The 61,407-nt window shown below is 37.8% G+C and overlaps 2 protein-coding genes across 3 annotated transcripts; one reads left to right on the forward strand and one right to left on the reverse strand.

Moving 5' to 3' along the window:
* Positions 1 to 9,662: 9,662 nt before the first annotated feature.
* Positions 9,663 to 32,593, forward strand: fn1b (fibronectin 1b). 2 transcript variants are annotated; one of them, XM_079854135.1, is made up of 45 exons: positions 9,663 to 10,001; positions 10,182 to 10,307; positions 10,545 to 10,682; positions 10,896 to 11,027; positions 11,395 to 11,532; positions 12,104 to 12,265; positions 12,920 to 13,120; positions 13,592 to 13,774; positions 14,017 to 14,193; positions 14,836 to 14,988; positions 15,137 to 15,265; positions 15,502 to 15,642; positions 17,240 to 17,352; positions 18,255 to 18,423; positions 18,533 to 18,709; positions 18,876 to 19,004; positions 19,244 to 19,333; positions 19,475 to 19,669; positions 20,599 to 20,877; positions 21,045 to 21,308; positions 21,623 to 21,717; positions 21,861 to 22,029; positions 22,245 to 22,331; positions 22,854 to 23,045; positions 24,698 to 24,883; positions 25,012 to 25,101; positions 25,203 to 25,469; positions 25,548 to 25,664; positions 25,751 to 25,924; positions 26,021 to 26,176; positions 26,305 to 26,418; positions 26,660 to 26,959; positions 27,063 to 27,250; positions 27,553 to 27,640; positions 27,736 to 27,918; positions 28,222 to 28,311; positions 28,438 to 28,638; positions 28,739 to 28,828; positions 29,652 to 30,139; positions 30,226 to 30,364; positions 30,469 to 30,630; positions 30,731 to 30,856; positions 30,941 to 31,047; positions 31,212 to 31,301; positions 31,612 to 32,593. In XM_079854135.1, the coding sequence occupies exons 1-45, from the start codon at positions 9,842 to 9,844 to the stop codon at positions 31,687 to 31,689; spliced, it is 7,233 nt and encodes a 2,410-aa protein (XP_079710261.1). In that variant the 5' UTR covers positions 9,663 to 9,841; the 3' UTR covers positions 31,690 to 32,593. The 2 variants fall into 2 exon arrangements, with proteins under 2 accessions (XP_079710261.1, XP_079710262.1); XM_079854136.1 differs by having other exon boundaries at positions 30,012 to 30,139.
* atic (5-aminoimidazole-4-carboxamide ribonucleotide formyltransferase/IMP cyclohydrolase) lies at positions 32,578 to 43,547 on the reverse strand. The gene is made up of 15 exons (XM_079854151.1): positions 43,424 to 43,547; positions 42,715 to 42,841; positions 42,438 to 42,581; positions 41,892 to 41,980; positions 40,877 to 41,028; positions 39,657 to 39,813; positions 39,439 to 39,564; positions 36,711 to 36,818; positions 36,503 to 36,588; positions 36,265 to 36,354; positions 35,533 to 35,658; positions 35,020 to 35,112; positions 34,737 to 34,919; positions 33,284 to 33,439; positions 32,578 to 33,095 (listed from the first exon to the last, which is right to left on the reverse strand). Exons 1-15 carry the CDS (start codon positions 43,437 to 43,439, stop codon positions 32,976 to 32,978), a joined length of 1,773 nt encoding a protein of 590 aa, XP_079710277.1. The 5' UTR covers positions 43,440 to 43,547; the 3' UTR covers positions 32,578 to 32,975.
* Between the last annotated feature and the right edge of the window lie 17,860 nt (positions 43,548 to 61,407).

Genomic DNA, 61,407 nt, shown 5'->3' on the forward strand with positions numbered 1-61,407 from the left:
AAGCACATTTTCATAAGCGTATTACGTGTTCAGTCTATAGCTGCGTAGTGTTTCTTCACAAAGTGACCTCACCAACTACTGGCCTGGCATGAATAATACAGCGTTTTCTAGTCGTTTGCGTGGATCCGTGTGAACGGGGATCATTTTGACAATTGTGTCGCCTGTACTAGAAAAATGCAAAGGAAAAACTTTTCGGTTTTTAGTACATCATTGTCATGTAAACATTCCCTTAGTATGGTTTAGTGCTTAATACATCACACACACAAAATTGTATTATTAGTGTATAACAAGCAGTGTTATTTTTTTCTTCTAAAATTTGTCTGGTAAGAAACATTCACTCAGAATTGTAAATGCTTTGTAAATACGTTTGGGAAATATATTGTGTATTTTTATTGTATTGTCAGTGGTTCAAATCCGGTTTAGTAAATGCTTTTAAGATCAGTTATAAAAATGTATTCATATTGCCATCAACTAAACAGCCAGGCCAAACTATATGCAAAAGTATTGCTCATTTTCTAAATGTTTCTTAAATTTTGCTGCTTCATGTTGTTGTCAGCCAATAAATAATCTCATAAAACACACAGAAATCTTGTTTTTCAAAGATGTTAAGCAACCGTTCCATGTGCCTAATTTTACTAGGCTCTAGAGACAGTTTAATGTAAATACAGATGATAAACTTTTATATGAAAGCGCAGCTTTGACGTCAACAAAAAAAAAAAAAAAGATAAGGGAAATGTTTTCTCCTCCTTTTTAGAAGATAAGCCTATTAATTTTTCTACATAACCATGCACAATTATATAATTGCATATTATAATTTGCATTTAGATAATCCCTGCTGTATGTGGCCCATTTTTGGTCTACATCCCACCTGTTATAAGTATTTCTGCTAGTGTCTGGTTTTAAGACAGTGTGATTAAGAGATATTGCATTTCTATGCAAATCCAAAGTGTATTTCACTGCACCGGGTTTAGTAGAGAACAAAACTACTGTAGTACTACTAGTGTACACAGGAAAAGAGAAACCCGTCAGACACCTTAGCAAACAGCACCTCTTGGGGTCTTGAAGAGGCAGCTGTTTCATTACTTCTCTCACCCTTTACCTGCTGTGTGTTTTTAAATCCCACCCTGTCCTGCCAGTTTCCAGACACTGTTTAGACTTCACCAAGGTGTGCTGGCTGAAATTTTAGGTCTTGCAATCACCTTACAATGGAAATAGACAATCATTTACATAAACCCTCACCCCCAGTCCCAGCATTTTCGGTGTGTATAGATGATAGTGTGAACATGACTTTAGGGTACGTTTACACAACAACAATGTACTAAAAATGGAAAAGTTTTTAGTTTGCAAGACAGGCCACACCATTGTCAAAGTCAAAACGATCCTCATTCACATGGACCTGCGAAAACGACTAAAAGCGCTGTATTATTCATGCCAGGCCAATAGTTGGTAATGTCACTTTGTATAGAAACACTATAAGCGGTAAGCGCCTATAAACAGAACACACGATGCGCATAACGTTTGTGAAGACGTCACTGTTTTCACAAATTCACGTTTTTGTGGTTTACACAGAGACGATAATGGTATCATTTTCAAAAGTTTGCATTTTCAGGCCCCAAACGCTGTTGTCGTATACAGTAAATGAAAACTGTGTTGTGTAAATGGCCTCTTAGTTTGCATTAACCAGATGCAGTCTTACCAGCAGAAAAAATATAACAGTCCATCAACAACCAGTAGTATCAAACAGATATTTAGTTTGAGGCATGAAAAAAGTAGATATGTATAAGCAAAATAATCATGAAATAAATGTGATGTAATGTGTACTTTCGGATGGACAGAAATTTTGTAAGAATGCAAGTGTACGCACTGTGTGTTTGAATATTCGTTTATATGAATTCAGATATACCCACCCCAAAACAGTAAATAAATAAATAACGGGACAGCAGAATAACCCATCAGCACAGGCTCTGTTTGCTGGGATATTGCATGGATAACTTAACTGGGATAACTTTCTTTTGAAAGTTTTTTTCCCCTTCATGTTTTAGTAGTAGAAAAGGTTTCTCATTGTTCAATATAGTTCTTATAACTATTTATCTGTTGTTGTTGATGTTGAAAGAAATAATCTTGAGATTAATATATCTTGATTCCCTCGTTAAAAGAAGGGGGATGACATACTGTGATGGTACCATGGTATAATGATGGTATCTAATGGAAAAATTAGGGTCCTGAAACCTATTTTTTTCCACAATTTACACTAACAGATGTTGATTTAGTGTACGCCATTTGTTAAATAATAGTAATTTAGCCTATTTTCAGTGCATACTCTTAAAGTAGCATAAGTCTTATTGAGCTTCATAGAAAATCAAACCATTATTTCTCTGTTTTAATTACAATTGTTGATTAATTGAACTGGGTGTTTATTGATGTTCTGAGCGTCTGGGGGTCAACAAGGTTGCAGACACTGCTGAGTGATCGAACAACCGTCACCATTCACACACCGTCAACAAACACACACTCATGTCTTGTCTACCTGGACAGCAACGCTGAGTCACTGAGTTTCCCTGAGGATAACATGGTCTCGCCACCACCAGGGCCGTCCGTTCACCGTAGAGTGTCCTGGCAAACAGGAACTGGTTCAGTGGATCATCGTGTGTTTATGTGGAATCCAGCACGTTGTCAAAGCTCCGTCAGCCCAACATGAGCTGGATGAGGTGAAGTGACGTTCTGCGAGATTAGTATGGAGAAACCGGAATTCTGTGAGTGAATGTAAAACAATTTTCACGTGAAGGTGAGGAGTGAGGAAGAGAAAAGGAATAAGTGGCGGACAGGAAGGAGAAGGGAAGGACTTGACAAGCAGTCAAGGCAAACTTTGGTTTTCAAGAGCAAAAACCTTGTCTGAAAATAAAGTAAAAAAGTACAAATAAAAAAAGTTTGAAGATATATAGGCTTTTATATTCACTGCCATTCCAAAGTTTGGGTTGTTAAGATTTTAAATGTTCTTGAAAGAATTATGCTCACTAAGGCTGTATTTTTTTTGATTAAAAAAAAAAAAAAAAAAAAAAAAAAACAGGAATATTGTGAAATATTATTACAATTTAAAATAACTGTTTTAGCCATTACCCCAGATTTGGTACTCAAGAAACATGTTTTATTATTATCAATAATAAGATAGGCTATGATAAATCTTTCGTAACATTATAAATCTCTTTACTGCCACTTTTGATCAATTTAATGAGTCCTTGTTGAATAAAGTAACAAGGAATAATGTAATTTCAGTGCTTTATGATCTAAACAGCATTAAGTGATAGATACAGCATATCGTGAGCTTAGAATTATAAGGTTCTATCTCCACTTTTGGTCGAAATTGAGTTTTTGACATAATCTGATCCATTAGGTGTTTATTAATGCCTGTGTGGTGTTATTTTTGTAAAAAAATATTTTGTTAGTAGTCATTAATAAAATAAAAAGGTTCCATCTCAGTTTTGCCAGCTGGGATGTAAAAACTTTGATGCTCAATATCTCGGAACTACCCTAAACGGAGATAGAACCTTATAATTCTAAGCTCACGATATGTCTTTTATTTTGAAGTGTTTTATTTTGTAGTTTCTCGTGTTTCCTGTGTGTTTCCTGTTTCCTCCCTGAATTGTATACAGGCATTTCTTGTTCATTCTTTTTTTATTATTATTAAATTAGGTTCATATCAAAATTAAATTCATACCTTATTTGACTCCATCTTATAACTCCAAACAGAAGATCATTCATCCCTGCTATCACTCAATGTGAGATTAAGTCATTACGTTTGACAAATGTCAATCAGTCCACTTGTTTTGACTGGACAAAGTCAGGACTGAATATCATAAAAAGAGAATATACAAAAAGGCAGGTTTTCCTGGGTAAATAGTGTATTTTAGACATATGGAAGAAGTTGTTTTGGGTCTTTAGATACTAATTGCCATAACATCTGGCATTTGAACAGTAATTTAGGCCAATCTATGTGACTCAATGGTTTCTGGCTGAAGACTGTGTTTGTAGAGACTCCATGGAAACATATCTATTAAAAGAAATCTTGTACAAAACGTTCCCTAAAAGGGTTGACAGTGTCTCTCAGGCTTCATTCCTCTGACCGTAAATGTACTCCCACCTGGTTTTGGCAGAACATGAAAATATCTCAACCACAATGTACCACAAATGAGAAGCGCGGACATAAAACATTGATATGCCTTTTAAATTGAACCGTTTCATATTATGGAACTGAAGGGTCTCAAGTGTAGATCCCAGTGTAAAGTGCAGAGACTATAAGGAAGCCATTTGTAGGGTGGGATACCTGAAATCACTGCACTGGTGTTTGAGAGGCCCAACAACTCTACCCGTTGCTTGACAAGTTGGCATTTGCTGCCTGCTGTCTGCATAAAACAAAGTCAACTCTTTCTTCAATGTGCATGCAGTTATGAAGTTACAATGAAAGAGATGCTGTTTAATATTTGATCTTAAGGGTTAGTTCGCCCAAAAAGTAAAATTCTGTCACCAATTATCACTCTCACAATGTTCCAAACCCATAAAGCTTGTATTAATCTTTGGGACACAAGTGAAGATATTTTTAATGAAATCTGAGATCAAGGAAGTTCCTCAAGGAAATATGATTGAGCTTCTGTTTACCATATTTGAGTGCTCTGTATGTTCGCTAACAAATGTTTATATGGGAATAAAAGCCTAAATTAAATCTGTGATTGTGTCTCTCCGCTCGATGCATATGGATTTATTTTTGGGTGAATAGGCCTACATTCAATGGTGGGACCGAAATCTCTCAGATTTATTTTAAAAATATCTTGTGTTTCAAAGATGAACGGAAGTATTATGGGTTTTGAACGACATGAGAGTAATTAATAACAGAATTTTCATCTTTGGTAGAACTGTATACCCCTTTAAAATCAGAAAATTCTTTCAAAAATGCAGGTATTTTGGGATTAGGGTCTCTTTTTTTATCTTTTCTTTATCATATATAGCCAGGCAGACATAATCTACATTCACAGAACTGTAGAAGCAACAGCACAGACACTCTTCCAGTGATTTAATGGTCAATGAATGTGTAAATGCCCCTTGACTGTCCAGGTGAATGGATCTCTGATCCCTTCCTGAAAGAACATGGAAAATCACTCCACCTCAGACATATGTGGGTGTCAGACAAAATTCCAAAGTCTCATCACAATGCCAGGTCTGGCTTGGTGCTAATGCTGACCACACACTTCAGTCCTGGAGATTCTGCCTGCATGTTCATTGAAAAGCATGGCCTGCCCTTATCTTACTTAGATACATGAAATAATTCCTCTACATGGAAATTTGAAGAACAAATAGGGAATATTTGATTCTTGGTATCTTATTATTGCTGTGCATCTCATAATAACTGTTTCCAAATAAATTATATTTGTGATAAATTCTTGCCTTTCTTTTTTGTCTTGTATAGCCCAGCCATCAGCATAGTGGCTAGTCCACGTTACAGCTTATTCTGAATCACCATCTCAGACATGAAGAGGTCATTTGTCATACTGTTCAAAAGTTAGGGGTTGGTAAGATTTATTAATCAGTAATATTGTGAATATATTACTACAATAAAAAAAAATGCATGCAGTTTTAGCATAAACCGAAGGCTGACAAAAGGGACGATAGCACTGGTACAAAAGGGGTTAACTCTGGGTGTGTGGGAGGAGATATTTCATCATGGAACTGAGAGTTCTTGGGTTTGTGCATTTCATTGACCATTACGTACATCATACTTAAGTACTTATACTTCTGTTGCCAACAGAATATGAAAAATGTGGAGACCGAGTCTATGTTAAGCAATTTTCAGATGACTTGGCAAATTCTTGTTGCTATCTGTAATATGTCATCTGTATATAATTTGGGAATGCTTTAACTGAGAAATTAATTAAACGAACAGTTAATAACTCTCATAGTAGAAGATAAATTAAAAAAATGGTCAACAAGGGATGATCTATCTCACATTTGACTAAGACTGATTACTGCAGAACACTGCAAAACTACAATCAATTACAATCATATTCATGAATTTCCTCTCAGGCAATGTAAAAGAGTAATTTGAGGGCAAGAGAAGCATGTAGCCCATCTGGGAGTTTTTGGAGAATGTCAGGTCATTTATCAGCAAGGTGGTCTGGGATATATCTGTTGCTTGCGCACTTACATCACTGTTAAGGCACTTTCACACCAAGAACAATAACTATAAAGTTAACCATAACGATAACTACATTTGAGTCCACACCAACGAACGATAACGTTTATCATAAGCACGCGCTGAGTTGTGTCGTCTGCCGCTTTAAAAGTTTGAGCTCTTTGGAGCAGAGCGGAATCTGATTGGCTGTCAACGTTTTTATCATTCACAGGCTGGAAAAAAATAATTCTGAAAGTGATTCCAACGATATCATTTCTCTGTGCCGCTATAGTTGTGTTGTGGACCCTGCAATTCTTTTATATCCAGAACGATTTAAAGAACTGTCATAACTGTCATTATTGTCATAGTTATCCCCCTTGATGTGAATGGGCCTTTAGAAATTTAACCATGTCAAATTAAGCAGGTAGACACTACATGTGATGTTTATGGTAGGCCTATTATTGCAACATTCAAATAACTAACTTCTTACTTAGGAGGTGTAAACAATGATCAATGCAACTTTAAATATGTGATAACTGTTTAACAACAAATGCAACTAGAAAGTTTGTCAAAACAAATTGTCAAAGTTGGCAGTGCCAAACTGAAATGAAAAACTCAAGTTTTCCAAAAGTCAATTTTTGAAATTTTAATTTTATAAGGTTTGATGAAAGATATATATGTATATAGAAAATGTATTGTGGTTAATTGATGGTAACACTTTAGTTTAGGGTCCAATTCTCACTATTAACAAGTTGCTTATTAGCATGAATATTACTAGGATATTGGTTTATTAGTACTTATAAAGCAATGCCTTATTCTGCATGACCATATTCTACACCCCTTAATCCTACACAATACCTAAACTACCTGACTAACTATTAATAAGCAGTAATTAGGAGTTTATAGGCAAAAGTCGTAGTTAATAGTATAAGAATTGGACCCTAAGCTAAAGTGTGACCTTATTCATTTAACTATTGACACTCCCAGTTTTCAAAGTGCTTTAGATCTTAAATTTTTGTTTTAGATCCACAATTGTGACAGGGTTAAAGTTTGAACTTTATGAGTTGAGTCTTTTGTAACATCTAAACATGGAATGGAAGGCAAATTGCTTAGTGAACAAAATATCGTGTTGCACTTGACAAAATAGAGGGCTTGTAAACCTTTGGAGAATGTTGGGCGGCCCTGTCAGTGAAGTCCTGTTTTGCATCAGTTTTGAGGGGAAAAGTTCAGCAAAGTGCTACAGAGTACACACCAATCACACTGACTTTATATTAAACTAACTCTACACAGATCCGCTCTCTTATGCAACTATATACTAGGGCAAGGCTTTCTCAAGGACGTTTTGTTTAAATTGTGAATCCTCTGTTGATTCTTTATCATATACATTAAAAAATGCAGTGGAAAAAAACAGCTGGAGGCAAAAACTTGTAGAGGTCTTGATGAGCTCACCTGTCTGTCGTTGAGTCACTGCTTGTTATGTCAATTCACTTCTGAATCATGAGGTTTTTGAACTTGTCAAATGATCACCGTGCCTTTGCTCCATGCCTGTGGTGTTTTTGTGAGTGCTTGTTTGCTTCTGATTCAGACGGTCCCTTACAACACTGCTTCACTGTAACTGGATATGGGGTGTGAGACAGCTTCGTACAGAGAAGACCTTGTGAGTGTGCACAAAAAAATGGGGTAGAAACTGTTTTCACTCAGAAATTGCTAGTAAATTTTACAAAGAAGTAACGCATTTAATTAAAGACTGAAATTGTATTTTCTCGTAAAAACTTATACTAAAAATGTGTATACAGAGTTTTAAAAGGGTATTTGCTCCCTTTTTTGGGGAGAACTGACAAGTGCAACATTGTACACATTGTAGGAAACCTGAGTAAAGACACAATTTATTTTATTTTTTGAGTTAATATAAAAATTATAGACTCATGTCACCACTTCATAAGTTCTTGGTTGTTTTGAAATTCACTTTAAACGCAGCATTGTGCACCTCTAGATGCTTTCAATATATGTGGTTTAAGTCCTGCTTGTTCTCATATCTGACTACCTCAATTTCTAACAATTTCTTGAAGGGGACAATCACAGGTACATATAAATGGTGTTTTGTTCTATTAAATAAATGAAATGATTTTTTTTTTCAGGTTCCTAGTCTATTATTAAATTAAATTACGTGGAATGCTTGAAATATTAAAATATGGAATGCCGTGGAATGCTTGATTCTGATTTGTCAGAATATATGTCATTACACTGTATGACAAATATAGTGAAAATGTTCTTTTTTTACATTATTTTCTAATTTAATATAGCTTTTTTTTATTACAATATATGCTTATAATTTTAATGAAAAGTTGTAAATGTTGAAAAATGTATGCGAGTTTATGAATGTCTTGGTACTTGGTTTGTCCTCTTTTCCTTTAAGGACAGCAGCACTCAACCTTTCATGGGCTGATTACTAAAAGTCCTTCTGATGTGTTTCACAGATGTGAAAAGGAAAGAGTTGGATGACAAAACTGAACAAACTTGCATCAGTAGACCGCTGACATAGTTGGCAATGAGAGTTTTACAATGAGTCGCATGCCTGGACATGGACACCACTGGACTTCAGTTCCTGTAAATGAACGTTTCTACTAAATAATTTTTTTTTAGCCAGCTGCTATTTCCCTTTCTACTCAGTGACTTCCAGAATCACCTAAGCCAGACAAAACATTGCACCAGCAATATCACATATTTTCCACCCAAGGCATGATGGGTAAGCTGTATGCCCAGAATGGTTCTGCTCTCTTTTCTCTTTATTCACCATGGAGGATAAATCTTAAGCTAAGCAAATTTAAAAACATAAGGGAAAAATAGCACTTTTGTTACGTGTAGCCGATAGATAGATAGATAGGTAGATAGATAGATAGGTAGATAGATAGATAGATAGATAGATAGATAGATAGATAGATAGATAGATAGATAGATAGATAGATAGATAGATAGATAGATAGATAGATAGATAGATAGATAGATAGATAGCCTATAATGTGACCCTGTGTGGAAAGCCTATTTATTCAGCTTTATTATTATAAATCTCAATTAAAAACAAAAACAAAAAAACTTGTGACTAGTTTTGTGGTCCAGGGACACAGATAGGCCTACATTGAATTATTATTATTTTTTTAAATATACATTTACAAAGATATAATAGATAATCTCAAATATATAGAATGTTAATGTAACCTGTTCACCTCTGAATAATTATGAACTCTAGATGACAGTTACCTGCCGGTTTATGACTTCGCAGGTGATGCTTGTGTCGTGCCAGATTTCCCGACATTGACGCAAGCACAGACTGTAGAGGGTGAGAGATCCCTCCCCTCAAGCCCCCAAACACACACCCCCTCTCTCTCTCTCTCTCTCTCTCTCTCTCTCTCTCTCTCTCTCTCTCTCTCTCTCTCTCTCTCTCTCTCTCTCTCTCTCTCTCCGCACTGTGCTGGATAAAATCCCCCTTTAAAAGCGCACTCGTCCCACATCAGCTGGACGGCGGAGGTTCAGCACAGTCTGGGAAGGCAGCTGGAAACAAGCGCGCGCAAAGACATTCAACCTCCGCAAACCTTTCCGTGCCTCCCTCTTCAGTGCGCAACAGAAAATACTGCACATTGACACACACATACACACACAAACTGTTCTCCGTAACGGGTGAAAATGACCCGTATCTCGGTAAAGAAGCTCCTGCTCCTGCTGTGCATCGGGGGATCTGTCCACTGTATGCCACAATCTGCAGTGAAAAGTAAAAGACAAACGCAGCAACAAATCAGTCTGGACCCGGTCTACGAGGAAGCCAGGAGTTTAGCCATCCATGAAAGTAAGTTCGTCAGCTTATTTCTTTGATTTTGAATGGAGAAAAAAAATATCTTCAAAAATGTAGACAATCTAACAAACTTTTCAGGGCATTTATCATAAATTAGACGACTGTACAGTGTAAAAGTTGACTACAGGTGTTTTATATGGAATATATATGCTAATTTTGTCTTTTTAACTTTAGATGGCTGCAACGACAACGGTCGATTTTATAGGATGAACGATGAGTGGGAGCGCCCGTACATGGACAGCACTCTCACCTGCACTTGTCAGGGGCAGTCAGGGGTCAAGTGTAAATCCAAACCAGCAGGTGACTGTTTTTATTATTCAGACTCTTTTATTCTGAGCTATGCTATATTAAGGTTCTTTTTTCCCCCTTTTTTATTTTTTTATTTTTTTGTGAGCGCGCAATAATGCGCAATTACGCACGTATGTGAGTCCGGAACGAGTTGTTTGATTATTTTCTGTGTTTAATATGAATCTAAATTTGTACTATGATGTAAATCAAGAGATGTATCGTTTATATGCTCATTTTTGGCACCTGTAGCCGAGGAGATCTGCTATGACAAATTCAATGCACGCTCTTACCGAGTCGGAGAGACCTACGAGCGACCGAAGGATAGCATGATTTGGGACTGCACCTGCATTGGGTCCGGCAAAGGCAAAATTAGCTGCACCATCGCAAGTAAGTCCAAGACAAAAAAAAGTATAAATTGTAAATTAAATTTTGCAGTAAGTGTACTTACAGTGCAGTTACCTAAGAAAGTACTGGGTAACTATGGGTTTAGGTGTAGGTTCAGGGTTAGTACCTAGTTATTACCCGTACTTGGGGAACAAGGCTGTAAAATAAAGTCTTTTTTTCTCATGACTAAACTAATCAGGGTTTTTTTGTGTACAGATCGCTGCCATGAAGGAGGTAATTCATACAGAATCGGGGACACCTGGACACGACCCCACGACACTGGAGACTACATGCTTGAATGTGTGTGTCTTGGCAACGGAAAGGGAGAGTGGACCTGTAAACCAGTCGGTGAGACAGTGTTTGGCTGTACATTTGTCTTTGCAAACAGTTTGCAGACTAATAGTGATTCCTGTAATTCTGGATAAATATCCCAAAAAGGGATTAAGGCATAACTATTTTAAAAATCATTTTAAAAATGTAATTTAGTTTATGCATATGCTGATTTTTTTATTTATTTAATTATTTAAGGTTGTGTATATGACCTGTGGATTTAATTATTATTTGTTTGTTAGTTGGTTTGTTTATGTGTTGCTTGGTTGATTATGTATACAGTGTACAGATGAAACTGCATGTGACTCTTTTTGGAAATTTGACATGCTAGCATGCCACACCCGAGTGGTAAGAACAAGATGCTAAATTTACTGTATCTTCACAGCGGAGCGTTGCTATGATGACTCACAAGGATCTTCATATGTGGTTGGTCAGACATGGCAAAAACCCTATCAAGGCTGGATGATAGTGGACTGCACATGTTTGGGGGAGGGCAACGGGCGCATAACCTGCACCTCCAGAAGTAAGTCTGTCATCAACTTCAGGAAAAAAAAAACAAAAAAACATTTGTGACGGACTTTCTAAAAACACCTCTTTGTTGTGTTTGTTGCTCAGTAGATGCCTACTCGTTTCCAAGGTCCTGTTTTTTTCTCATAAGCACACAATTTTCCCATGTCTCCTTTCATGACTTTGTAGTTATTTACATTACACACCCTTATTACATAATTACCAATGAGCTCTGCAAGCTTCCTGTAGCTGGATGGGCTTATGCACATGGAAAATTACAGCATGCACTTTGAAGTTGAAGTCTTGCAGTGAAAGAAAAGTGGTTTGGGTGAAGAAACACTATTAAGATCTTGGCTTCCTTCACCTGTTCTGCTTGGAAAGTGTCGGAAAACACTTCATCATGGGTCATAAATTAAGACAACCTACTGAAGTGTGATGGTGTGGAAGTGTTTCCTAAACAAGCTTGTTCCAAGCATGAACATCAGAAGAGAAGGGGTGGGATGAATGGATGTGAGGGATGTTTTCATTGTTATATGCCACTTATTACCTTGACTACATGTTTGGCATTGTTTCATTGTCTTTTCCAGACCGCTGTAATGACCAGGACACCAGAACCTCATACCGTATTGGTGAGACCTGGACCAAAACCGACTCCAATGGAAACACTCTGCAGTGTCTTTGCACAGGCAACGGTCGTGGAGAATGGAAGTGTGACAGACATGCTGCTTCCCATACAACCGCTGACATTGGTAAGTTATAATTATAGTTCTAATTAATGGATGGAAAAGACTTAGAAGTGTAATCGCATTATTTCATTACAATTCTCCCCACTTTTGTGAATTAATGTTCACATGGTGACAATTAAAGGTGCAACATTTGTTAAGCTGTAGACCAAATTTTCATTAGGTGATATGTAGCATAAGTGTGTAGCAAACCAATTGTTCATTACATAAATCAAAGCAACCTCTTGGAATTTCTGTTGTAAATAATCTGGGACCAAATGGGAATTCCAAGGAATGAAGCATAGCATGAAACCAGAACTAGATCTTAAAGCACAAAGTTCCCAAATTCCCAAAATTAGGCCATTATGACTACAAATATAAATGCCTCTATACAGCATCAAAAGGAAATATTTCAGGGTGTTTAAACTTCTAAAGTTCCTAACATGATTTCCATGAATAGGATACAAGCATCAGAACATTATTCCAATGCAATACAAATGGAGATCTGATAAAGATTATACAATATCCAGTAGGACTCTAAGAAGAACCAAAAAGATCTGTAGGAATTTTTGTAGGATCATAGAATCATACTTCCCCCCAAAAAATAGAATTTTAATTCCCGAAAGGCATTTTTTTTGGTCATAAGCTTCAACAAATGATCTCTGTTGTCTTTGTGACTAGGTTCTGGGTCTTCCGTGGCTCATAGAGTTACAGAAGTGATGAACCAAGTCAACGTCCTGTCTGAACTTCTTGAGGAGGAGGGTAGCTGTAAAACCGACTCAGGTGTGTCCTATTCCAGTGGCATGAGCTGGATCAGAACTCAGGGCAGCAAGGAAATGCTGTGCACTTGTGTTGGAGGAGGAATCAGCTGCGAAGAGCAAGGTGACGTTTAAATCCAGGGATCCGGGGATATTTTGTACACGATCCAGTATGTTATCCAGGTCTTAGAATCTTTACGTGCATGTTTACTTTACGATCTCGTTGAGACTTGGAGGTCATGGGGCCAATGTAGGTTCAAGTCCTTTTTCACCCATTTCTTTTTTCTATGGATAAAATGGCACAAACGTTTACTTTTGTGTATTTGGCATGCAAGTTTTACCAGTTTGTACATTGCCTGGGAATTGAACCCATGACCGTGGCATTGCTAGCACTATGTTCTACTGTTTAAGCTATTGGAAATACCCATTGACCCTCATTCTGTACCCATTGACACATACTGATTATCTCTCAAAAAGTTGGGGATTAATATATACATATTTTTTTTAAATATTGGCAGGACATGAACCCACATTTCTAATGATTGAAACACCCCTGGTGCCATTAATAATGCTGTCCTCTCTTTGATTTACGCAGATGGACAGTCTCAGGTTTATGGTGGCAACTCTGGTGGGCAGCCATGTGTGTTCCCCTTTGTTTTTAGTGGGAACACCCACTACTCCTGCATTTCTGAGGGCCGAGCTGATGGGCAGCTATGGTGCGGTACCACCTCTAACTACGACAGTGATGGCCTGTACTCATTCTGTACCGGAAAGAACCGTAAGTGCATCTCAGAGCCTCTTTCTTTATGTTCTCTGCAGAATAGACCGACTTAAACCAGCAGAAATACTTGTCCATACTTAGTTCGGACCAGCCTAGCCACATTTCATGGTCTTTCTAGTAAAGCTGGTTGACCAAAGAGTTACAGATACAACATGGTGGCCTGGACTTTTCACTGGTAAAGTAATGGGTCAAGATTTCCCTCTTGGTTTGTCTGATTGTTCCTTTCTTTGGTCTTTCAGAGCTTGTGACGACCCGTGGTGGAAACTCTAATGGCGCTCTGTGCCAGTTCCCCTTCAAGTATAATGGACGCAACTACACCGACTGCACATCTGAAGGCCGTCGTGACGGGATGAAGTGGTGTGGTACTACAACTGACTATGATGGAGAGCGTAAATACGGATTCTGTCCCATGGCTGGTGAGAATGTTTGATTGATTTAAGATATGAAGTTATTGCCTCTAGAGGTAACAGAGGAAATCTAGTGGAAATATAATAATAGCTTAGAAATAAAATTTTACACTGAAACTTTACTGAACTTTAAGTATACTGCAAATACTGGAGGATTTGAGCACATAGCTGCATAAAGATCACATTTTTACAGTTGTCCATGTACTCAGTGTGCCATTAGGAGTATAAATGTGGGTTGTTACCTCTTTAATTTACTGGTTCTTTTTAATACATTCAGCTGAAGTCAGGTTTTATAGACAGTAATAGTTTTTTGGGCCTTAATTGGTCATTTATGTGCTCGGGCCATGACACTCAGTGGCCTGCAAATGAGTTCTCGAGCTGCATTTAAGAGCTATTAAGGCAGTTGGAGTTTTTAAGACCATGTAATGCAGAACTGATTTGTGGCTCCGCTGACTGGATCTATGGGGTCCGCCCCTGTCAGGGTTTTAAGCCTGGCTCCACTCCAGACCAGACATGGTTCCTGGCTTTGTTCCAGGGAGAATGAGATCAGAATGAACACCAAATACCACATGCATTCAGAATAGACATCCTTGTCGTAAGTATTTGTTTTTTCAATGCAATCATAAATTCCCTTTCTTCGTTTTAATTCAGCTCATGAGGAAGTCTGCACTGTTAATGATGTCATGTACCGCGTGGGTGACGAGTGGGACAAGCGCCATGACACACTTGGTCACATGATGCGCTGCACGTGCCAGGGCAATGGACGTGGGGAGTGGAACTGCATTTCCTTCACTCAGCTCAAAGGTCATTAGATGTTCCCAAATACAATTATCTTACAAATATACTGGTCATTTTTTGAAGTAGTTCTGGACATGACAAAAGACATCATGAAATACAATAAATGCAAACAATGTCATCATAAAGTTGTTCAAAAAATTCTTGCCTATTTCAGACCAGTGCGTTGTGAATGGACAGACATATGACGTGAACGAGACCTTCGAAAAGCGCCATGACCAGGGCTACATGATGAACTGCACATGCTTTGGACAAGGCCGTGGTCGCTGGAAATGCGATGCCATCGGTAAGCAGGCATTCGTTGCTATGTTCAGCCTTTTGTTCTCTTTCCTTTTTCTAACCTTTTTCTCAAAATGTAAGAACTTCCCTTCATAAGTTCTTAAGCATGAATGGTCATGTTTCCTTCAATTCAAATCGAACAGACTTGTTTTAAACAATAGTTTTTGTAAACATGTCAGAGTTGTGATGAAAGAAAGACTATTTTTACTTGGTTTACACAAGCCATTTTTTCTTTGCCTTTAGACCAGTGCCAAGAACCCGAGACCAAGGTGTTCTACCAGATTGGCCAGACTTGGAACAAGGTCATCCAAGGCATCCCGTATAGATGTTCCTGCTATGGTAACGGCATTGGAGAACTGGCCTGTGAGCCTCTACAGTCCACTGGTAAGAGATCACAACTGTGTGTGGGTGCTGTGCACATACTAACACCATTTATTGTTAATAAATCCTGATATGTGTGTGACAAGATTCATAAATCAGACCTGTATGGTTGGCGCAAATGCATTTTGAGTAACATGTATGAATTAAATTGAAAAGAAAGATGGATCGGAGATGCTGTTTCTTTTCTTCTTTGTAAGCATGCCATTTTTTTTAGTTGCTTTCAAAAAGTGGTGGGGACAAAATCAACTTTTGCTAAAAGTAGTGGGGGCATGTCCCACCCATCCCACTCGGGAATTACGCCTGTGCAACAGTCACTTTCCCGCAATTGCCCTCCTTTAACTTGACTAACACTTGATTATGCATGTTTGTTTTTCTTTTAAAAGCCTCAAATGGTCCCACTAAAAGAGCTGTCACCCATCGTTTACCAACCAACAACCTCTTTGAAATTCAGCAGATGTAGATCAACCTCCATCTAACCTCTCTACAGGGGAAACATTAACCATTTGAAGTTGGGGAGATAGGACAGAAAGGGCTTTTTTTTTAATGAAGATGTTCAGCAGAATGTCTGGGCTTCTAGTTACTAGAGCTTTCAACCTCCCAAAAGTACCATAAAAGTAGTCCATATGATTTGTGCACTACTGTATATTTCACATCTTCTGAAGACAAATGACAGCTTTGTGCTGAGTACAATTTTAGTCGTTATTCATTGAAAATCATGCCTTTGAATGACGTTTGATTTTTATTTTAATCTTTGGTTTTGGCAACTGTTAGAGTTTTATTTTAATCTATGGTTATGGCAAACTTGTGCAAAATACCACAGGTGATTCTCAAACAGCATTTATAGCTTCCAATACCATGGTTTGGTGTTCAGTTGTGATTGTTTGCAACCAAATGGCCTGTAGGAGTAGCAATAAGTAATGTAAGACAGGTTGTGGTTTGTTAGCAGTTGCCGTTTTTTCAAGGAAAGTGTGAGCTGCATTTTTACGACCTTCACAGAACCAAAAAAGGACAGCTGCACTATGTACTTAGACCATCTGTAAATGATTGTCTTTAACACTGTATATTGAAGGTTGTGCTTTTGAAGGGCCACTGTGAATTTGTATCTGGGTGACCATATTCCTTTTTCAGTATAATTTTGGTTTTGACACCACAAAGACTGATGTATTTTCTCCTAGAGGTGAAGGGGACATCAGAATTGTTCGAAATGACCTCACCGCGTTGAATTGCATGCAGCTGTTAACCAAATTCTGTGAAGGCCTGGGGATAATAAAGGGTAAAGTGGTGCAGAATGTTATGGACAGGTGTGATTTTTAACACCGCACCCATGCAATCATCCTCTGAACTGTTTAACGCCCCACACTTGACAAACTGGGGTCATTTTGCTCCATTTTCAGACATCTGGCCAGACAAATGATTCGACTGTCTTATCCAAACTTCTTTTCAAATTCTTAATGTGAAACAGACTGTTTTCAAAGACTTCTTTGTTTTCCTTTCCTTCTCGGTGAATTAAATACAACTGCAGAGTAAATGGCCTTTATAATATGAAATTAGCTAATCAGTCAGTTAACAATCATTATTTGTTTATCCTCCTCCTCAAAAGCTCCTGTTCGGGTCATCATCACAGAAACCGGAAATCAGCCAAATTCCCATCCCATCCAATGGAACGCTCCCTCGTCTGCCCACATTACGCAATACATCCTCAAGTGGAGAGTCGTAAGTCTTTTTGTTTTGTACTTTCGCATTGAGGATTTTCAGATCTGGATGTTTCAGGTGATATAGTTTTATGTCAGTAAAGAAGATTCCAACAGCATCGATTTTTATCCAGATTCCTGGAACGAGAGACATTTTGTCCCTTCAGAGAATGTTTGTGTACCTCCCTCGGCAAGGGATGATTGCTTATACTAAAAGTACAGGATGAGATTTCATCACACACAAACAAGCCACAGTCCTTGAACTAAAAAACACACATTTACTCTTCACTCTGACACAGCGAATCATGGACTTCAGTGGAAAGTTGCAAAATTGTTTATCTTTGTTCTTCTTAACTAACAGAAAGAGGCTTTCTAGAATTTTTGCAATTTATCTAAAGCGGGACAATATTTAATTTTTGCAGGCCTAAGTACATTAAAAAACAATAAATATTTTGGAATATATATTATTTATATTTTTCCTAATGTGTTTTTGTTTTGTTTTTTTGCAAGATTTTTCAGAGCTGTTTCAAGGCCTGTAAATAAAGCAGAATAATGCACCCTTTTCACATTTCTGGGGTTCTCAGAAGGTCAATTTAAACTTCTATAGCAGTGAATGGTAGACGGCTGCAAATACATTTTTTTTTTTTTTTTGGCATTTCCATTTTCTCAAATTGCAAAAGAAAAAAATCCACTACAGTGTTTCCACAAATTTCCAAAACAGAAAAAAATATAGAGATTGATTACAGCAGTCAAAAGAAAGAAAGATGTCAAATATACCATCACTCCCTCAGCCGTTGAATTAGAAACACCCTCGCGCAGTATTATCTTGTTTTTGTATAGCCTTGTAAATGTATAAATTTGTTATTTTTTTTAACTAAATATTTTTTCTAGATTTTTTCATTGTGTAACATTTTCCTTTCGCAGAAAAATACACAAAAACCCTGGAAGGAGGCAACCATTCCTGGTCACATCAACTCCTACACCATTTCAGGGCTTAAACCAGGTTTGACCTATGAGGGTCAGCTGATCAGCATTCTGCGCTATGGACCTAGAGAGGTCACTCGCTTTGACTTCACCACTACGTATGGCTCTCGTATGTAGATTTTTTACTTTTTATCATCTTCAATTCTTTTTTATTTTTTTCAATTCTCGTTCAGAAACCTTGAAAAACTTCATTTAACATCATTCCCCCATTTTTGCAGTGGCCAAAGCAGAGGGTGAGACCACCCAGCCCCAGCCGGAGGTGGACACCTCAGAGTCCGTTACTGAAATCACCTCCAGCAGCTTCGTCATCTCCTGGGTATCTGCATCCGACACAGTGTCTGGATTTAGAGTGGAATATGAACTGTCAGAGGATGGAGCACAGCCACGTGTGATTGGTGAGTAATAGTTGGAGACATGCCACTAGTTGAAAAACTGTATATTACTGGGAATTAAACAAGCTGATTAATTGATGAATTTAATTCTCAGGTTTTCTAGTGACTTTGTAAAATTCAATTGACTTAATTAGTTAATTAATTACCCTTATTTTTCCCCATTACACAGACCTCCCAAGAACAACAACATCAGTGAACATCCAAGATCTTCTGCCTGGCCGTAGGTACAACGTCCAAGTTTTTGAAGTCAGTCCAGAAGGAGAAACAAATCGCATCCTGTCAACATCTCAGACCACTGGTAAGATGACCATCACTGTGCACAGGTTTTCAAAATTAACTTTTTGAGACAATTTAAAAGCCATGAATATGCATTAATTTAATTAAAATATTTTATTTAGCCTAGGTGTTTTTCACATTGCATTTGCAGAGCAAACAGCAAAGTTTATTTTCTAATGTGATTTTGTTGCTAAAATTTTGATGCTAAGAATGGGTTGCCACATGAAGTTCTTGGTGAATAAATTAACCGTCTATTAACAGCACCTGACACTCCAACCAATCATGAGGTCTCAGATGTCCGGGATACGTCCATCATGATAAGATGGGCCAAACCCCAAGCACCTATAACTGGTGAGTACATTTATGTACCAACATTTGTGAATTAAGATATTAAGATATTTATTGTTTTCTTAAGTTGCATTTTTAGTATGTCTGCTGATAATGTACATGAATGTGGAATCAACAATTTTTTCATGTAATGTGTGTGCGCAGGCTATCGTGTGGTGTACAGACCCTCAGTAGAGGGCAGCAGTACTGAGCTCATTCTCCCTAAGACTCAAACAATGGTGAAACTGGGTGACCTTCGACCTGGCTTGTCATACAATGTCAGTATTTACTCAGTGGAAGACAACATGGAGAGTGAACCTTTGGTCCTACAGTTCAGCACCACTGGAGAGCAACAGCCTGGTAAGAATTCAGAATATCCTTTTTTGGGATCCTCTTTAATTGCAAGATATAGTAGAAAGTGACATGAAATTATTAGGAGACAGCGGACATGTTGAGACATGTTGCAGTTTTTGTTTTTATAGCTTTCTGCTGCCCCTCTTATTTTCAGTTAGTTCAACATGTGTATTCTTACCTCTGATTGTGTCAAAATGTTTTACCCCCACACACTCCTAGTATTTTATGTATGCATTTTAGTTCAAACAACTTTATTTACTCAATTTCCCTAAGCTAGTGAAAGTGCTCAAGTTTCTCACTCACATGTAAAGATGTCTGCCAGTTCTCTGCCTCCTCACGCTGAGAGCTGACTATAACAAATGCCTGAGCTGGGAGATTTAGTGCTCAGCCAAAACAACTTTATAAGCATGGACTGGGAAGTTTTGAGTGTCTTTCTGTTCTTGTCTTGCCAGTTGACGTCTTTTTTTTACCAAAAACACACTTCCTTATGAGAACTGTGAAAAGTCTTTTTTTTCCTTGTGTGATCATCTTGTTTTTCTTTTGAAGCCAATAGATAACTCTTTTACTTTTTTTGAACTCCAAGAAAGAATCTGTTGATTACCTTGCTGAATAATCCAGCAAAAAACAGCATGAGGTCCAGGTTGGTTTATGCTGGTCTAGCTGGTGGACCAGCATAGTCATGCTGTTCTCAAGCAAAACTAAGCAGGTGTAATTTTTCAGTAGGGGATATAGACATTCCCGATGAAATAAATATTTATGGGTACTTGTTAAACTAATCATCACAATTTTTTTTGCTTATACTTATGGTTAGGATTTGAACAGACTCCTAATCCTAGCTTGCCCAAATTACTCGTGTTTACATTACTGATCATTCATACCTTTCCTTTTAGCAGAGCACTGACATATTGCCATTTTGCTTTCCACCTCATTAACAGAGGAGGTCCAAGCTCCCACAGACCTGCAGTTTTATGAAGTTACCGATGTCAAGATCACCATCACCTGGACTGGTCCTCCTAGTGAGGTCTCAGGATACCGCGTGACCTTTGCGCCTGTAAGCACAGACGGCCGAGCCCAGAGACCCCTTCAGCTTCCTGTGACGCGAAATGCTTACGCCGAGCTCACACACTTGCACCCTGGCACACTCTACCGCTTCCATATTTATGCAGTCAATGGAGGAGTGGAGAGCGAACCTTTGGTTGGGGAGAAATCTACGAGTAAGTGACATTCATACATTTGTCTTTGAGCTGTTCATGATCTAAAGTGCAACTAACAAAAGTTGCTAAATCTGTTTATAGTTATGAGTATGTCATACATACCATCTAGGTCATAGATTTCATTACATTGCCTATGTAAACATCAATTCAACATTCTCCTCCCTCAGAGCCTGATGTCCCTACTGACCTGCGCTTCACTGATATCACTGACGACAGCGCTCTGGTCATCTGGTCTGTCCCCAGAGCTCAGGTCACAGGTTATCGTCTATTCATCAGCATCGGCAACTCCAGCCCCAAACAGCTGAGGATCCCTGGACACGAGTCTCAATACAAGCTCAGCGACCTTCAGCCTGATACAGAGTACAGAGTCACTCTGCACTCAGAGCAAGGGAACACGCTCAGCGAAGGAGTCACTGATGCCTTCAGAACATGTGCGTAACCTTTTCTCCTGAGGTGAAACAATAGAGTAAAGGTGATGATACACAGGGCAACTTTTTGAGCAATATTGCTGGGCAATGTTGGCGTCAACGGGCAACCAGATGAGACACAGGGCCCACGACCGATCTAAATTATCCAGATAGAAATGTATTGCCCATTTTCAATGGGAAAGTGCCCAAGAAACAATCGATAACAAAAGATTGCCCAGCAACATTGCTCAAAAAGTTGCCCTGTGTATCATCACCTTAATAGTGCCCTCCAAGGAGTGTCCATTTTAATTATCCTCTCTTTTGCTTTTGTTCTCCAGCTCAGCCAACGGGTAACGCTCCTCGATTCACCACTGATGTCACCGACACAGCCATCATTATTACCTGGACCCCTATACCACGATACAAATACAGGGTATAAACACTTTCTGCTTTTCACATTAGCATTTTGTTGTGTAAAACATTTCCAGAAGAAAAAAAAACCTTATGTATTTCCCTGTGATGTTTCAACTTTGACTTCCTGTCTTAAGATAGTCTTAATATGTGTCCTTCTCTCAGATGTCTGTGAGGCCCAGCCAAGGTGGTGAGGCTCCCAGAGATGTGACCTCTGGGGATGGCACTATTTACTTTTCCGGTCTGACTCCGGGATTGGAGTATACCTACAGCTTGCAGCCCCTGTTCAATGGCCGAAGGCATGGCAACCCTATCACAAATAAAGTTGTGACATGTAAGTTACTGATAAGTCTAATTCAAGTCAATCCTACTTTGTCCAAAAGCTCTAAATGTTAGAGAGCAAAACGCGCATGTTGGTTTATTACTAGACCTCTGACAGAGATTAAATGAAATGTCATTCAAGAGACTTTTAGCCTGTATTGTAGGGCTTAAAGTAGTAGGTATATTTTCTAATGTTGAACTTCATTCCTCTTTGCTCTGCCACAATAGCCCTATCCCCACCAACTGACCTGAATGTGGTGTCTAACCCTGTCACTGGTAACCTCAATGTCAGATGGAGCAGAACCAACAGTCCGGGTAAATATTGACTGTACACCCACTTCTTATCCTTGTTCACCCTTTCTTTGAAGCATGCTATTAGACCTTGGCCAACTGTGTAGGCTGTGTGTGTATGTGACTAGTTGCAAATATTTAGGTTTAATTTTATCCAATTACTTCTCCTTGGGAATCATCCTTTGCTCCCACTATTCTTTGTCTGTTTATTTATCTTTCATCTGTTTGTCGTGTTTATTATTACATTTAGTGCATTTCATTCTAACTCTTTCTGTTTTTTGTACGTTAAACTCTACACACTGTCTGTAAGCATTTATTTTTATCCCGTTATTCAATGTATTACCAACTATATCTATAGTATAAACCATAGTTTATTGAACAACACATTGGTGTTCTTTAGAGAACCTATATACATAATTAACCTAACCCTATAAATATGGTAATCAGATGGTATTACTGCATCTCAACCATAGTACCTTCACAATGCTATTCTGTAAGTGTCCATTTCTATTTGTTATACTTGAAATATCCCCTTTGTCCTCTCAGATATAACTGGCTATAGGGTGACGTGCACACCAACCAATGGGCAGCGTGGAACTACTCTAGAGGAGATTGTTCAAGCGGAAGAAACCTCATGTACACTTGATAACCTGAGTCCTGGAGTTGAATACAATGTCAGTGTCTACACTGTTAAAAACCACCTAGAGAGTGAGCCTATCTCAACCACCATTACGCAAGGTAAGACCTCATTTATTGTGAACAGTATAGTAATAAGATAATTAAAGGTAAGTTCAAGCCATGCTATGCTGGATCAAAACCACCATGACTGATCCAGAGAATCACCTGATTATCATGGACCTGTAGATTTATAAATTCACCCTCTCAAGACACCCAGCCAAAAAGAGGTGTAAAGAGGTGTTCACATGGACAGCAGTTTGGCGTATATGCTTGCCATTTGCTGCTTTTAATGCAAGCAATAACAAGCACTGAATAGGAACAACAAGCACATCTCACCAGACGGCATGTTATATATGTTATGTGGAAGCCAAACCACCATTGGTCCATTTTTAGTGCTCAAAGCCACGATGGTGAACTAATGGCTTACTCCTCACAGGGCTCCAATCTGCTGCCAGTATTCACCCAAAAGTTCAGTCTGGGTGACCCTGAACTATGTCCACTGCACCAGATAATCCTGCTGCTCTTGTTAAATGCTGCCGATTCTATTAGATGCATCACACATACCCTGTACAGATTCAGAAAGACTGTTGCTTTTAATATAGAGCTATTAATCACTAAGAAAATCCTTGGCATTTAATCTGTTTGTGCATCATGAAAATAATTGTGTAATTCTCAACAAGCATGGCTGTTTCACTTATGGTTATAAATGTTAGAAAATATCTATTGCATTTGATATTTGCTAGAAAAGTTGGAGCTTGACAAATTTTTTTTTTTTTTTTTTTTTGTAGTATGACTAATTCAAATCAAAAGCCTGTTTATTTTATGATTATTGTGTGCATGTCTTCTGATTATTAATTAGATATCAGCATTTGTTAGCATTGATGGCATGAGAACAATAATTTGCTACTTGTCTTAATTATTCAATGTCATTGCTTCTGTGTGTCTTGTCTTCTCTCTCCCTTCCCAATGAATGCAACTTTCTAAACCGATTAAAGATGTGCCCAAGGTGGGTGATCTCAGTTTTGTTGATTTCACGGATACCACAATCGGAATTAGATGGACCCCATTAAATTACCCAGCGGTTACTGGATACCATATAACAGTTGTTACAGCCGGCCAGAGTTTTCCTATTTTAGAGGACATGGTGAACTCCTCCGTCAACTATTACACTATTCATGGACTGGAGCCAGGCATCAATTATGAAATCAGTGTGTCCACCATTACAGATGAGGCGGAGAGCGTGCCCTCAGTGATCACACAGCAAACCCAAACTGGTGAATTATCCCACATAGGTTTATTACATTTCGGAGGGTGGGAGTAAAAGAAGTAGGAAAGGAATGGAGAATATGGACGTAAAAGAGAGGCCGAGACCCTCTTCCCCCAAACATAATTCGCACAGACCACTTCATTTCATTATTTCCTCGCTAACCAAGATTGTTAGCAATTTGCTATTTCCCAAACTCAATGTACCTTTTTGAATCAATAATCTAGGAATTCTAGGAATATCTTTGCATTTGCATTCACTAGGTGGGGAATCTTTGTGTTTGTCGTCATTGTATTCCTATTTCATGTTAATAAGAAAAGGTTAAATAGCATTTTTTTTTAGCAAATATAATATTCATTTAAATGTTTTTTTAGCATACACATTTCAATCTATGCTGACTTTTTACTTAGTTTATGACTTTATTTTCTCTCAATGTCCTCTTGATTAGCTGTTCTAGCCCCCACAAACCTGTACTTTCCTGAGGTGGGCTCAGACTCCATGCATGTGTCATGGACCGCACCTTCTGTTCAGCCATCCGAAATTAGTCGTTTTGTCATCCGCTACCATCCCACAAACAACGATGACACCCAGGAAGTCAACGTAGGAGGTGGCACCAATAGCTTCATCCTTCAGAGTAAGAGTTTACTAATGCTTTCTTTATATCACCCTTTAGGAAACAAATCACAAGATTCCAAGGTTCCGTGTGCATCTCACAGTCCAAACACGTTTCACCTGCTGATTCTGATTTTTTTCTCGATTCAGACTTGCTGCCAAATACAGAGTATCTGGTGAAAGTAGTGTGCGTCTATGGTGACAAAGAGAGTGAACCTGTAACTGGTATTCAGAAAACAAGTATGTATTTGGAAATAAGAAATGGTATTCAGTTATTAGGTTTCTTTCCACTTCAAGTCCGTCAGTTCTTCCACTTAATTTCTTTCTCCTCATTCACACAGAACTGGACTCCCCGACAAATCTGGACTTCTCTGAAGTCTCCACCAATTCATTTACCGTGCACTGGATAGCCCCACGAGCCGTCATTACAGGTTACCGCCTACGCTATCAGCCAACAAGGGATGGGCGCCCTAAAGATGAGAGACTTTCCCCGACAAGAAATTACTTCACACTGGGGAACCTGGCCCCTGAGACAGAGTACAATGTCTATATTTATGCTGTCAGTGGCAATACAGAGAGTCTACCACTTACTGGAACGCAAGCAACGGGTAAAAAGTTAGAAATTAATAATTTTTTTGGTTAACCTTTGTGAGGTAGATTGATGTGACTCTTGTTTCTTCCTGTAGTCTCTGACGCTCCCACTGACCTGGCTGTGACGTCCTCCACTCCCAGTAGCATCACCATCTCCTGGGATGCCCCTGCAGTCACTGTACGCTACTATAAGATCACACATGGAGAAACAGGTATGACAAATGGTTTAAAGTGTGTTTGTGGGGTTGTGTTCTGTTGCTGCAAGTTTACTTGAACTTGTAAACTTGAACTTTCCCAGGGGAAAGAGATGCACCCAGAGAGTTCACTGTTCCAGGAACACAGTCCACTGCTACCATCCAGGGCCTGAAGCCAGACACAGATTACACCATCACGCTGTATGCCGTGACAGGCAGAGGTGACAGCCCAGCCTCCAGCACACCAGTCATCATCACACACAGGACTGCAGGTGGAAGTAAGAACAAGTCATTTGTATCTCTTACGGTTTCTGACCATTAGCTTACCACAACTTTCTTGTGACTGTATTGTCTTTACTTTTCTCCATTCTCAGGTGTTACATCCCCATCAGATTTAGATGTTACTGATATTCAAGACAATACCTTGACTGTCCGCTGGAGCCCAGCTACAGGTCCCATCACAGGGTATAGAGTAACAGGGACGCCCAAGGGTGGGCAAGGTCCTACATTCTCAGAGCTGGTCGGCCCTGGTGAGACATCTCTCGCTCTTTAACCTTTTATCAATTTTTATTCCTTCTCATGACCTTGAAGCTGACTTAGAAGAATTAGTTCAGTACTTGAAATTGGAATAATAACTATTCTGTTTATGCCTTTTTAGAGCGTACTGAAATGACCATCAGTGGCTTGGTACCCACATTGGAGTATACAATTAATGTGATTGCTCTCAGCCGGGAAGGAGAGAGCACCCCAGTGGTCCAGAAAGCTACCACAGGTTAGTGTTTTTTATATCTTTTAACTTATTGAACTTTTTAACATTTGAAATCATAGTTCAGGTCTAACTTGTCTACTGGAACAACCTGAAGATTAGTGTCTTGCTCAAGGGGTCAATGGTTCATGGCTTGTTTCTTGCGGGATTTAAACCAGCATACTTTCAATTAATAGTGCTGAGCTCTAGCAACTATGCTAAACCACCCTATGCATACTCCCTTAACGCTTCCCTTCCAAATCTCTAGCCAATTTGCAACATCCTAGAGACCTGACCTTCTCTGATGTGGACTCCACCTCCATGCTTGTGACATGGGATGCTTCACGGGTTCCAGGAGTGACCTCCTACAGGGTTCTGTACTCTAGTCCAGAGGAGGGAGAGCGAGAGTACCAACCAGCCCTAAGTGGTCGTGATAACAGTGTGGTTCTCCAGGGTCTGCGCCCAGGAACCAAGTACAATGTTAAAGTCATTCCCATGAAAGGACGTTACCCAGACCGTACCCTTGAGGGTATTCAGCACACTACCCATGAGGAGACTCAGCCCACTGGTATGGCATATTGTAATTCATCTTAGATTTTTAAGCTAGTAAGTTAATGGGGTTGAGTGTTATGGGGGATCTTTCCTGATTTTTGTCCTTTCACCTTTCTCAGTTGTTCCTGCTCCGACCAATATCCAGTTCCTCGACATCAGTCCATCTTCCTTTATTGTGGCATGGCAGGCACCCAGTGGCAGACTTTCTGGCTACCGTGTGGTGGTCTCCCCAAAGAACCAGTATCCCACACCCAAAGAAATGAATGTTTCACCTGACTCTACACAAGTCTTAGTGCCCGGGCTTATGGTAATATGTCTACCTTCTCACACTTTACAAATACATTAATCTTTTGGTAACACACAAGTAACAAGTAAAGTCACAAGTAAAAGCAGCAGAGTGATTTATTGCCAGGGACAATGTTCAAATAAAAGAATCAATTATTCCAATAAACAGGTAAAAAATATAGGATGTTTGACACATTTGGTTGTTGCATTTCAATGTTTTTGTTCCAAAGAAGTCATAAGAAAATGAGTCAAAGCATTTGCAATGTTTAACCAATCATGATGACTAATCCGTCTAAGTCTTAAATATCTGCTGTTTACTTCCAGGTGGCCACCGCTTATGATGTACATGTCTATGCACTGAGGGGTTCAGACAGTAGTCCTCCTCTCACTGGAGAATGCACCACTTCAGACAGTAAGTGGGTTTCCCATAATATGGATTATAGTAGAGTGATTTTTATTATTAGTATCATGTATTAAATGGAAGCTATAATCTCTTTGGCTCCACAGATATAACCCCTCCTCGCCGAGTCCGTATCACTGATGTGAAAGACACCTCATTCACTCTTACATGGCGCATCGTCAATAATGAGCCAATGACAGGTTTCTATATTGAAGCCACACCCAAAAATGGAGGATACCCCACCTTCAGACAAACTATTCCTGCTGACACACTAACCTACGTTGTCACTGGTAAGCTAATGTACATAATCCAAGTAACACCTTATAGGCCATCAGTTTCAACATTGATGGTTAACCACTGTCAGCTCAATGAGTAAACTAAACCTGGAATTATGAACTTGTTTGGTAAATTACTTCAAAGAATGCCATGATATTACCATTATGGTATTGTCCAAAATCTATAGCGTTAACATGGTCAATTTTTTAATGTTGCATCCTGATTGGTTTAGAATAAATGAAGAATGGTTTCAGAACTTCTTTTACCATGTTTTGGAGTATTGCTGTTTAATGAAATAATTTTAATTCATACTTCAGGTTTGCAACCAGGTGTCACGTATGTGGTCAACATGTACACACTGAACGGAAATAGTCGAAGCCCTCCATTCACAATGACTGTAACCACAGGTACAACTAAGCAAATTTGTCCATGTGGGAAGAGTAATACACTGTATTAATGCTAATGCATAAAGTCTCAAAATAAATTGATTGACATTTCCCATATTGACCTTTATGAACTTTATATCATCACAGCTCGGCCAGCTGTTCAGTCACCTGTTCAGTCTCCTACCAACCTTCAGTTCACCTCTCTGACCCCCAATTCCATCTCGTTTACTTGGCAAGCCCCTCCAACACAAATTACAGGATATTACATCACTTATGAAGAATCAGGTGGTCCACCTCGTGAGCTTAAACCACGTCCTACCGCTGGTCAGAACTATGCCACCATCACTGGTAAGACCCAGACTGCATCACGTTACACCCACAAGTGGTATACATAGATGTTAGAAAACAAATGTCAAAATGTGACCATATTGTGATATTTTAAATACAGGTCTGAAACCAGGCACCGAATACATCATTAAGATCATTGCCCTAATGAATACCCAGAGAAGTGCACCACTGGTTGGCACAGCCACAACTCGTAAGTGTTTGCTCATATACAAACATTGATTTTCCTCATTTGTAAGGATAAAAACATCTGCTTAATGAATAAATGTAAATTGTTAATCCACATATTGATACTTGAGGTGTACTCCATTATGCTTTATTGCCGAATGGAACACATTTAGTTAAACTAGCCAACACTGTATTTTATAAAAGCTTTGATATTGCACTCGCTTGCCTTTTACTAGTAAAAGATACTTGGCTAAGCCATAGTTTTTCTCAGTTGCATTGCTTAGCTTTTTAATGGTGAAATGCCATTTAGAACTGAAATGCAAAATGAAGGAAAAATTGCATTTAATGTTGCTTAATTGACACACTTGCTAGCTTATCACTACCTTGTTGATTCAAGTAAAATGTTCTCTCAGTGGACTACTATGATCAAAAACCTTGATCAGAGTTTAAAGGGCTGGTCCATACTGAATATTTTATCTCACTTTCGCCAATATTTTCACTCTGAGGAGAAGTGTATTCTTTTGACTGAATTTTCTTAGCCTTGCACCATATCCAATCCAAATGTGATGCAAAGTATCTTTGTTTTGATATTTAGACTCTCAACTGGTTGGTATAATCATATCATGCACTTCCTCCTCACTGTTTAATTGCAAAACATTGGTTTGAGAAAATACTTGGACCCCCCCCCCCTCCCCCTCCCCCCTCCCCCTCCCCCTCCCCCCTTTAAAGTTATGTCAGCAAGTACTGTCATTACTTGACTCGACTTTCAATGCCTTACTGGACTGTAGATGCAACTCTGGCTGCCTCTTTACCTGCTGCTTTGCTTTTAACACCTTTTTCCCGCCCAGAGCTGACTTCTGATCTGCCTAGCCTGCCTCACCATGGCGGCCCAGACAAGCTGGATGTGCCTGAACCTGACAACAGAGTTTATGTAGTGGGTCCCACTGGGCATGAATCACCTGATGCACACGGGCAGCACTTGGAGTACACAGAATTCGATAATCAGCCCAATCAACCCAAAAGAGGCAACCAGCCACAACATCGTCAACCAGTCTCTCAACCTAACCAACCCCGACCCCAGCCTTATGTGCCTCAAGTTGGGGAGACCCTAGTATACATCCCTAAGGTGGGACCCGATGGGGTTCGTGTACCTCAGATTATTCAAGTTAATGAGAAGCCAGGCGATGGCCATCCTTTTGGTTTTTCAGAGGACAAGACAGGAAGACCGCAAGAGGCCCAGACCCAGACCACCATCTCATGGCAGCCCTACCAGCAGAGTTCTGGTTATCTGGTGTCTTGTCAGCCCATTACTCATCAAGATGAGAAGTTGTTCCAGGTAAAGAAAGGATGTACAGGATAAGTTACCAAATTGCTTTATCACCTTACCTTTGCTCTTAAAGTTGACCTTTTCTTGTTTTGTAGATGCGTGTCCCAGGAACATCCACAAGTGCCACCCTGATTGGTCTCACCTCTGGTGCCTCTTATAATGTCATAGTGGAGGCCTTGAAAGGAGCCCTCAAACACAAGATCTTGGAGGAAATTGTCACCGCTGGAAACACAGGTCGAGAAAGGATCTATGAACATTGATGAAAGTTTAAAAATGCACATGCTTATGATGCTTATGCCGTAAATGTTTCTTTATTTTGTTGCCTATAAAATCAACAGTACCAGGAGATGTTTCATCCAGCAAGGACTCATGTTATGACACCTTCACGGCCACTCACCATGATGTTGGAGAGGAATGGGAGCGTATGTCCGAAACTGGCTTCAAACTCTGGTGCAGATGTCTTGGCCTGGGAAGTGGACATTTCAGATGCGACTCTTCCAGTGAGTAACTTCACACCTGAAGGTCAAATGGTGGATTTAATCCTGAAGGCAATCCTGTCTATCAAGAGCGTATGCACTCTGAATGCCTGTTTTTACACAGAATGGTGTCACGACAGTGGAAACAACTACCGCATTGGTGAAAAGTGGGAGCGACGGGCAGAAAACGGTCACTTGATGAGCTGCACTTGCCTTGGCAATGGTAAAGGAGAGTTCAAGTGTGAACCACGTAAGTCCTTCTTCTTCTGTATAGTCAAGTTTCTTCAGTTCCAACTTAAGAAGTGGAATAAAAATTTCTTACATTTCATTATAGATGAGTCCATATGTTACGATGACGGAAAGATGTACCAGGTCGGAAACCAGTGGCAGAAGGAATACTTGGGGGCAATCTGCACTTGCACATGCTATGGAGGACAGCAGGTATGAACTATTTAATTCACAACCATATGCATGGACAACTTATAGAAAGTAAATTTAAAAACAAGTAGAAAAGGTCCTTCAAAGAGAAATGCCACTTCAAAGAGGGTGTTTCACATTTATATGCTTGAGTCTGCTGAAATGCATTGTGTACATGTTGCTCTTAGGGTTGGCGCTGTGAGAATTGCAGAAAGCCTGGTGCTGAGATAAGCTCCCAGCTGCTGAAACCTGTCCGCTTAAACAACGGCCAACGAGTGGTGGGTATCTGCCTTCATTCATTCAAACATTTCAAATGGCTGCACAAAATATCTTTAGTTCCCTTTCGAAAGGGAACTGGCACTGCGTCGATGGCGCTTTGACGCAGTGTCTCGTTCCCTGTTCTCAGGGAACAGAGGTTACAGTTGTAACCTGAGACGGTTTTCAAGCTGGGAATGTACCTGTTATATTTTTGGTAAATGTGCAGTGAACACTGCAATGCATTGCCAAGGTTCATAGCACACATTTGAATTTATGCATATAAATAGTTCTGGTTTTTATTGTATAACATATTTCCCTTTGTTCTTTCAGAACATCCAATGCCCCATCGAATGTCTCCGACCTGAGCTTCTTGCAGATGCTGTGGCCAATCCCAAAACCCAAGAGTGAAACTTTTCTGACAGAACTGCCCATGACCCTTGACCTCCTGCCCCCATTATGCAATATTTCACATAGGACATAAGAGAACATACTAAACACATACTGCCTTAAAGCCTCCCTGTTGTTACCACATCTGTTCAGCTGCTGCTTTACACAATGTCTGTTGTGATGCATCATTCACAGCCTTTGGCTGCTGTTAGGTTGAGGAATTTGATTGGCTTTTACTTGTGTTTGCTAGTGTGGTTAATAATTAATACAAATTCCGCTTTGTAGTCGTTTAATACAGTCTACTTTATACCAAAACTGCCACGGGAAAGAACACTTTCCTTGTTTTTACGTGAAGAGGTTTTTTTATACAGATTTCTAGTTCAATTAAATTTACAAAAGACTAAAACATTATTTTTAAAGGATTTTAGCCTTTATGAATTGATAGGGCAATTAAAAAAAACAAACAATTTTAACCTTTATTAATTGAAATAGGCATACGTGAGACATACGGTAGTAGGGGAGAAAAGCACTGTTTTATAAGAATGTTAGAGCACCACTGGGGTAGCAAATACCAAGTCTAAATTTGATAATCTTTTTTGCCCCACATGGCTCATTGATTATTTAGAGTCAGCACTGTTTTTAGATTGATACTGTATGTTAATTTGCAAAATTTTTGACTATCCCTTCATTCAGAAGTGTCTGCTTGTATAGAATGTTATTTGTTGCATTTGACTGTCAATGTTTTACTGTCAACAGTATTCACTACTGTTAAAAACACTTTTTTGATATTACAAAACTCATGAATTGTATTTATAAAATTTCACTCAAATCAAATTCTTTTGGAACGAGATTCTAAAGTAAACCTTGCAAAAAACAAAACATGTCAATAAATGCAAATAAACCCTTGATGGAATCTTTGAGAAACTATTATGCTCAATTTGTTTTTTTTTATTTTGTAATGCTCATGACACAAAGGCAGCACAATGGAATGCATCAGGAAGAGTATGGAGGCAATTTCATATTGCAAATGTTGCAGAAAAAATAAGGACATCATGGCAGAAATTATGCAAAGAAAACATTATTATAATAAAATGAACAGGAGTGGATCATCTTATTAATGTATCAGTATTAAATCAAAGCATGAAGAACTATTGAGTGGACAGACTAGCTATTGGGCTAAGTTATGATATATGTGTAGAAACCAGGAATTACAGTAAAAGATGTACATCTAAAAAGAAAGAAACCCTAAACCTTTGTAACAGTGAAAATAGTTGGATATTTGTATTCAACTGGTTGTGTAGGGTTTTTCAGTGATGGAAGAGTCGGATGTTGGTGTGCACCAGGGTAATACCCAGCTCATTGCAGGCATTTATGACCACCTCATCAGCAGTAGAGCCAGAGGGGGCGGCAATGTACTCCACACCACTCTAAAACCATACACAGATAGAATATTGTCACTTTTATATGCCTTTCATTTGCCATCTTATAGACATTTAGAATGTATAATATAGCAACAAATCACTTTGGTGACAAGTATACAAGTGTGCATGGATAAATGAGGTGCATGAATAAGGAAACAATGATTTAAGCTTGGTAACTAGGAGAGGGTGTTTACCCGTTTGGCACGGTCAACATTGTCCCGGAAGGGAAAGAAAGCATCAGAGCTGAGGGCCACAGCCTGCAGAGAACTGATCCAGTTCCTCTTCTCTACCTCTGACAGAGGCTCAGGAATCTCCTCAAATAGAGCCTTCCAAGCCTCCAGATCTGGACCCTGACGTACACAAAAATTAAATCTCATCAGAAAACCTCCATCTCTCAGCAATCTGCAGAAATACTGACACACAGGCCTGGTTTCAGTTAGGGCTTAGTTTTTAACTAAGACTTACTCCTGGCTTAATCTATGACATTTAAGTAGCTTTTATAAACATGCCTGCCTTAGAGAAAAAAAAATGTATCTTCATCATCAGACAAAACAATAGCACTGACATATTTAAAGAGATGTCAGTGCAAGTAGATTTTAGTTAAAACCTCTCAAACATGCATTTTAGTCAGGGACTAGCTTAAGCCTAGTCTGTGAAACTGGGCAGTAAAATTATTATTTCTATTACTGACTGCAACTTCAAAGATTCGTATTTCCAGTTTTTGTTTCTGATGCCCTTAATAGGTTGAGGGACCAGGTGTAATAATAATAATAATCATCAAAATGCAGCGTCATTTCACTCAAAACATTATATGAAAAAAAAAAAAGTGACATTTTCACAATTAAGCACATTTTCCTACCAAATTCTATAATTTCAAGCATTATTATCTTTATATTAGATATGTCTTTTGGATTTGGGGGTGAAATGAACCAGACATTTCTTGGCAGTTTTCGTCAGATTCAATCAAATATATAATTTTACAATCCCAAATTATCACAAAGAAACAAATGAGAACAAATGAACACTTCTTTTGCAAAATAACTCCTCAAATTTCACACAATGATTTAAAAAGAAAATTTGCATTCTCTGAAAGATCTGGTCCATTAAGCATGGTTATTGGCTGATGTGGATAATCTCAAAACAGCCAAATATCATCAATTAATTAGGCTGGCTAATATATGCATAGTACAAATGTGACCCTGGATCACAAAACCAGTCACAATCCCACGGGTATATGTGTGGCAATAGCCAACAATACATTGTATGGGTCAAAATTATAGATTTTTCTTTTATGCCAAAAATCATTAGGATATTAAGTAAAGATCATGTTCCATGAAGATATTTTGTAAATTTCCTACCGTAAATATATAAAACATTTCTTTTTGTGAGTGCATGCAGCACAATCACGAACATAAATGGAGAACTTTAAAGGCGATTTTCTCAATGTTTCAATATTTTTGCACCCTCAGATTCCAGATGTTCAAATAGTCGTATCTCTGCCAAATGTCATATCCCAACAAATCATACATCAATGGAAAGCTTATTGATTCAGTTCAGATAATGTATACATCTCAATTTAAAAAAATTGACCCATGTGACTGGTTTTGTGGTCCAGGGTCACAAATGACCAATTTTTGGATACGGTACCTCTCCAATTGTTCCACTGACATACTGATCGACGGCATTAGCCATCTCTGCACGCTTAACTCCGCTGCGAAATTTCATACTGAGCACTCTGGGATGGTGCCTGAGCCACCAGTTATCAGCCTTGTCTCCGGCCAACCGAGTGCAGTGGATACGAGACTGCTGCCCAGCGCCAATGCCAATCACCTAAACAAACACAAACCATAATAATGATGTTTACAATTAATTTTCATACATTTACATGGTTTAAAATGGCATTTGCATTTTTTTATTTTTTTTTGATTACCTGACCATCCTTTGCATAACACACAGAGTTGGACTGAGTGTACTTCACTGCGATACTGGCTACAATGAGGTCTCGAAGAGCACTCTCAGAGAGCTGCAATGAGATCAAAATCACATTTTCTGTGTTGAAAATAATATCATAACTCATCTTCCTTCCACAGTCCAATCAAAGCACAATTAATAAAACCGTGACCAACATTTACTACAGAATACTTGTTTCACACCCCAAAAACATAACATTAAAAACCTTACCTAAGCTAAAGGTGTTAAACAAATCAATTAAATACTGAAAAAAAAAAAAAAAACAGAAAAATGTACAGTCCTGTTTCCAATGTACATACGATGTAGATATTCCTCAAAACCTAACCTTAACCCATGTAGTTACCTTGTATTACCTAGGTTTTTTTTTTTTTTTTTGGGCAAGTACACATACGTACACATGTACTGTAAAATAACGTGCAACCAAAATCAGAACTTTCTAAACAAACATAACAGCATTAATGGAGTTTCTCACCTTGCCCTTTGACACAATGTTGCTGAAAAGCTTTTTATCAATGATGGCTCCATTCCTCTTTTGTTTGAGGCTCAAACCAAACAGCACCCTCACCTCCTCTTCATCCGGTTCATAGTCAGGATCCATCTAATTGAACAAGACATACAGTACATTATGAAGGCTTAGAGTGACAGAGCTGTGTTGAAGCACATGGGCCATTCTTTTCAGCAACCTTGAAGTACTTGAAATCTGTAAATGCTATTCTTTTGAATCCTGAAAACAACGCATCATGGTTTCGACAAATCAGCACGACTGTTCTTAACATTGATAATATGTTTGAGCAGCAAATCAGCATATTAAAATGATTTCTGAAGGATCATGTAACACTGAAGTAATGATGCTGAAACTTCAGCTTCACCATCCTTGTATAAATTACATTTTAAAATATATGAATATAAAAAACTTATTTTAAATTGTAATAATATTTTGCTTTCACAGTATTTTTAAATCAAATAAATGCAGCCTTGGAGAGCATTACTTCCATACTAAATTCACTATTCACAATCGGTATTATTACATATATTAAAGTACCAAGGTACAGAATCACTACCCCCCCTTTCTTATTTGTAAGGGCTGTTTTGACCAAAAAGACAGTGCAATGTGAAACTGTGGAGCAAACTTGGATAACATAGTCCAATAATAGTCTGAAGACTATTCTTCTGTCTCTTTAATCAATCAATAAGCGTGACTTACCCGAAGGACACAATAGTTTCCATTCTTCTTTTTGGATAGAATTCGCAGTGCTTCCTCATCATAACCAGGAGCAACGATACCATCTGACACCTTAAAAAAATGGTCAAAGTTGAGTATAAAAATGTATAAATAAATGCATCAAGTGTTTGTTAAATAAGAGGCTAATGCTTTGAGAGAATATGAACTCTTAGATGTAACTCTTAGTGATGAAGTTATTCTTCGTTTCTCTCTCACACACCTCTCTGGAGATGATCTTGGCAGTCGGGACGTCACAGACGTCAGACAAAGCAATGAAATCTCCAAAGGAGGACATCCTGTCAGAACCTACAAAGACATTTTTCAGATTTATCCATACTTTTTTTAGGCTTAAACATGCCAAACTACACAGAAGATTAATGCTTCTGGTTTGAAAATGAAGTGTGGAGAGACATGGAGAGATGTTTCACCTCTAGCTCTGGCGTATGCGGTGGAAAGAGGGGTGAGATCTTTGAGCATGTCATTCACCATGCACACCTTGGCCTCGTCTTCACTCAATGGGACGCCAACTGCAGCACCTGAATGTGAACATTTGTTTGAGATCTTTTCTGAAACTCTACAACAAAGGCCCTGTTTACACCTGGCGTTAAGATGCGTTTTGGTCGATCGGTTCATAAGTGGACGACGCTAAATACAGGTCTAAAACGTTCTGACCTTGTCCACTTCCAGAAGCAGTCGAAAACACATTCAACCAGATTGCTTTTGTGGTGTAGACCCTCATGCGGTCAATTGTGTTCGAACAGACATTAATGGACCGCCTATGCTGCGTAAACATCATGGGAAGCGCACTAGTCAAACAGGATTTAAACTTTGTCGGCTGAAGACCCAAGTTTGGTTTGAAGATGAAAAATGTCCCAAGCACAATGTTCTCTCACCATTCCTGATTTCTAACACACTCTCACAGTGTTCAGCTGGTCTTGCGACTGTCAGAGCAGAAACTATAGCTGCTGCTCTCTGTGTGTTTTCCGTCATCTCCTTTTGCATTCATATTAGGGGTGTAAAGATACGGGTATTCGTATTGAACCGTTCGTATTAGTACAAGGCTTTCGGTTCGGTAGCATTACAAACTGAATGGTTCGTTGGACCAAAATTTCATTATTTTCAAATGCAGGCGTGTGGCAAGCACGCTCATATTGTAAGAGACACTGGCGTGACCACAACATTGCCCAACATCAAATGGCAAACATAATGAAAGCGGAACGAAACTGCGCTACTCGTTATTGTGTGTTTGACGGACTGTTTATCAGTTTGGACCAATGCAGCGCGAGCCGATCTTGATCATGCGACACTGTTACTACACAGCGCTAATAAGAGATCCAGTAAAGAAAGCATTTGAATTCGCCACAGAAGTAATAACATCGCTGCGAGATCTAGTGAGAAACATTCACATTTCTCCGTTAACGGATCAAACAGCGCTGACGTGGAGACCAGGAGAAACATTGTGCCATGAATGAACTATCCGGTGTCCACAGATCTGCAACATATACCATGGATTTACTGTAGTAACACTAACTGTAACCATGGAAGTTTGGCAGGAATAATAGGCTACAATGCTTTCAAGTAACGTTACGTCGGTTTTATTCGACATTATGAATAAAATTGCTGCCCTCAAATGTAAATCTGAAAGAAAATAAACCTTTGTTTATAACTACTACAATATTACATTTCATTTTGTTGCAAGGAGCTGTTTTTGTTTTATATGCTCCTAAGAAGAGTCAAGTACAGCTCCATCATTGCTCAAAGTAAAAAATGATCATACTTTATGATGCAAGTTTTAATTAAAATCAAGGAAAATTCTCTGGCATTTCTTTCTTTTTGCTGTATCGAAAACGTACCGAACCGTGACACCAGTGTATCGTATCGAACCGAACCGTGAATTTTGTGAACCGTTACACCCCTAATTCATATGTTTGTGTGAGCTTATTTTGTCCATAGATCGAAAAACCTGAAAAAGCCTAGGGCTGGGCGATATGGAGCAAAAAATATATCTCGATATATTTTGCTATATCTCGATATACGATATATATCTCGATATCTTTACAGGAAAAAGAACCCCCCAAAAACTACTGCAAAAACAAATATGCCAAATACCACAAAGTCTTTTTTATTGAAGTGCAAAGAGGTAGGCAGTTCACATAGGAACAAGTGCTTCTGCAACATTTTTAAATAATATTTTTTTTTTTATTCTTTTTTTTTTTTTATAATTAAAACTAACATCATCAAGTATGATATTTTTTTACTTTGAGCAATTCTGGAGCTATAATTGACTCTAGGAGCATTTAAAACAAAACAGCTTCTTGGAAAAAAATTAATGTAATATTGTAGTAGTTATAAATAAAGGTTTATTTTAGTTCAGATTAACATTTGAGGGCATTGTATTCATAATGTCAAAATAAAACCGACGTAATGTTACTTGAATGTTACTTGATGGTTGCAGTAAGTGTTACTACAGTAAATCCATGGTGAATGTTGCTGATCTGTGGACACTATAGTTCATTCATGGCACAATGTTTCTCCTGGTTTCCACGTCAGCGCTGTTTGATCTGTTAATAACGGAGAAATGTGAATGTTTCTCACTAGATCTAGCAGCGATGTTATTACTTCTGTGGCGAATTCAAATGCTTTCTTTACTGGATCTCTTATTAGCGCCGTGTAGTAACAGTGTCGCATGATCACGATTGGCTCGCGCTGCTTTGGTCCAAACTGATAAACGGTCCTTCAACCACATAATAACGAGCAGTTTCGTTCCGCTTGCATTACGTTTGCCATTTGATGTTGGGCAATGTTGTGGTCGCGCCGGCGTCTCTTACATTATGAGCGCGCTTGCCATGAGCAACGCGCCTACATTTGAAATAACGACATTTTTATAAATATAAACAATATATCGATATATCCGATATGTCAAAATCCATATAGTGTTTAAAAAATATCTCGATATATTTTAAATATCGAGATATCGCCCACCCCTAAAAAAGCCCATACATTTACCTGCCCATAGACCCTCCCCTGGAAGAAATCAGGACAGAAGTGGTTGAAAATGGACAAAATTGACACCAGATGTAACTGGGAATCTGTCTGCCTATGTGTAAACAGGGCCAAAGCTTTCCTGGCATCTGGGAAACAAGTTTGTGTTCATACCTGCAGGGCTGACGTGTTTAAATGAAGTGGCGGCTGGCAAACCAAGAGCTCTCTTCAACTCTCTCACCAGCTGCCAGGCGTTCAGAGCGTCACACAGGTTAATGAAGCCTGGAGATCCATTCAGCACTGAGACACAGTCAGAAATTTAGAGGAACATTAGTATCATAAGTTTCGTGGTTGAATATTTGTCTGGTAGAAGCGTATGCGATCATATATACCAGAGAGTGGAAGTGCTGGGCGTATAGTGTAGAGCTGAGCAGGAGCTTGATGGGGATTCATCCCGTATCGCAAAGGCAGCTGGGAAATTCCTCGACTATATTCACGTCTGAAGTAATCAGAGATGGCCTCGTCGTACTGAGCGGTGTGTGTGAAGGCCTGATTGTACAAATACAAATCCACACAAAGGCATTTCAACAACTGAAATTGAGTAATTGTCTATCAAAATAGTAACCCTTAATACAGGGGTGTCAAACTCAGTTCCTGGAGGGCCACTGTCATGAGAGTTTAGCTCCAACCAGATCCAAAAACACCTGCCTGGAAGTTTCTAGTAATCCTGAAGACCTTGATTAGCTGGATCAGGTGTGTTTAATTAGGGTTGGAGCTAAACTCTGCAAGGTTGTGGCCCTCCAGGGACTGAGTTTGACACCCCTGCCTTAATCAGATTGATGGGTTTATCAAGAACAGATGCAGAGAGACGTCTAGAGAGAAGTGTGGCTAATATTATACAAATGAATACTGTACGATAATTTAACAACAGCAGAGGAGACACACAATTACATACATAAAATTGACAATTGACAAATGCATCAGCTATTTAAAATGTGAGACCAAAATTGCAGGTTGTGAAACCCTTTATCTAAAATTCCAGTCGTCAAGATCCACTTCCCAGAATGTTTTAGAGGTTTTCCTATTCACCACACCAAGAAGTCAATGAGTTTAATCAGATGTTTTAATTTGCGAGACATCTAAAACATTCTGGTAGGTGGGACTCTAGGAGTTGAGAAACATTGATCTAAAATATTAGATTTGATTAAGTTAGATAATGATTAATAGACCATGCTGACTGTTTATTTGAGGTAAAAGGGATCATGAGCAAGTCTATTGCTCAATGGTAGTAACAACAAAACTAAATTCATGTCTGAACATGATTCACCATACAAAGAGCATTAGCTACTCAGTAACATGGCATCTGTACACATTTCATTTAGAATTGGAATGAAAGGAGAACAAAATTAAAGCCTGGCTATTTGTCAATAATCAAGGTCAGTATTACATTAAAATGAATTTGTCCTGCATCCATTCATTTTTAATTTTCCTCCAGATTTCACTGGGTTCAGTTCATGTCAAGTGGGACTCACTGAGTTTTGGATGTGGACAATGTTCAGTGGGTCCTCAAAGCTTAATCAAATCTCCTCTCAGATAGGATCGTCACCGTTACCTTGAGTGCAAGAGTTTTGCGTGTTTCCATTGTGGTATCGTGGTTGTCGGAAGATTCCATTTCCTTGGCAACAACATTGTAGTCGGAAGGATCACAGACGACAGTGACTCTGGCGTGGTTCTTAGCTGCCGCTCGAAGAAGAGTAACTCCACCTAAATATGATTTTGAGATAAATGGTGAAATTAGAGACAATATGGTGAATCTGACACAGGCTGCCAAGATAAAGATGTCCGTGTAACATTTTACCCCAAACACCCCCCAACCTTTTTTTTTTAATATGACATTTTCATGAAAATCAACCACAATTCCCAATACGTTACAAATAATAAATACAATACAAAATACAATAAATGCTACCATGAAAGCAGCATTGTTAACTAAAACTATTAAAATAGTTTTCGTTAAATGAAATAAAGCTTATATAGAGTAAAGTATAAATATTAGATGAAAAATAAACTAGAAAAATAGAAATGTGGCCTTGGCAAATAACTGAAATAAAAAGTTCAAGTACTAAAATTACTACATTTGAAATAATAAATTTAACCAAAACAGAAACATAAAAAATCAAAGAAACTAAAAAAATATATAAATAAGAGCTTATTCGGGAAAAATGTTTATATATATATATATATATATATATATATATATATATATATATATGTATATATATATATATATATATAAATCTTTTTTTATATGGTTACATGTGGTTAATTGTTATGTAAAAAGGCTTTATTTAATCTGTGGAAAAAAAAATTTCTTTAAAAAATTTTTATTGTGCTGGACAGGCTTTTTGAGACTTAATAATATAAATGCATAATTTCATAATTTACAGGTAGTTTACCATTACACTCTTATAATCGTCACTCTACTGAACATTTAAAAGTAGGAAATAATCAAATCTCTTAACATTCTTAAACAACATTGTTGAATTCGAGTCAAGTGAAATTCTAAATGAAGGATCAATTATTAACCCGTAAATTAAAACCCTGTGAACAATTAACACGGTACTGACCGATGTCGATCTGCTCAACAGCGTCTTCCACGGTCACACTGGGGGATGCGACAGTCTTCACAAACGGGTAAAGGTTGCACACAGCCACTCTTGAGGAACACAAGTTTACATCAACATTGGGTACAACTGTCTTTTCTCTTGATGCAATCGCTTAAAAATCATTTACTGGCTACAGTTTACAAAAACATCCAGACTACAAGTTTGACCTGCATTGATTGTATCATTACTACCCATACACAGTGCTGCTCATATGACCCTGTCTAAGTGAGATCAAGACTTTTGGTCACACCACAGCAGCACTATCTGAATTATCAGTGATTAGATTAGCAATGCTGAGTCTCTACTTCTAACAAAAAACCAATGGAAAGCATGTTAGCACCACTTAACCGGATTATATCTTGTACTGGTGGCACATGACAATCATTCATGAAATACCATGACCTGAATTTAAAATCTATTAAGCAGAACTTGCTAAACAAGTACCATGCTATTATTACCATAACACAGATAGCGTTAGAATCTTGTTCTTACTAAAAACAGTATTACCTGACAAGACTAAACCCTAGTTTTTCCATGTCAGCCTTATCAGGGTGAGTTTGTCTAGCCAAAATGCCGGCATGGACAGCGGGATGAAGGGTCTTGACTCTTCCTCCAAGCATCTCAGGAAATCCAGTGAGCTCGGATACATCCCTGTATGAAAAAAATAAAAAAAAGTGTTTACATGAACAAGCCCTTTATTATAATGATTTACTATATCTGTAAGATTTAGTATTTACAGCATCTAGAAGTAAGTTTGAAAGGCATGTGGTAAAAGATGTCTGACCTGACAGTGAGTCCAGCATCTCGGAGAGTTTTGGCGGTGCCTCCTGATGCCACTAATGACAGACCCACTGATACCAGTCGCTTGGCGAACTCCACCAGTCCGGTCTTATCCGACACACTCAGCAAAGCTGAAAGAGAGGGCCATTTAGTCAAATCAATTAGACAGACCATCATAAACTGTAGAAAATACACAACTCTGATATTTTAACAACTGCAGCAGGACTGGACTTCAATTGCACATGACAAATCACTTTTGCACAAAATCAGATTTCTCAATAAAGCAAAACAAAGATGGAATATTATGGCAATACCATAGCATGTTGATACCATGGTACTGCAGTAAATAAGTATGGTAAATAATTATTGTGGCAGTAACATGGTGTAGTAATCGTTTCAGGCGGTAAAATCATGGTACTCTGATACACTAAATTTCATGCAAAAAAGAAAAATAATTAATAATGAACTCATGCATCACTGTATACGCATGATACACTAACACAATTCGAAGAATACCATGGTATCTTGTCGGAATGGGAACTAATTACTCTTTTCTAAACCTGATATTGAAGTTAATGTAAAAAGAAAAAAAAAAAGGCTGTGACGGATCAAAATAGCATTACGTGCTACATCATCCAACAAAACCAAACACAACGAAAAGTATTTGATTTGTAGGCAGAAGAGTGCAGAAAGTAAAAAGGGCATAGGATTACCTAGTTCAGATGCCATGCTGAAGGTAAAGCAGAGTAAATTTGAAAGTTGTGCTGTAATGTCTCGTGCACCGCGCGCTGTTAATGAAAACACGTGGTTGCAATAGTTTTATCCGCGTTGAAGCATGATGGGAAATGTAGGTTTTTTTATATCAAACGACACTCCCACTTTAACGACACTCGAGGAAGTGTTTGTTTGTTTGGTTTACATTTTTTTATTATAAATAATGCGTGTAATAGAAATGCTGATGCATGATGGGAAATGTAGTTTTTTATATCAAATTACTCTCCCGCTTTAACGAAACTCAAGGAAGTGTTTGTTTGTGTTTTATTAAAAAATATATGTATTATAAATAAAGAATTTAATAGAACTGCTAATCCATTAGCACACTTCACACGTTCACAAAACACACAGCCAAGCACAAACAGAAACGCAGAAAGATAAGGAGGAGAAGAAGAAGAAAAGGGTGTGATACGGGCTTGATACTGTCTATGGCTTGAACTTGAATGAAAAATCATGGCGTTTACCTTTGCAAACACACCAATAGATGGCGCCTCTTGCACACCTTGCGCTTTGACAGCACGTCTCATCATTTGTAAGCATTCAATACCTTTAGAGGCTCTTCGTTTTGTCCTCCTCCTTCCAAATGTGTCTTCTTGAGATCCAGCATGAACAGCTCAAAGAGATTTCATCTCAATAAACGGAGCCAAATTCCCACAACATCAAGCGTTTTTACAGTAGCATTTATCACCAAATATCTGATAAAAGCCATGTAAAGTAAAAATAACACAATCACACTTTTAACAAAAAGCATTTCACTAAATTATGTTTGAAATGATAAACAGAAATATATATATATATATATATATATATATATATATATATATATATATATATATATATATATATATATATATATATATATGGAGACAAATTGTATTTGAACATTTAAGCAATGATTAGCCACAGTAAAACATACTGCATTAGAAAATATAAAAGTGTACAATGTACTGCATTGTACTTAGTAATCGAATACTTTATGCTAATTTTAGGGCATGGAAAAGTAAAGAGTGTTTCTTTGAAGCAGGTCATTAAATGTGTTGAAAAACATTCAGGAGTGAAAGTCAAAGAATTTATGATTTGGTTGTACAACACTTGGGTTGTAACCTCAGTATATAGGATTTTTTTTTACATCCTGTGAAGAATTTCACATATTTTTATGACAGGTGAATGATAGAAGATGCGAACATCAAAGGCAAACGACTGGTTGAACAATACATGCATATGTCATAAAAAACAAAAACATAAACTATGTTTCAGGGCAGGACATTCAGGGCAGTCAGACTTATATAAAAATACATTGATATACATCGTATCAGCCTATTTTTAAATAACAGAAATTATCATTTTAAATGACCAATGCAGTTTATCGTAAACATAGTTTTCCACTCACCAAAACCCATTTATTAAAATTAATCACAGCCCCTGCTACTTGTATTTATTAAATATTGTATATAAAGAGTTTTTTTTGTTTGTTTGTTTTTTGTTGAGTAGATGAAATCATATCAGTTTTGAGCATGATTAATACTCTTAACATATAGGCCAATGTAATACCATTAAAGTGACAAAAGCAAAAATATAATTATGCATAAAAAGCTGCAAATGTATTTAAATTTTTAAGACATTTGCCCCCGGTTTCACAGACAAGTCTTAAACTAGTCCCAGACTAAAATGCACTGTTTTAACTGAAAGCAACTTGCACTGATATATCTTAAAATATGTCACTGCCATTGTTTTGTCTCAAGATGCACAGCAGTATTTTTTCCCCAAAGGCATGTTTAAAAGCCTAAACTAAAGCCTAATCCTGGCTTAATGAAACCGGGCCTTGTCATCAAAATGAGTTGGTGGAGGAAATCAGCCAGATCACAAGCCAGATTCAAACTCAAGTCGGACACATGAGCACCACAGCTCAGCATGTGTGCAAACAAATATGCCACCGCTCCAATCTTCAGGGTGGACATTAAAATCAGAAACCTCTCGCTTAAATTATTCGCTTCTGCAAAAGCCTTGAGTTTTTACAGTAAGCTGCATGTCTTCTGCCAGCTCAGTAATTGGTGTGTTTGGGTTAAAATACATAATGAGTTCATTAGGGCACATTCCAGTAATCAAAAAGGGTGTCGTTTTAATTACTGGGCTTGTGCCAAGCCAGCGCTCTTACGACTTTTGGAAACCTGTCTTTGTAATTTAATTAAAGTGAGCAAATGGCATGCGCAAACTTGGCCCTGGAGGGCAATTAAGACGGAATTGTGAGCGAGCGAACCCCAACTGGACGATTTGCGCCACCTATGTCAGTTAAGCTGATTGCATCGATTTCATTGATTTGCAACAACTTCAGGCTAATTTCATCTCCAAAGGTGTGCACTCTATCTCCAGAGGCATTACTTGTTTATTTATTTCTTTAGCCGTCCACCTCTTTAGATTTTGCCAAGTGATTAGATGAAAGTGTTTCATCAGGGGCAACAAAAAGTCCCTTTTGCTAAGGGTGCCGTGAGGTTGGCGGAATCAATAACTTTTTATTTGCCTCAGGGTCAGAACAGGTTGGATGTTATTGATGCTCTTAAATGCATCACAACTCTCTTTAGTCAAGGAGTGCAAAACGCTGAGGTAGGCGAGAAAGTGGCCTAGAACGGGGAAAACAAATGCTTTAAAACCCACTACATACAATATGCAACATAACAGTCGAATATCCTGGCTTGTTTTAATAAAAACCTAGGATTTTCAGGATGGTTGCTAAGGTGTTGCCAGGTGGCTACGGGTGGCTAGGTGGTCAAAAGAGTACATCCTTAAGCCTCTATGATATTCGGCTCTTGATATGGTTTCTTCAAAGTATAGTTTTCACCTGTTTTATCATCCATCAGATGAAAATTGTAAAATTTTAAGAAAAAGCACACTGCATGATTTGGGGTGTTATTTATGTCTGAAACAGTACAGGACACAATTTGATACTTAGGGTTTCAAATGCCATGCTCAATTGGTTTCCAACATTTCATTAGGAAATTCATTGATTCATTGATAATAAAGTCACCTCCTAGAACAAATCTTGCAACCTTGACACCAAATCTAGAAAACAGCTTCCCACTAAACCTCAGAAGTCCTTGAACTGTCCTTGCTTATTGTATCTGTATCTCTTTTAGTGTTTTTTTTTTACCCCCCTCCAGCTTGGCCAGTGTGATGGTTATATTTATCTTCTGCTCCACTGTGATTGTTTCTAATTGGCAGATCAGGACTTCATTAAAGCAGATTAAGTGTGAGAGAAGATGGGCAAAACACAGTGTTGTATCGGTGAACGGGGTGACGGTGAAGGAGAGAATTAGCTGATTAAAATGGACAAGCGTTGGGACATAAGGTGGGAGGGGCTGCGGGTGATTGATGGGTAGTTGTAGCAGGTTGAAGTGTTTGGGTAAGGCCTGTCAGCGAGCTGGTAGAGAATGAGTGAGATGTCTTCATCAATTTAGAGCCATTATCATGTCAAAAGGAGAGATGCCATCTGCATGCGACTGCTTTGCAAGCAATCAATCTCATACGGGAAAAGTGTGTGCGTTTGTATGCACAATTACTATGTATGCACACAAATACATTCAAATGGAGGATGCCGGGGCTAGTTGACACACAGGGACAGGACTTTTTGAGGTTTTAAGTCAAAAGTCCCATTTTCAAGCTGTTTTTTTGTTGTTGTATTTTATTATATAGGTTTTGATTCACACAAACATTGTCAATTGTCATCATCATCATCATCAACGTCAATGTTTTTGTGAATTTAAACCTGTAAAATTCAATTATTGATAAAAATAGCTTTTGGAGTAAACACGATAAAACAGCACTACCATACATTCAGACAGAAGCCAATATAAATGAAGGTAGACTTTAACCAAAAGACATATCCTCATATATTTATAATTTACTTATAGTGTATAGTGGGGCATGTTGTCACATGGGTCCCTTTTATTCCCAGGGAAATAATTAACTAGTTCTGGCATGAAACTCTATATGGCGCAGGCTGATAGGTCTAACTCATTTGGTAGAGTTCAAGTCATCATCTACATAGCACAGCTGATTGGTTGCTGTTGCATCAGCGGCCAATGAGCTGCGGCTCAACATTCAAACAAGAACCGGTAGTGTTGCTGTTATCAGTCTGGAGCGTGCTTTCAGAAACCCTCCACCTTCCCCAGCTCCACCTGTATAGATCTGCTACGGGGGTTAATTCATGTATGTTACATGTGCAACAGCATCAGAACGTCTTACTTGCTCACAGCAATGTCTGTGAATGCATTGGCAGTAGCAAGTATCGGTACTTGCTCTGCAGAAGCAGTGTAGCAGATCTATTCCACCAAGACCAAATACATTAACTTTGCCATATCTATTACCATACCAATCTCTATTACCATACCAATCTCTCGAGAGTTGTCAAGACAGAACAGTGGATATGTTAAAAATAGAAAGAATTTAAGGTTCATGCCCATACAGAAATCGGACTTTCACTGCGGTAAAATATTTTTACACTGCGGTAAAAGTGTGACAACTAGCCCCGGTCTCCCAAATGCTCACCTTTCAAACACTTAAACGTCTTTTTTTAAGCACTCATTGGACTTTTGTGTTTGTGTTAAGCAGAGGTTATAAACACACACACATAAATTCATGCACGCCCCTCCCTCGCAGAGCATCTTTACCGTAAGCCCTTTTAATTTTCCTGAAATAGGCAGCTGACAGCCGCTTCATATTGATGGAGTGCGCGGAGACAAATGCAAAGATGGAGTGACACGCTGTTATCTGTCTCTGGACGCTGTTCATCCTCTCATCTCATTGCATACACAAACACACACATTCATCCAGTTACTTTTTACTATCACTTATCATGATTACAGTGAGAAAGCGGTAACCATTTGCATTAAACGTCATGCTGGAATGTTGACACAAACAGTTGATATTAGTTGATATGGATATTAATGATCAAAATGAACTGTTAAGAGAGTGTTTTGTCACCTCTTTGCTGAATGCAAGGCCTATCAAGTTTATAAATGTCTATGCTTTTCATGCAGTTGTGTTTATGATGCTGTCAATTTGATTTCTATAATGTCTTACATTGCTGAAAAACTGAAAATGCAAACATCATTGCTATTGCTTGAATGATCTTTATTGCTAGTTTTGGTACAGGCTATCAATTTTTTAGACGAACATGCAGCGATGAGGGGAAGACGTTGAATGAGGTGATGGAACTCAGGACGGCGGCACCTTTAATGGGTGTAATTATACCAAGTGGATGGTTCCACTCTGGATTACAACCTTCTGCCACAAGGTGAAGTGCTCTGATAAATGAGGTGTGTAATCTCTCAAGACACACAAATACACAGGTTTACACATATACATGTACACATATGCACAAACATTCATCTCCTTGAAGCTTTGCACAAGAGTAGTTTACCTGTCTGGTGAGATGTATTAAGCATTGCAGACATTTTTAATGTCATTAATGTTTTGCATCTAGGTGTTTGTGGGAAGTCCCGGATGTGTACTGTGAAAAACACACTAAATCGTTTATTCATCTCAATCATTGAGGAACTGAAACATTTATTCAACCGAATGGTGCAGGAACAGAAAGTGACTGGAGCTGTGTTTGAAATCACCCCTATACCCTCATACACTATTCCCTACATTACTCCACTAATATAGTTCACTTGAAGTAGTGAATTAAAATAGGTGAGTGAAAGTGCACTGGAAAGGTTAGAGCATTTGCATAGTTAGTGCTTGCTGTTTAATAATCTTTTGAAACTTAGCAAACTGGCAGCTCCAGCAGTATTGTACCTGTATAATATTATGCGGTACCCATTTTGGACGCAATCTATCGCATTAAAATCGCGGACGTATCGCCAGCGATAATTAATGCGATATGGCTCAGCTTGTCAGTTAACTACGGCTTTTTGTAGTAAATGCCGCTCCATCTGAAAGCAGGTGATGGCGATTTACTACTAATCAAGGAACCGGCTTTACTGACGAGATGCGCATAACAATCTCACGATTTAAATCGCCCAGCCCTAATCCCAAGGCGTCATATACTGACGCTTTTGACATTTCGTCTACATCGAACGCACATGGCACCCTTTAGCGTCAATATGAGACGCAGATAGATATGGGCCAGAAGGCGCCTCCTAGCGGTCTAACCCTAACCTTACCCCAGACCTAAACCTACCCATAACCGAACAAAGCTCTGTGCGTGTCATATTGACGCTAAAGGGTGCCATGTGCGTTCAATGTAGACGAAATGTCAAAAGTGTCAGTATATGACGCCCTAGGATGAGAATGCGTTGAACATTTGGGATTTATCTATTTTTCTTATGTATTCACACACACTACTCTGCTGGCGTACTGTTTTTCGCATACTATATACAGTAGTAGAGAAGTATTCGATTTCGGAAGGCAGCGCTGCTGTCTTTATGAATGAGTCATTGAATCGTGCATTCAACCCATTCGTCAATTACAGTCAATCATTCAGGAACGAAACAAGTGACTGTCTTTATGTGTGAACTCAATCATTATAAGCCACTTCTCCACCGTTGGACCGAACAGTTCTAAGAATGGTAAGGAATGGTTTCCACTTGAGCGTGAAGTGACGTTGCAACTAAGGATTGGTGGTCATTTGCCCCAGTTTCTCTATAGTTGGCTAAGAAACCATATCCGCATCGGCTGGGCTGGATCGGCAGGGAATGGAACGTTTAACCAAAGAGAACGGTTTGGCCCGACGATGGAGAAGCGTCTCTTCTGAATGAGGAATAATGCAATTTAACAAATTTCACACCTTTCATCAACAAGCCACATAATTTGAGATAACATTTATGTCAAACACATGAGAAATCGTATAACAAAAATAGAAATCATCTCACACACTTGATATATAGATGTTAGATTTCATGTGACAAGTGGCAATACCATAAATACAATTAAAATTGCTTTAAAGTGGTATAATATGGATTTTGGGAGGCACTCAAAACTAATTTTCCCATTTTATTTTATATTAGCGCGTGCAATGAGTAATCCTTTATGTTTAAGTCTGCAGTGTACACTGCCTCCAATCCTTGATTAAACATGTTGAATGTGTTTTATAAGGGGGTGTGGTTGCTCATTTCAGTCAATTAGCTGCCGGCAGCAGGGCCAGCGGGCCATCTGTGTAAAAACACATGAACTGACCCGTCTTCCTCTGGACGAGTGCACGAAAGAGGAGGACAGGAGGAGGAGAGGGGGATGGAGTGATGAGAGTGATGAACGGCAATGTGTCAGTTCGGCACACAGATTAACCTCAGGTCCAATCGAGCGCCAGTTAATTAACCCTACTGATGAAATGAACTGAGTATTATATCCCCCCCACAGCATCTATCAATGACACCGCTGACTGCCTCATCTTCATGAGAGTTCCAGGAGAGGACTGGGAACTAGTTGATGGGTCATTCTGAGCAAATGGTGTCAGTTGTGCTAGAAATTCATGGGGAAAATATTTTGAATTTATTTTATATATATATAAACAATAAAAAATGTTCACAAAGTGCATGTCCCCATTTACAAATAGATTTATATAGGCTACATGTAGAATCCATTTAGCTTTCTGAAATACTTCATGTATTTTCTGAGAAAATTCAGTTACTTTGTCCCTGCACTTATAACCTCATTAAATTTTTCAGCTTATAATTTAATTATTTAAAAAATAATCGGAATAACTTTAACCGAATAGCATCATAACTTGACAATAGTTCAAACATATATATATATTAACAAGGCCAATATGCTTAAACAAATTGAAATCTAGAAGATCGAAAGAAAATTCTTTGAGGATCATATTTTCACATTTTATTTATTATTTACATTTATTTTCTCTCTTATTTATTGATTGAGACTTGTAACAGTTGAACAAGGCCAAAACGTTTAGAAGATTTAAAGAAAACTTCTGAAAACCTCAGTTTGAACTATAAGTTATGATGCTATTCAGATTATTTTTTACATAATTCAATGGTAAACTGAAAAAATTAATGAGGTTTTAAGTGCAGGGACAAATTAACTGAATTTTCTCAGAAAATACATGAAGAATTCCAAAAAAACATTTTAATTCCAAAAGAAGCTATAAATGGATTCTTGTATATAAAACTACAGTGTAGTAGTTGTAAATGGGGACATGCACTCTGTGAACATTTTTTTTTTTTTTTTTTTTTTTCCACTTTCATTGCACATATCAAACACATCTATTAAATCTATCAAACAATGTGACTACATTCTGTATCCGTTAATTCTATCAGTATAAGTCATGGGGAGATATATAGTACCGTTTTCTGAGAATGACCTGAAAATGAAAACGAATGCAATCTTTAAAGATGCACCCAATAGAGAGTCACAAATAAAATTAGGAATACATATTTGCCAGTGATAAAGCAAAAAGCAAAAAAGGAACTTGCTTCTAACATACAGTAGTGAGCCGTTGCAACCTGTGTTCATAAATAATGTAATGATTCAGTCAGAAGTCAGCATTAGGTGCATTGCTTTTCCATACTCTTACTTATGCTGTGGCCTTTACTTAGCATCTGTTGATGAATAAATGTCATCCAATAAGAGCTTGAGAGAGATGTTGGACTCGATTTGATCACAGCTAAGGTGACACAGACACTCAATCGAAATTCTGACACCAAAAAGCCATTTGTTGTTCAGACAATTTATGAGGAATTGAATAAAATTCGACAGCTTGACTGAGTAATTGATTTTCTCATTTCGCAATCCGATAGTGGTCGAAGCTCGACAGTCGGCGGTGAAGTGCAAAACTGGCACCTAGCAGTTTCAACAGGGTTCCTATATTGGCAAAACAGTTAGACCTGCTTACCTCAATAACCTCAATCTATCAGGTCAATAATTTAGGCATAAAGCTACTCAAACAGACTTCTACCCAGACATTGTAAATCAGATTTACATAGCACAGAAAGATTTTATGTCTCTCTTAGAAGTCCACATTTATGTATGACAATTTCCCGATAAGATTAAAATTAAAATTAGCCATAACAAACAGTTACTATATTCCATATGTGACCCTGGACCACACACATGGGTCAATTTTTTTAAATTGAGATGCATATATATATCATCTGAAAGCTGAATAAATAAGCTTTCCATTGATGTATGGTTTGTTAGGAGATACAACTATTTGAAACCCTGGAATCAGAAGATGCAAAAAAATTGAAACATTGAGAAAATCGCTTTTAAAGTTGTCCATTTATGTTCGGGATTGTGCTGCATTCACTCACAAAAATAAATGTTTTAGATATTTACGGTAGGAAATTGACAAAATATCTTCATGGAACATGATGTCCATGATGTCCATGTCCATCCGTCCTTCGGATGAGACGTTAAACCGAGGTCCTGACTCTCTGTGGTCATTAAAAATCCCAGGATGCCCTTCGAAAAAGAGTAGGGGTATAACCCCGGCATCCTGGCCAAATTTGCCCCTTGGCCTCTGTCCATCATGGCCTCCTAATCATCCCCATATACTGATTGACTACATCACTGTCTCCTCTCCACCAATAAGCTGGTGTGTGGTGGGCGTTCTGGCGCAATATGGCTGCCGTCGCATCATCCAAGTGGATGCTGCACATTGGTGGTGGTTGAAGAGATTCCCCCCTTCTATGTAAAGCGCTTTGAGGTCTCAGATAAAGCGCTATATAAATGTAACGAATTATTATTAATTATTATTATGATCTTTACTTAATATCCTAATGATTTTTGGCATAAAAGAAAAATCGATAATTTTGACCCAGACAATATATTGTTTGCTATTGCCATAAATATACCCGTGCGACTTGTGACTGGTTTTGTGATCCAGGATCACATATTAGAAATATTTCATGACTGCATTCACTTGATTATTAGTCGTTGTTTTTTGTTCAAAGACTCAGACTTAGGATGAACATTGGTATACCTTTATCTCGACATACTCCCCACAGGATAACAAGAAATTAACCCTTAAAGGAGTAATTTATACCTGATCTAACTGATAAAATTGACTTTAGTTGTTGTTAACTGTTGATTCAGTAATATTAAATAATGTTTTTGTCTCGAATTGAACTATGTTGCCATGAGGGATATCAACATTAACGCATGCATTAATTTTAAAATCCTTAACACGTTAAAAAAAAGAAAAGAAACAAAAAGTAGTGCAAATAAATTACTGAAGCATGCGTAATTGCGTCATCAATGTAATTTTCTTCATGAGTATTTCACCTCAACACATGTCCTCAAAATTTCCATTTTGGTTCAACAGATGTTTGTTCTTTCACTCTTTATCATAACCAGACAGTCAGATGTCCACTTTTCTGCATGGATAAATAGATGTCCTGTTCGTGCATATCCATGCAAATTTTTACCAAGGACAAATTGAAGTGGTTAATAGATGGTGTCAACATCTGCTGCCCACACACACTCACATTTTAACATAACATGTCTATATCATTAATCAAGCCATTTAGGCCCTGTGTGAGCTGTCACAATTGTTGTCTGGGAAGTCTTCAATTCTCACAGGTCATTAGAGGGAACGTGTGAGTGAGACAATGGAAGAATAGAGAGAGCTGGTGGGGTATTGTTCTCTGAGGGTTGTCCTCTTGTAGGATGTGGAGATAAAGCTTTCAGACTAGGGAGGCAAAGAGAGGTCAATGTCTAAGCAGGAGATGTTTCTCACCCTTCTCTGAGAAGGACATGGAGCTGCGTTATTCAGTCAAACAACTCCACTGTGTCGAGGATTCAACTAATACAGGGACAAAAATGTGTTTCTTACTGGAGAGTATCAGAATTCTTCTCCATATATGATGAAGTATGAACTCATGTGATAAAAAATATTAAAATATGCTTGAGTATGAAAACTTCTGCATGAAAAATCTCCTGAAGAAAATGTGTTCCTTGTTTGTGCAAAACTACGCTAGGTGGTTGCTAGTGTGCATTAATAAAAATATTTTTTGGTACAATAAAATAAAAAAAATAAAAAAATATTAGACGAAAAAACTTGAAAAGGAAAATTAGAAATGTGCCCTTGGCAACTAACTGAAATAAACATTAATAAAATAAAGCTAAATAGAAATATAAAATGAAAAACGTACATAACAAAATGACTAAAACTTAAACCCACATTAAAATGAAAATTGAAAATACAAAAAGAAAAGCTCAATACTATAATAGTATTTTAAATATAAAATTAAAAATATATAAAAATATTAAAGAATACTATAATAAATAATACTAAAATAACACAGCCTACTACTATAATAAAAATATATATTAAAAAAACTAAAACTAATAAAAATTGACAAAGGCACATAAATTACTAAAACTTTTAGTCTGAAAAAAAAAAAAAAAATTATAATAATCTGCTATATAATATATCTTTTTGTGATTACAAGGTCATTGCTAGGGTGTTCAGGGTCATCACTTTACAAGTCACATGATTTGAAGCATTATTCATGTCCGTAGCACAAACGGTGGGACTAATAACACGCTGAATATTAATACTTAATACAGTGAAGGGTTTGTTCAATTCTCTATGAGCCAGAAGAAAGCACCACTTACAACTAGACAAAAAATTTCAAAGGGCAAGCATCATGGTGACTTGTAATCGAAAGACCAAAGGCCACATCATTCAGCGATTATGTAGTGATTTACATGCGATGTTAAACAATAAAAATAATAATAATAATAATATTTTGCAGGCCATTTATAATGCAAGGTCACCAAAGGCAACATTTGGCAGTAAATCTGTGTATGGTGTAGGTTCATTTGTTAAATAACCGTAAAAATTGCCTTGAACTTACTTGACATATCATCTTGCCTGTAACAAGTTGAAAGCGTCCCGACTCCATCTCAACCAAAGGTTGCCATTCTCAGACAAATTAGCCAATAAAGGCCACACTTACTGTGTGCTAATGACTTTAACTTCCTCATTGACTTTATATGTCACTATGCCGCCCAGCTTCAAAGGAGATTCACTGTAACCCATCGCAAAACCAACATCAATTAGCACATATGCTGTAGGTAAGTGGAGATAATGAAAGATTATGGAGAGCGGGAAACGGGCAGGAGGATACACTGGGAGAAAGGAAACTTCAAAGCTCTCAGTCTTCTCTCTTAAAGAAAGAGATAATGGTGCGTTGAGATAGCAGGGATATCAGGGTGAAAGTAATTATGTCTTCTTGTGTGTGATTGGTACAATATGGGTTGTTTATCTACAAGCACACAATGAGGCCCTTGTGTGGGGCCATAAAAAACCTGCTTGTTAAAGGCGGCCCATTAAACCGCCATAAACCTCACACCATCTCTGGAAGCGTAAGGTGCGTTTGTTACCTGTGTGGAAAAAACAAACAGGTGGCTGATTGAACTCTTTTAAATCAATGAATGTGCTTGTGTTTTAATTTAAGTTTTTTTTTTTTTTTTTTTTTATCAAAGGTGATTTGTTCCACCAGAAACATTTTTTATTATGCTGGTTAAAAGTCTCTTCACATCCTGATAGCAATCACTAAGTTAAGTGGTCTAAATGTATTTACATGTGTATAGTAAGAGTTCAGATGCAAAAGCCATCTGGAATTTTCTTCTAGAATGATCATCTTTATCAAGCTCGTATAGTTAAGTTCAGTAATTTCACTTAAATGACAATTAATAGGTAATTTTCATTGTCATTTAAGTGAAATTACTGAACTTAATATACGAGCTTGATAAAAATGATCATTCTAGAAGAAAATCTCGGATGTCACTTAGAGGCTTTTGCATCTGAACTCTTCATATTTATCGTCTGTGGAAGGCGTAGGGCCATAAAATGTTTGTCCAATGCGACGTCTTACCTGCCAGTCAACATATGTATTTCCATACCTCCGTGCGCAGACATCACACGTCATCAGTGCGTTTCATGCGGAGTTAGACAGACGTCAGTCACAGAGCAGCGCAAACGAAACAGCAGCCGCCTTTAACAGTTCCTCCTGATCCAAAACAACCATCTTATGCTGCGTTACTGTAATTTGGAAGAGATGAAAACCCGTGACGTTATACTCGGAGCGGTTCGTGACTCGAATTTATGCGCTTCAATGGCAACACTATCAACGCTGACATGAAACTGCAACAGTCAGGTGGTACAAGTCTATGTTCATTATTATTGTAATATGTGCTTTGAGACATGAGGTAGTTTAATGCCGTCTCTCGTCTCGTGACGCTTCGCAGACTCTGCTGTGTGTGTTCATGTGTTTTGGAGGAGGCGTGGCTTTGGAGACGCTCTGAAGGGAGTTCAGACTTCTGTAATCTTACATGAGGAAAGTTCATTTTAACCATCTTTTGAGATTTTGAGATTAACACACACATTTCTGTAATTTTTTCTGGATGGATGTTTTAAAGCGAGACAACTAATACCGCAAAACATCACATAATTAATCCAGCCTGCTAATACTCACTGATGTTTGTGCTTTTGTGTTCCTGGAGGATGATGTTATTACAGAACTAGATTTTGTTTTTACAAATGTCTAACGGAATAGAAAGTGCATGGGGACACAGGGAAAAACGTATAAACTGATGACCAATAAAAACAATATTAACATGTACATTTTAAATATTATAATTAAAGAAAAAAGAAAACACTTGGAATATTTTTTAATAAATTTCCAGTTTATGCTGTTGTGCTCACTCCTATTTGTTTTTACAAAAGACTAACAGAATAGAAAAACTATAAATTGATGACAAATAAAAAAAAAAAAAAAAATGTTTAGATTGAATATATATATATATATATATATATATATATATATATATATATTACAAATATAGGAAACAAAATTAGTAAAATCTAATACTTCTTAATAAATTACCTGTTTTTTGTTTGTGTTAAATGTTCTTTTAAAAGTCAGTGATATGATTTCCATCTATAAAATTGTTAAATATTAATATAATATACAAATTCTTAATTTGTTAATACTACAAATTATTTTAATTATATTGTTCTAGATATTTTTGATTAAATATTCAATCATTTAAGACATATACTGTATGTATATGACCCTGCATGTAAATATGAAGAGTGTTTTCCGATGGAGAGGACAGGAGGTGTCATAATTATCTTTTGAAGTCGTCTTATCTGAACGAATGATTGCTTCCTGACCCATCACAGAGTCATTGTAGCCATGACAAAACTGATCAACATAATAAAGCAACATCATTTCATGCCAGCCTAGATGAATTTATGAGTCCTGATAAAAGCATATTACGTTTAGCAGCACAAATTACACTGAAAGGTGCAAATCGAGGACAAAAACATGATTTTGACATGAAAAAGAATGATTTTAAGTTACTTTCTGTCATTTGGGTAAAAGCTGGATGTTTATCAGCGTTCGGAAGCTCTGCCAAGAAAGGAGCCGTCCTCAGAGATCTTTCCTGAGCAGGAATAATTAGTATAATGCATTAGATGAAACCTCACACTAATTTTTCAAAAGTTGGTACACTAAAAGGGCTGGTGAATGGCACACGTTTAATAAAACATCTTCTAATAGACTAGATTTTTACCTTTTCGGATGTGAGGAGTCCATGCAAATATTACTTCCAGGATATTATTATTGCTCCAGACATATTGTATTTCAAAATAAAGATGAACAACAGGCCAGTTTGTACCAGACTGGAATTGGGGTCATGCTAATCAGAATTGAGCTGCTGACTCAGGCAGAGGATCAAACGGAGGTCATGAGGCACTCGGCTGTCTGATCACTGCTGAGCTGCGATAATGACCGCAGAATATGTCTGAAATCAGAGATAAAGCCTTTAATGTTCTGTAAACACGACAGGTACTAAAGTTTACAGGCCTTAAATTAAATGATAAACTTTGACTTTGAAAGGCACATCAAGAGCGCACTGTGATATGTGATCTAAAGGCGATATGTGATTAAATGCACAGTGTGTGCCTATACTGTACATGCATGAACATTCAAATAAGCATTGATCTAGACTACATCAAGTAAAACAGAATTATTATTTTAGAACATTCATAATTTTGTGTAAAACGTAAAAAATGACTACTGTGCTCAAACATCTCGTCTGCGGTATAAATGAAAATTAAAATGATATATCAATGTGAAGTATTTAAACATTTCTTGAACTTGAACATTTCTCATCAAGTCCTTGACTAAATAATTTGTTTTATACTCTTTACTGTGTATATACAATTAAGGAAATTTAGGAAAAACTTCTGAGAAAGTTGATTCTTAAAGGGATAGTTCACACAAAAGTGTAAAGTTATTTACTCACCCTTGTTCCAAACCGGTATGAGTTTTTTTTTTTCTTTCTTTTCTGTATGGAACAAAATAAGATATTTTGAAGAATGTTTGTCACCAGACAGTGGTGGCCATTGACTTTTTTTCCTACTATGGAAGTCAATGTCTATAACCGTCAACTGTCTGGTTACAAACATCTTCTTTTGTGTTCAACAGAAAAAAAGAAAGAAAAAAAAATCAGACAGGTTTGGAACAACTTGAGGGTGAGTAATGACACAATTTTAATTTTTAGGTGAACTATCCCTTTAAGTAAAACATAAAACTTAGATTTCTATCAAGACACCTGAGCTATAAAAGAGCAACATATGAGCAGTGAAATGTTCCTGTGGATAGGCCATTCAGACATAATGTTTAGAAAGAACGCAAAGTAATGCATCTGCAAAACACTGCAACATTTTAAATTAAATCTAAACATTTCAATAAAAATAAAAATACAGAAATATAGGCTACCAGATAAATCACAATCATTCTTGTTACAGATATATGTCAGCAGTCTTATTTTTGCAATGCGTGTCATTGCAATGAATCACTGGCAAGCATGCAACAAACCTGCATGAGCGCGCGCGCGCAATAGGCCTACTAAAGAGAGGACGGGACACGAGGCCATTGATTCAATTTAATTTGCGCACCTCTGTCACAGGGTGCCAAAGACGGATTTACCAGTGGCCGGGATGTTTAAATTACTTTTAAATCATAAAAGCAGCACACCGGCCGAGGGGAGGGAGAGGTAGAGGTTGCTGGGAAGAGCGCTAGATTTCTCTTGAGCAAATTAGCTCCAATGGCTGTGTCTCAAAACCTAGTGAGCTGCCTAACTAGACAGCATATTTGGTAGCCACATATTTGGTTAAATTTGTTTTTAGATGAAAATAATAATAATAATAATAATAATAATAATAATAATAATCCAGACATAGATCATAATGGAAACACGCGTCTCTCATAATGGAAAAAAAATCGCCTACTTATAGGCCTATTTTTTATAAAAAAATAAAAAATCATGTACAATGCAATAATATGTACAGTACATTGTCATCAAAGACATGACCGATGTAGACTGCATGCTGTCTAGGTAGGCAGCACACTAGGTGTTGAGTCACAGCCTGTTTCAGCATCGCAGCCCGGCGCTCGTTTACTGTATAGAGGGGCGGGATGCTCCAATCTTCTCGGGTCAAGGCGAAAATATCAGTTTCAACCTCACGTCGCCTGAGCAGGGACTGTTTTCCATGTTATTAATCCACCGTCCACTGCCTTTTCATGTAGGCAATATTTAAAACAACAGCTGCGAATTTCAATTCATTTCGTCTCGATTTATTGCGTGTTTACGACAAGCAGGTCATGCTGGAATGAAGGTTTTGAATGAATTGCCTATATTTCATTCATTATTTTATATGTATACAACTATTTTTATTATTTGTTTCCCCCTGTTATGATGCATACTTCGTGTTTGCATTTATACAGAAGATTGTAGAATATATTGACTAGCCTACAACATAAATGTGCGATGATTATTTAGGCTATCGCACGATGTTAATGCGGTCGGATTTATGCGTTTTTTCGATTAATTTTTGTCTTAAATTAATTTATTAAAAGCACCTTAATACCCATCATATATAGTGGAATAAACACTCAAATCCATGACAATGAGCAACAAACTGTATTTTCGAACTGATGGGAGATTATCATAGGAAAATATAAATTCACGCCGTACAAGCATTTATTATTATTATTAATAATAATGTACTGAAAAAAAAAAAAAAAAAAAAAAACCTTTAAGAAGCAACCTGAGCTTACAAATATTTTATATGTCTAAATCCATAGGTTGGTTAATTTAGTCATACTGAATGTGAAAGAAAAGAGTTTACATTTGGATGTCATAGTAGGCCTATGCATTTTTGGGTTATGTGACAAAACACTTTTTAATCAGACCATTTAATGTTGCGAACATTTTACTTATTACATAGGTTAATGCATAATGATATGGACTATGTATAATGTAAAGTCATACAATTAAATTATCTTGACAATACAGCCGAGATTATTTAAATAAGCGGGTCGTAAAAAATATTAGATTACATTAGTATTAATATGTGGGCTATATCTTGGACAACTGCTCAGTGACGTTGTTTTTTATTTGATATTATGTGAGATACTGAATAATAATAATAATAATTATTATTATTATTAATTATAAAGCACCAAATGCAGGTTTTAAGGTCTAACAAATAAAAGCAGCATAATAATCTTACAAAATAAATAAAACTTATCGCGAAAATCATTTTTTTTATATACTATTATTGTGTCATTTATTAATTAATTTAGATGATTTAGGGATACCTTTAAACGTGCAGTTGGTGCGATTAACTGAGCTACAGTAAGCCACGAGAAACGCTTGGTTTCAGGCACTTTGGAAACTTCGCAAGCGTCGTTGCTCTGATGTTGGTTGAGGAACAAGTCTCAGACCAAGGACGTGCTCGAAGAGTCTGTACTACAGTATGATTAGTTAATTAGAAAACTGTCAAGTGATCTACTCCCGCAGGACATCCACAGCAGCCAATCAGCGCTCACAAAGGCGTTATGACTGAGATGTGAACGCGCGGAGAGGTTCAGAGAGCAGGGTAGAT

Source organism: Squalius cephalus (genome assembly GCF_949319135.1).
Source record: "Squalius cephalus genome assembly, chromosome: 2".
Classification (NCBI taxonomy): Eukaryota; Metazoa; Chordata; class Actinopteri; order Cypriniformes; family Leuciscidae; genus Squalius; species Squalius cephalus.

Coding starts and splice junctions, on each gene's coding strand:
- fn1b (XM_079854135.1), top strand. CDS start 9,842: ATGACCCGTATCTCGGTAAAGAAGCTCCTGCTCCTGCTGTGCATCGGG. Junction 17,353..18,254: donor ACATCCTCAAGTGGAGAGTC/GTAAGTCTTTTT, acceptor TTCCTTTCGCAG/AAAAATACACAAAAACCCTG. Junction 27,251..27,552: donor TCTTAGTGCCCGGGCTTATG/GTAATATGTCTA, acceptor GTTTACTTCCAG/GTGGCCACCGCTTATGATGT.
- atic (XM_079854151.1), bottom strand. Junction 41,981..42,437: donor CTAGGGTTTAGTCTTGTCAG/GTAATACTGTTT, acceptor GTGTTCCTCAAG/AGTGGCTGTGTGCAACCTTT. Junction 33,440..34,736: donor TCAGTGGAACAATTGGAGAG/GTACCGTATCCA, acceptor TGTGTACGTCAG/GGTCCAGATCTGGAGGCTTG.